The sequence below is a fragment of the Cnephaeus nilssonii genome, assembly GCF_951640355.1.
Source record: "Cnephaeus nilssonii genome assembly, chromosome: 1".
Classification (NCBI taxonomy): Eukaryota; Metazoa; Chordata; class Mammalia; order Chiroptera; family Vespertilionidae; genus Cnephaeus; species Cnephaeus nilssonii.
Window position 1 is genome coordinate 26,851,094 of NC_137072.1, and position 72,089 is coordinate 26,923,182.

General features: G+C 38.2%; 1 pseudogene across 1 annotated transcript; it reads right to left on the reverse strand.

The window, feature by feature from the left end:
• Positions 1–38,090: 38,090 nt before the first annotated feature.
• Positions 38,091–41,879, reverse strand: LOC307102607 (glutamine synthetase-like; annotated as a pseudogene). Its single transcript has 3 exons — positions 41,314–41,879; positions 40,503–41,077; positions 38,091–38,148 (listed from the first exon to the last, which is right to left on the reverse strand). The product of its transcript is annotated as a glutamine synthetase-like (transcript).
• Between the last annotated feature and the right edge of the window lie 30,210 nt (positions 41,880–72,089).

Below are 72,089 nucleotides of genomic sequence, written 5' to 3' on the forward strand. Positions count from 1 at the left end.
TGTGTGTGTGTGTGTGTGTCTGTGAGAGAGAGAGAGAGAAAGAGAGAGAGAATGAGAGAGAGAGAATGAGGGAGAGAGAGGAAGAGAGATTGTTTTCCTTAGCAAAAGCATTGCTTTAAGAACAACAAAAAGGTCATGATTTAAATCCTCACTCTGTCCCCAAAATGAAGACAAAGTGAATAGGAGGATTGATGAATGAATTTGTGGGTAGAAAGGGTGGTGAGTGTGAACATCATAAAAAAAGCATTGACTGACTTTTCTTGGAACATGGATAATGAGAATAAATGAACAAGTTATTTATTCCCCTCACCTCCTTGATTTACTCCAGGAGAAACAAGATACAGTACTGTCATGTGTAAAGGAATATTTTTCAGATTTATCATAATTTTGATAATTGATTAATGTCTATGGTTACTCTTTCTGAACCTGATACATGATTGAAATCTTCAGTCCCTACTTGCTCTAAAGAGGCTGGTTACCTTGCTGCATAAAGGACTTTTGCTCATATATGGCTCTATCATGTCTTCCTTCAGGAAAAACCATGAAAATTGTTCAGGGAAGACATCCTATGTTTAAAAATATCTAACATACCTCAACTTTTCTGTTTGACATATATTTACATATCATTAACACACTATTTTTCAAATGGAAATCACAAGCTTTCTCTATCCCCAAACAGTTCTATTTTCTTACATTCGTATAAATTTAATTTTCCACAATCCTACAAATTACCACCATTGAAACTAGCAGTTATTCCTAGTTTTTCCCTTTCCCTCACCTCCACACCAATCAATTGACACTTGATGGTTTCTCTTTCCAGTCTTTCTTAAGTTGATCCTACCACATCGTCCTTTGAATTTCCTAGCCATCAGATCATTTGCCAATTACTGCAAAAACTCCAAAATGGTATTCCTGCCTTCAGGCTCAACCTCACTAACCTGTCCACCACAATATAATTAAATCAAATTACTTTTCTTTATTCTTCTTTATTATCTTTTTATATAGCTTCCCAATGAAAAAACCCTTAAAAGTCTTCCAATGATTTTTATCTTGTCATTCAAAGTCCTTAATACTTAGGTCTCTCCTGCACAGGTAATAAAGAAGCCATGCATTGGCTCTGGTTCTGGGATAAAGTGTTATTTTAAGAAAATTAGAATCATCTCAGTTTGCGAGTGCATTTGAATGTAGAGAGAAGTGGGAGAAAAGCGCTCTTGATTAGCAATAATCTAGGCATGGGGAAAACAATTTGTGATCTTTAGTGGAAGCCATATGACTGGAAAGAAGATAGACACACAAATATCTGAGCTGTTGGATAGCCTATGCATCTAGCAACTGATAAAAATATTGACAGAAATATAGAAATAGGAAAATGAGCCAATTTAAGAGATAGGCTAAGAAAATGAATTCTACTTGAGACATTCTGCGTCTGAGGTCAAGGCTTGTAACTAAATGAAAATGACTAGTATATAATCCCGGACTGGAACTCAGGGGATAGAACTTGAGTAGATATAGACCTTAAATCGTCCCCACGGTTAAATTGTTAATGTGGGTGAGCTTTAATGTAGGAAAAAGTATAGAGGATAAAGGAGAACAGAATTAATGAGGACTAATTTTGTGAATAGCCATAGTTATGGAGATTAGAAAAAGAAATTGGCAAGAGGAAAACAATGAAGGGAAGGGAACACTACATTATTGTGTCATGGAAACCAACCAAGAGATGAGTTTCAAAGGGAGAAGCTCATGCTGACGATGTCAAGGCAAAGATAATAAGCAGTCGGGATGTCATGAAATTGATGATGAGGCCATTGGTGACTTCCGCAGAAGCATTTTCAATCCAGCAAAGGGAGAGATGCCAGATTTCAGGATGCTAATAATGGGTGTTGTAGAACAGAAAATGGCAACGAACACAGGAGAATAAGATGTAGCCTGAATGTTCACAATAGTCATGCTTTTGGGTTTGTTTTTGTTTGTTTGTTTTCCAAGCCTGGAGAGACTTGACCTTATTTTAAAGCAGAAAAGAAAGGAGAAATGCTATAGATGTTCCCAAAGGGGATGGGGGTGCTCATAACAGAAAGAGTAGAGATAAAGGGGACTAACTTAGAAAGAATGTAAGGCACTTCTCTCCTGAAAAGAAGCATAAAAGAAGCATAGACCTAGTGGGGGTAGGGGAGAATGTGTGTCAGGTGAAGAGAGGGTAATGCCAGTTGTTAGAATGAGAGTGATAAGGAGTATGTGAAGAATGGTTTCAACCACTACTTGCTCTGTGTACACAAAGTTTAAACATAATCCAATAAAAGAAGTGAGAACAACAATAAAGGCCTCTTTGCACTCAATGGCGTGGCTTTGGGATGATAAACATTCAAAGAAACCACATAATTATTCACAAGCATTTACTGATACAGCATTGCTTACTACTTGCTAATTAATTCACAAAGATTGATGAAGATAAAATTGGGATAGTGAGATACTGGAAAATTTTATCTCCTGATCCTACACATTCACACTCAACATGAGCCAAAGCCTTCGTTGTCAATGGTTACACCACTGTGATTCAGAAGAAAGCTGTTTCACATTAGTAATTAGATTAAAAACACATTGTTACTTTCAACATTAGCAAAAGCCACATGGTATGTTGCAACAACGCAGAGGATTAGGCAGCATAAAATCTTTCCAAACTAGGCAAGGCAGTTGGAATGATAAGTAATTAGCCACTTGCACCTTTGGACTGTGAGAGTTGTTCTTACTTAAAAATTAGAATTAATTCTGAGGAAAGAGAAGAAAGGCACTGTTCATCAGAAAGACCAGAAAATGAGACATAGGTGAAGTAGAGATAAGTATGGGGGGTGGGGCGGGGGTGGGGGGTGGGGAGAGGATCTGGTAAAAGTAATAATGAGCTGAGAAAAAAATGAAGAAAAGCAGTTAGGAAGTAGGAAGCCAACAGCTGCTGTGATTAACTGGCTGAGAGGCAAATAACAAACAAAACAAAACAACAAAAAAATGAAACAACAAAACCATAAGAACTAGAAATCCAACCAATAATGTAAATTTAAAGTAGGGCCATTTTCCCACATTCATTTTTCTCTTTATTAAATAGGAATTGAATTATAACTTGAATGTAGCTTCCCAGAATAAATCTGGGAATGTGTCCAACCCTGTGATCTCACTTACAAAGTCAATGAACTAATATCTCATCAGCACACATTTGCCTTTTACTTTGGATCACTTTAAGCTTGGCCATAACAGAGGATAGTCTTTTTGTATTCTTGATCCCTTAATGTGGCCCATGCCAGAGGGGACATGTGTCTGGATACTTGTATGTAACCTGAAACCATTGTGCTTTAAGCCTAATGACATATGTGATATATGTAGCCTTTAGTTATGATAAAAATATGATCCCTGGTGTCTGACCCTTCATCCACAGGTTGAAACACAGATCACACAGGACAGTTTTTCCCGAGAAATTAGAGTAGTGTCACAGGAGTCAATGTAGGGCTTCCTAACAAAACGTTGCTATCAACATTCTTTGGGGATTGGAGACAAGGATGGGCCACTGGAGAGGCTAGAAATAGACCACATGGAATCCACCCAACACTAACAATCGGTGTCTTGTGAAAGTTGTACCAAATAGCTCAGGACTTGAGCACTGACTACACCAAGTGGAAAGTCATCATGATTTCACTTTGACATTTGGTAGGTAGCAACATTAGGAAAGAGATCAGGCAGGACTCCATCATGAACCTGGAGTAGAACCTGGAATACATTCATGGAGTATTATATGAATCAGAAAGTTACCTCAGGAGTGAGAATTTACAGATAGCCAAGGAGAGGAGACTGGAATGATCCATGTAATAATTGTTCGGAGTTAGATATGAGTTTGTGGTTATCTTAATATGGATACAAATTGTTTCATGTAGGAATATTCATAGGTATATGTATATACATACACATGTTAGAATGTACATATATATTTTCTTTCTCTGTTATCTGAGGGACATCTATTTCCTTGCTCTGTAATCTAAGGCACTAGTAGCAATGAGCACACCTTGTATCCAGGTCTTGGTTTCTTTAATAAAAGGAACCAGAGATTTTTGGAGAAATGGAATATACAAGATGAGCCTAGAGTACCTTGTAGCATCCAAAAATAAAGTATTAAAAAAATACTCATGAAATGATGGGCCATGTCAAAGGGACACAGGAGCCAATTGCCAAAGCTAAAATATTTCGAGAAAAAAAAAAAAGAAACAGAAAAGGAAGAGAAAAAAAAAGAGAGAGAGAAAGAATTGAAATTTAACCCAAGATGTAAAATAAATACCCATGAGTCCATATTGATATAAATGATTAGGTGAATAAATAAGTGAGGTGAAAACAAATCTCCCAGGCAAAAGAATTCCAAATAATTTATGTAGATCCATTGTCCTCGGGTGAAGGAAACATGATTCCCACTCCTTAAACATGAGCTGGGCATAGTGACTTCCTTCCAAGAACAACAGTATGGAGAAGAGGGGAGTAACTTTTCAGTAGGAAAAGCTGACAAACACAACCTCAACAAGGTAACCATCCATTTGGGACAGTAGGTGGATCTGGTAGAAATGTGCTGTGCTTAAATTATTCATTGTAGATTGTGGTTTCTGTTCAAAGCTATAGAAAACAAAACAAAACAAAACAGTGTGATACTGGCATAAAGACAGACATATAAACCAATGCAGTAAAACAGAGAGCCCAGAAATAAACCTTGCATATATGGTCCAATGGCTTTCAACAGGAATGCCAAAACCATTAAATAGGGAAAAGACAGTCTTTTCAACAATAAAATTTAACTCAAAATGGATCAAATTCTTAAACATAAGAGCTAAAACTATGAAACTCTTAGAAGAAAATATAAGGGAAGTCTTCATGATATCACAATGATTTTATAGATATGATACTCAAATCACAGTAATGAAAGAAAAAATAGACAAACTAAACTTGATAAAAAAAATAAAAACTTATTATATGAAGTCAACAGTATTAACAGTAAAAAGAAAGGCAACAATAGAATGGGATTTTTTTTTAAATAAATGACATATCTAATAAGAGATTAGTATCCAATATATCTAGAGAACTCAAATTCAACAGCAAAAAACAATCCAATTTAAAAACAGACAAAACACTTGAAATAAACATTTCTCCAAAGAAGACATACAATGGCCAATAAGAACCATAATAAGATGATAAAATGCTCAACAAAATTAGTCACTAGGGAAATGTAAATAAATACCACATTGAGATACCACTTCATAGCCATTAGAATGACTTTTAAGAAAAAGAAATATATGTATATATTCAATCCCGTTCTCTAAAATATAACATGATTATCACTAGCCACATATGTTTATTTGTAATTAGATTTAAAATAAATAAAAGTTCATCTTACCCACATTTGAAGTAGTATTCAGTGTAGCTGTGGCTAACATTTTGGACATAAAATTCTTTAGGAAAGACTGTCCTACATCCAATTACCACTTTATAGGAAGCACAGGGGGATAGAAAAATAAGCTATATGAAACTATAAAGAGGCAATGACCAAAATTCAGCATGTGAGAAATTCTTCAGAACAAATGACTCATTCTTTACATAAATAAATGTCATAGAGAAAAATAAAGAAAGGAGCATTATTATATATTAAAGAGTCTTGGGAGACAAATCAACAAAAGACAATTTGCATATCTTGTTTGGATCATGCTATGAATAAAAGTCATTTCTGAGACCACAGGCTACATTTTTAATGGGCTTTATTTTAGTGGATATTAAGAGATTATGATGTGCTAATTATGTGTTCATTTTGGTAGGGTGACAATGGGATTATGGGTAGGGTTTTTAAAAAATCTCTTGCCCTAACTGGTTTGGCTCAGTGGATAGAGCGTTGGCCTGCAGACTCAAGGGTCCCAGGTTCAATTCTGGTCAAGGGCATGTAACTTGGTTGCGGGCACATACCCAGTAGGGAGTTTGCAGGAGGCAGCTGATCGATGTTTCTCTCTCATCAGTGTTTCTAACTCTCTCTCCCTCTCCCTTTCTCTCTGTAAAAAATTAATAAAATATATTTTTAAAAAAAATCTCTTAATTCTTAGAGCTATATTCTTACAGATAAATTGAAAGATATCTGAAAATTGTTTCTAAACATTCTAATGCTTTCCTCCACCCACCCAGTATAAGTGGAGAAATAGATGAAACAATATTGGTAAAAAGTTGAAGCTCAGATGATAATCAAAAACTCAAGATATATTAAGTGAAAATAGCAAGTTATGTAATTATGTGCAATGTGGTCTCAATTTATATATGTGAGTAAAAACAAAGGCTTGAGGACAGTACATAAAAGCATCAACAATGGCCATTTTAGAGTGATGAAATTATTAGAAATAATTATATATATTTGGAAATATTATATATTTCCTAAATTAGCATATATTAATTTTAAATGAGAATAATAAAGGATTTTAAAAGCAATGAAAGTACTGTCATAAACAAAGAGAGATGTTTAAAAAGTATGGTTTTGCCTTGCATATAAGAAGCACCTAAGATTACCACTCTTCTTGAGTGATAGCACCTTTTTACAGTATATAGAAATATATGGATATTGATCTAAAATTATAATTTAAAAGAAACAAAGCTATCAGTTTACTTTTACACCTTACTGGGAATTATGTTTTATATATTTTAATTATCTTGATCAATTGTAAGAACTGAGAGAAGAGAAAATATCCTATATAATAAAGCGGCAGTATGCAAATTGAATGTCACACCCTCACACAAGATGGCCACCCCCATGTGGTCACAAGATGGCTGCCACAAGATGGCCAACAGGGGAGGGCAGCTGGGGGGACCAGGCCTGCAGGGGAGGGCAGTTAGAGGTGACCAGGCCAGCAGGGGAGGGCAGTTAGGGTTGACCAGGCCTGCAGGGGAGGGCAGTTGGGGGGGGGGCCAGACTGGCAGGGGAGGGAAGTTGGGGGGGACCAGGCTGGCAGGGGAGGGCAGTTGGGGCGATCGGGCCAGCAGGGGAGCAGTTAGGCGTCGATCAGGCTAGCAGGGGAGTGGTTAGGGGGTGATCAGGCTGGCAGGCAGAAGTAGTTAGGGGCAATCAGGCAGGCAGACAGGCAGATGAGCGGTTGGGAGCCAACAGTCCCAGATTGTGAGAGGGGTGTCCAACTGCCGGTTTAGGCCCAATCCCTGTAAACCAGCAGTCAGACATCCCCCGAGGGGTCCCAGATTGGAGAGAATGTAGGCTGGGCTGAGGGTCACCCCCCAGTGCACGAATTTAGTGCACCAGGCCTCTAGTCTATCTATTTAATAGAGGAATATGCAAATTAGCCAGTACACCGTAACGTCACGACTGAACAGCAGGGACCTGAGGTTGCATGGCACCTGGCCCAGGCAAGGGACCTCAGGCCAAGTCCCCCACCCTGGCAACAGGCTGGGAGACCTTAGGCCACGCCCCCCACCATGTGAGGCTTGACAGGGGACCTCAAGCCACAAGTCCCTAACCCACAGGGCTTGACGGGGAACTCAGGCCATGCCCCTTGCCCAGCAGGATTTGATGAGGGACCTCAGGCCATGCTCCTCACCCGGCAGGGCTTGATGGAAGTCCTCAGGTTGTACTCCCCACCCCAGCGCCGGACTGGGGGACCTTAGGCCATGCCCCCCACCTAGGCGCCGGGCCTGGAGACCTCAGGCTGCATCCCCCACCCTTGCACTGGAACAGGAGACCTCAGGCTGCACCCTCTACCATGTGAGGCTTGACAGGGGACCTCAGGCCACACACCCTGCCCCATGAAGCATGACAGGGACCTCAGGCCGCGTCCCTCGCCTGGCGGGGCTTGATGGGGGACCTCAGGCCATGCCTCTCACCCAGCGGGGTTTGACGGGAGACCTAAGGCTGTGCCCTCCCACCCCAGTGCCAGGCTGGGGGACCTCAGGCCATGCCTCCTGCCCCAGCGCCTGGCTTGGGGACCTGAGGCTGTAGCCCCCACCTGGTGGGACTTGACGGGGGACCTGAGACTGTGCCCCCTGCCTGGTGGGGCTTGGTGGGGGAGGGAACAGCCAGGTATGGGTCTCACCCAATGGGGGTGGGGCCGGCCGGGTCTGAGTCTCCTGCATTTTCAAAGCGCATGCAGGTGGTGGGCAGGGAATTGACTCTAGGTCCTGCAGCGTGCCCAGACTCTGACAGGAGGGAGATTTTCATATACATTTTACTACTTTTATTTCATCTCTTACACTTCTATTATAGAGAAAGGGCAAATAGCAATATTAAAATATTTCCTCTAATTAATTCCCTTTTAATGTGCACGAATTTTGTGCACCAGGCCACTAGTGGGGCATAAAAATAGAAGCACTGAGAGAGACAACAGCTAAGGATCACAGTCTATGTTTGGTCTATGAGCTTATAAGCAACACTGGAGGACCAGTGCATGGATTAGTGCATGGGTGGGGTCTGGCCAGCCCACCCCCATGGGGGCCGATCTGGGCCTGGCTGGTGGGGGGAAATGGGATGCAGGAGGTTGGCCAACTGGCCCCACCCCTAATTCGGATGGGGGGACTGATTGGGGGCTGGGTTGGCCAGGGGGAGGGCCCACGGGCAGTTGGCCAGCCAGCCCTGCCTCTAACCAGGGTCTAGGGGGCCCACTGGGGGCCGGGCTGGCCATGGAGAGGGGCCGCGGGAGGTTGGGGGGTGCTGATTTGGGCCCCGATCAGGCCAGTTGGGCATCACAGTGCACATCATAGCGACTGATCATTCCAGTCGTTCTGGCATTCTAGTCGCTTCACTTTTATATATATAGACATTTTGTTTGCTCAGCAGATAGTAATTTGCACTTCAGATATTTCAAAGTAGTGGAAAGTGATAAAGAGCAAAACTATCTTTTTAAAAATAGTTTTCTCCCATAAAAAAAGGAAGCCTGGTCAGGCATTATATCTTCATTTCTACATGGATACATGTAAGATCTGTCATAAATAGGTAATGATACCAAGATTATGGATCTGATCCATAACTATATAATGTCTATTCTTTTGACTCTCACTCAACCATATCAATCAGTAATGATCTGAATCCTTTGCCAATATTGGGGAAACCACTAAGATATTCAGTATATGCTAATAATAATAAGCTGAAATGTATAAAAATATCAAAACGACTGTATGTTCTATGATAAATAGGGTTATTGTGAAAAAGTAAATATTTATAGAATCTTTGCTGTTTAATTGTGTACTTTTAAGGGCAATCACGGGGAAATACATATGGGAAAATTTTAGTGTACCTGGGTGAGTATTTGTTTCTTAACTCTGGCCTTCATTCCTTAATGATTGGTCAATAACTGATGAAAAACCACCAAGGGGAGAATCAACTTATTTATCAAGAACGTTTGTGTTTGTAGCAGTTTTCAGCATGTAGACGCCATTAAAGTTCAACTTCATAGCCCAAGCAAAGCAAGGAGCTGAATTATTTGCTTAGACAAACCATTAATTTAATTAGAAAGAAAAGTAATTTGGAGCTCATATGTTCACACAAGTTCCTATTATGTATGTAAATAAGTTGCATTCTCTGCATGTAATCTACTTGTGTAGATTAAGCTGCTTAGATTATCTTGCTATTTTATTATCATTATTTTAATTCTAAGATTTCTCAATTTTTTTCTTACTAGATTTGAATCTAACATTTTTAGCTCTTTAAAATATAGTTAAAAGCACCACAAAGCACATTATTTGAGAGCCTAAAGGCCTAGTTCAGTAATTTCAAAATAAGATTTTAATGGGTAAAATCTTATTTCTTAGTAAATTTGACATTCTGAAATAGAAATTATTTTAACATTCCTCTTCAGTCTCAAGTAGTATAATGTCAAGTGCACCATTCAGGTGATTGTGTGATCAAACCATCAGGTCGTTTATGGAGACCTGTAGGATTGTTTTTAAAATTAACTATTTTTAAGAATAATCTGTCCTGGCATCCTAGCCCAGGAGTAAGATTCCCCAAAATATTTGTTGAGTGAGCTAATGTCTTGAAGATTTCCCTTTTCAATCATAATGGTATGAAGTATTCAAAGCCTTTCTTATATGCTAGTACCTTCTCATATATGAGTAACTAGATGAAAACATTAGAACTTGGTTGAGTAGCTCTCTCCTTGAGTAATATGTAGACATCAATGAGGACAGGAGATGTTTTTAAATTTTGTCCAGATTTGAACCTGGAGTTTTCTGGAGAAAGATATAACTGAAATCTTATTTCCAGAATGAATGTACTTTAGTTTACTACTTTTTATTTATTTATTTTTAACAATGTCTTGAGGATAAATGAAACCATTAGTCCATATTACCTGACAATTGCTTTCTTAAGTTATAATTCTGAGTGGGATTTCAAAAATAAGTTTACAGTTTCTTTAAGTTATAATTCTGAGTGGGATTTCAAAAATAAGTTTACAGTTAAGATTGCATTGCTTTCTTTTTTATTGAAAGGTTTGATTTTCTTAAAAATTCTGTAATCTAATTGCATGGTAAAAATAAATTGAATAAGGTTATAATTATCCTTTTATTAACCATGTTAATTAAGGCCCACCTTTATCAATCCTTTGATTTAAGATGCTTTCTATAGAATCAAACAGCTTTTTCTCTTTTTAGTCAGGCCCTTTAAAAAGTTAGGTGATGTACCCTGGCTGGTGTGGCTCAGTTGGTTGGAGTGTAGTCCTGTACACTAAAAGGTCACAGGTTCGATTTCTGATCAGGTCACATACCTGAGTTGCGGGCTCAGTCCTCAGTTGGGTCCCATACAAAAAGCAACCAATTGATCTTTCTCTCTAAAATCAATAAAACATCCTCTTGTGAGGATTTAAAAAGTTAGGTGATGATTATATATCTAGCCACATTTAACATTCAAAGTATTTATGACTAGAAAGATAAATACTTATGAAAGAAAGGAACTCATTAAGCATGCATTCCGTATGGTTAAAATACAACAATTTGTTATTGTTAAACCAGCCTTGATAATCCTACCTAATAAAATAGTAATATGCAAATTGACCGCACCTTTGCTACGCCCAAGCCATGCCCACCATCCAAAGCCACGCCCATCAGCCAATCAGGGTGAGTATGCAAATTACCCAACAAAGATGGCGGTTAATTTGCATACGTGAAGGGAGGGAGGAGTGAAGACTGAAGACAACTTAGAAGGAAGACGGAGGAAAAGTGGAAAGCAAGATGGCTGCCAGAGGGAAAGCCCGGGCGGGGCAGGGCTGGGCGGGGTGGGACGGAGCGGGGCGGAGCGGGCGGAGCGGGGCGGGTGGCAGCGGCGCGAGGGTGCGGGTGCAGTGGCCGCAACAGCAGCGGCAGCAGCAGCGCATGCGGCCGCAGCGGCCGCTTGCAGGATTTTTCCTGCAAATGGGCTACTAGTTATGTAATAACATTCCTTTCTATTGCTTGTTGACTGTAAGTTACCAGAAAAACTATATACCAACAAAATTGTCAGTCAGACTTCCTGTAATAAGAAAGAAAACAACCTAGACGGACGGATGGATGGCTGAATGTGTCTAAGTAGAAAATCAGAAAAGGATACACAATTTGGAAGTTTGGGCTCAAGCAGATTAAGGAAAGTCTTTCAAGAGAGGCAAAAAATGAAACTGGACAAATGTATGACATAGGATCTGTGTATACAGCAAGATATGGGTTTTGTTGCAAGACTTGGTAAGTAAACTGTTTCACGGAAAGTTGAGCTCTTTGCTCAAGTGAGCAACCTATTGTCCCAACAGGAGAGCTATTTGCCCACAGAAACAAACTTTAGCCTGGATAAATTGGTTTGCAAGAATTTCTTGAAGCAGTAAAATAATATATTGTTTTAAGGTTTTATCTTCCTGAAAAAAAACAAACCCTGTCAAGTCAAGTTGACACAGTTGGCCCCAATTCATAGTCCCAAAAGGTAAACTATGTTGATATAGGTCATATCAATTGTTACCCAAACCTGTTTTGCCTTTTATCAGGCTGTTCTCAGTAACATTATCTTTAATAGTCCCTAGAATTAAGTAATACTGTTGAGGTATGAGTCTTAATTCAAATTGCTCCATTCATTAAATACTGGGAGGCTGCTGATTGTCTGTTTATCCCAGCTGTCAAGCTACTATTTTCTTAAAAAAGAAGTTAAGTGGTACCATATAAATCACAGCCAGAACGGAACATGGAAATATTTGGGCAGATGTTTAGCCTCATAGGGAAGAACTTCCCAGGATGCCAGTTGAAGTGAAATTGGAGTTAAATTACTCCATTCTAATGATTCTAGAGAAAACAGGACAAAGGATAGATAAGGCAGAAGGAATGGCAGGGGTTGGACACCCATAACTTGAAAAATAGCTGAAAGGGAAGTTTCTCCATTCATGAAATAACAAGGCTGCTTCAAGGAATCCTTTTAAGTAGAGGTGAAATTGCATTGCAAAGTATGAACAGTTAGGATAAAGGGAATACTGCTAGTTTAGCTCTACTAAAATATTACCACACAGAATGACCATGCCTCTTGAATACCATACTAGACTGTGAGAGGTGGCACCAAGTACACTTGGAAGTGAAGACTTGGAGAAGGAAAATTGGGTGGGGTAAGATCGTAGGAAATCATTAAAGGACTTATGGAGAGAGAGAGATGAGAGAATATTTTCCATTTTAAGCCACCTTGCAGACAGTTTAAGGCACTGGTTTATTCCATTTCTGTCATTAGACCCTTTAATGGCATGGAACTTCATCCTGGCCCCAGTTCCCCAAAGCTGTTCCATCCAAAAGTTACGATTTATTCCCCAGAAGAAGTAGAGCTACTTCCCTGCTATTTCTAAAACTACTGTTAATAGAGTCCCAAGGTACTTCTGTCTGCTGAACATGTCACAGAAATAGTAACACACTGTAATCTACTATGGAAGCTTGTTAATTAAAATAATGGATCTTCAGTAGCAAATCATTATCATAGTTTGACTTTAAAGTGAATGGATGAAGTAATGACAAAGAAAAACTTACCAAATAATTTCAGAATTAGTTGGGTTGTTTTTGTTTTGTTTTAAATGTTTTATTGAGTTCAGAGAGGAAGAGAGAGATAGAAAAATAATGATGAGAGAGAATCATTGATTGGCTGCTTCCTACACACCCCCACTGGGGATTGAGCCCACAACCATGGCATGCTCCCTGACTGGGAATCAAACCATGACCTCCTGGTTCACAGGTCAGTCAGTACTCAACCACTGAGCCATGCTGGCCGGGCGAATTGGTTAGTTTTTATAGAGGCCTGGGAAAGGTTGTAAGGGAAGGAATGCAGATTACTGTGGAGTTGATTCTGGCTCAATGACTACTGACTTTTTGACTTGGAGACATAGAAATACTAAAACTTCTTAGTATTTCTTCTCATTTTTAAATAAAATTATTTAATTAAAGTGTAATAAATGTTTATATATGTTATGTATAAGTGCACATAAGTATGAAAGTTCACAAAGCAAATGTCAATATAGCCAGCACCCAGATAAGTGAAAGAATAGTAACCTGAATCCCCCACTTTTCTCCCCTCTCGTTCCAAAAACCCCCAATGGAACCACTTTTAAAAAAATCCTATTTCCATCGCTTATTATTTCCTGCTTTTCTGCTTTCTGTAAATGGAATCGTATCATATTTACTCTTTTGTGCCTTATTTTTTTTTTTTGGCTCAGTATTATACCTGTGACTCATCTATATTGTTGCTTGTAGTTGTAGTTCATTCATTCTCATTGCTATGCTGTATTGCATTCTGTGAATATATCACAATTTATCCACTCAGTTGTTGATGGACATTTGGGTGGTTTATAGCTGTTGGCTGTTATATATCATGCTGCTAAAAAAATATCGAATATGTATCTTTTATTGAATGTATTCAGTGTTATGTCCTTTAGGTTGTAAGTTTTGCTAGAAGTAGAAATGATGCCTCATAGGGTGCATGTGCACATTCAGCTCTGGTAGGTTCTGCCAGTCAGCCTTCCCACTGGTCATGTCTTTATAAACAATTGGTATTTTCTATCCTTTTTTTTCATATTATCTTGTCTTTATCTCTCCAATCATGTCTACAATTTAGCTTCCCCTTCATCACGTATAGGTAGGATACATAGTCCCTGAAGAGAGCAACGTGGTCAGGGACTCTAAATCAAAACACAGGAACCCAGATATAATGGTGGGACAATGTGAAAGTTCTATAGGGTAAAAGTATGCTAACTTCCAGGAGGCTCAGCCTGTTTTCCTTGTCGTGAAACTGATTATAACTCTCACAGAACTCTGGTCATGAAGTACATGTAAAAGTTAAGATATTTACAAATGTAAGATATTTATAAAAAGGGCAATTTATACACAGAGGCTAAATGTCAATGATAATCCTCCTTAAATTCAAGTGTATATGTGCATCTTTGGAGTTTTTCCATAAGGCAATATTGCTTATTTATTGTGAAATTGTGTGTATACACCTTTTAAATGGTAGTGTCCTGACTTAGCTGTTTAATATCTATTTTGTTCCACACACTTGTTCATCATTACATCTCCTATTTACTTCATCACTATTATTTTATTAATTCTTTATTATCTGTGTTCCCAACTAGTATACATCTTATAAGGGGATACACTGTGTCTGACTTGTTCACTTTTCTATCTCTAGTACCTGGATAAGTCTCTGGCACAAAGCATGTGCTCAATAAACATTTCAGTGGGCATAAACAAATGAATGAATTAAAGGAGTTTTAGAAGCACAGGGAAGGACGAAGAATGACATACTGTTTAATTTACTAAAATGAAAACATTTTTTATTTAAAGCAACTTAATCTAATGGGAACCAGATTATGTTTGACAATTTAAGATTGTTCCCTTCAGGAAGGGCTTTTGTGAGCACATAGTTAAGACAAGTTTCTAGAGCCTCACCCCGAGTTAGGAAAGTGGGGATGTCAAGGCAGAGGCGAGTAGACAGAATTACCAGAGCAAATTCTCAGGGTCCTTTCCTGTCCTGTTCCTAGTTATAATATTTGCTATTAGTTTCTTGTCTCCAGAAGTATTTTTAAAATATCTAGCACTGTCTTCTAGTGATGGGGAAGGCTAGTATTTTGATCCATAAAGCAGCTGTCACCTTGTGTCACTATTTTTAGTTTTTACGAGTATTAAGTTTAGATAGAAAGTCCTGAAGCATTATTGCTTGCATTTATCACTTACCATGATATGACTGCAAGTCTTAAAAAAGTCATTTAATTTATTTCTCTGTCTCCAGATTTTTAAGCATTCCAGACACATAGCTTTCTACCAAATGCTTCAGGTTCCATGAAACAAGATAAAATGGCATTACCTCTTTTGGCATCACACTGAAGCCTCATCTCCCTCAGCTTTAGCACCATTTTGGCATTTTATCCTTACTTGTGATATTATAGTTTCAGTTTCTTCCTAGCTCAGAAAAGCACTTTCCCTTTTGAGTTTTAAAAACCAAATGGCCTCTTCTTCCCTTGCTGCTCTCTGAAGAGGCTGCCCTCCAACCCAAAGGCACACTGTTCCGTCTCGTGTATAATTATGCTGGGGGCATCTCCCTGCCCTCCCTAATTTGCAACGTAACTAATGTAAAGATGGATGCTGTTGTTTGCAGCCACAGAAATAGCAAATGCAGAGGTGTTGGGAATACTGTCATAGTTGTTGGAGGAAGTCTCTGTCAGCATTTTTCAGAAGGAAACAGCAGGAGCTTTTTCTAATGTAATTTTAATTACAATGGCCAAGTGCCTTGGTATAGGCTGAGGCTCTGTTTATGATACACCTGCCAAGAATAATTTGAAATGCCTCAAGACATGTGTTTCATAAGTGGTGTCACCCCCTACAGGTGCTAGTTCTTTACTTTCTTCCCCTGCCCCCGGTATCTGTTCACTGTTGGTCTGGCTTCTTAAATACGTACGCAGCAACTTCAAGGAAAATTAAGAGCCATCATCATTGATGTGAGATTAGAAAGCCACCATAACTGTGGCACGGCTAAATACCTCCAATATTCAAGCTGTGATCTGGAACTTTAATATTATTTGTGGAGGTTTATATTTTGTACGTGACCTTCAAAAAGACAGATCATGAAATCTCTGAAAACCAACCAGCAGATGGCAATACATGGACTTCCCTGACACTGTCCATTCTAGACAAGAGACTGCTGAATTTAGTTGTAATTTAGTTCAGCCAGAGAAGTTCACGGGTAAGGAATTATTTAAACCAAACAAAGGACAGCCAGAAAATTCTGTCTATTGGTTTTACAATGTTTTTTTGTTTTGTTTTGTTTGTTTTTGCAGGTAATTTTACATTTTCTGTAATCATTGAGGATTCTATATTAAATAATAATCACCAGGATTTCCAGTTCCCTATTGTTAGCATAACTCCTTGAAATGCAATTGACTAGAAAGTTAAGCTGGGGAACTTTTAAACCCTTTGAACAGATGACCATGTTTAGGGTTTTATTAACAATAACAAAAATACACGACAATAATGTTAAGCTTCCTGACAAATTTATTTCACACATACCCTGATGTTTATATAATCTACTATTTATAAAACATTTCCAGATATATATATTTTTAAATATTTAAATATTTCAGAATTTTACTGCAAGATTTTGGTAGAGGCATACCTGGTTGTCTGTTGCAAGAGCTGTGTTATTTCAACAGACACGTTAATGAAAGCAAATGCCTATGCTTCCAGGCCACGGAGAGGCTAAACACCACTGTCTCTTCAAGCTCACTCTCTAATTGCGAAAGCCAGCAGGATTATAGAGTCTCCGCTTCCTCTCATCACTGACCACGGAAGGGCAGCTGTCCCTAATTGGGCAGAGGGTGAGGAGACTGACGGACTACATTATCCTAAGTCTGTAAGTCTGATATTAGTTTGCCTTAGACCACGAAAGTAAAGGCATTGAGCCCAATAATTGATATTATTCAGCTCTTTCTCTAATGGGATGATAGCCTGCTAATGTCAATTATCAGCCAGTATAGGAAATATAACACAAAGCATTATCACAGTGTTATTTTTCTCCTTATATAGTCTGCTAATGCATACAAGGAAAGTAAGGGGTTAGGGAATCAGCAGATGAATGATGGATGAATCATAAATTGGATTGTGTGTTGGTTGATTTAACTAGTTTATTAGAATTTTCTGGAAACATCTAGGCATTGTGCAAAATTAATATATACAAGAATGTTTAGCTGTCCAATTAGGAAAACATAAATTAATCATATGATCTATGCTGTAAAAACCACAAATGCCAAAAGAAATCAAACAAATGAAAGACTAATAAAAATTAATGTTGTGCATATATTCCTAATGCCCTGTGCATGAAGGTAGTGAAGTAGCCTGAGTTTATTAACATGACAAATTCTTCCAAATGATGTTGGTCATAGGGAATAGTCATCTTTGCCCATCTTGATCTATTTATTTACCTGTATATTAATTTATTGATTGATTGATTGATGGTATGAGGTGGTTTTTCCAATTAGTAGAATTTGTAGAATTTCTAATTTCCTTTTATACCTAAAATTACATCACAGATTAGAACAGCTATTAGAACATAGCCCTTTCTTTTATACTTATATTTTTGAAAAGCTAAAAATTCTACTTGCGTTAATTATCCGTTTTGTTCCTGTCTACCTTGAAGATGACAAACCATTTGGTTGGACTTGGATCATCATTGCACTGAGCAGTAAAATGCAGTTTTTAAAAAGTTCATTCAGGCCCTGGACAGTGTGGCACATTTGGTTTGATGTCATCCTGTGCACCAAAAGGTCACCTGGTCAATTCCCTGTCAGGGCAGGTGCCCGAGTTGTGGGCTCCATCTCCAGAAACGGTGTGGTATTTCTCTCTCTCCCTCTCTCTTCCTCACTCTCTAAAATCAATAAAAACATATTTGTAAAAGACACACAAAGCTTCATTCACATTAGTATCTATCTTATCATGAGCTGTATAAATCCTGAAAATTCTTTTCCCATCAAACTTCCTCTCGTAGTCCTTTCACTTTATCAAGAAATCATTGATCATAAAAAGTGGAATCTGGACTGAATTCACTTAACTTTCCTTTTCTTAAAATTTATTTTTAATCATAGTTGACAAGGCTTAACTTTTTAAAAACCTAGAAGTTTGTGGTAATTATCAGTTAATGTTAAAAATGAAATGAAACAGGCTGTGGATTTGGATATAGTCTTTGTTTCCAATGATCTCTGAAGCTCAAATAGCTAATTGTGAATCCTCATTTGCATTCTAGGCTCATATGCTTTTCAGAGTCTTGGAAATATGTCACTGGTCATACCACCCAGTGGATGGAATTTGAGTGTAAAGCAGAGCAGGTGCTGCCTGTTCAGAACTGGATGAACTCACTGCAAGTTTCTGGCAAAGGAACAAAGGGAAACCAGTGAATTGAGTGAAAATATTGTCAGTCATTTTGAGCCCTTGGAAAATGTTTGCACACACACATACACACACCTTGAAGTTATTAAACACATGAGCTATTCTGGTCATCCAATGACAATACTGAGAACAGAATTTAATCCTGTGGACAGCTCAAGAGAATCTAATCTGAATTCCTAGCTACCAATCCACATAACTGCAAAGCCAGCAGTGGATATGTTTATTTTAATTTACCTAAATGTTTAGCAATTTTTTTTTTTTTTTGCTGATTTTTTCTGGGCATTACTTTTTCGCATCTCAGACCATGCTTCTGGAATTATTTTAGGTACATACTTTAGAAATTATATTAAATTAGAGGCCCAGTGCATGAATTTGTGCACCAGTGGGGTCCCTCGGCCTGGCCTGTGGGGATCGGGCCGAAACCGGCTCTCCGACATCCCCCCAGGGCTCCTGAATTGCAAGAGAGTGGTTCTCAGGTAACACACCCCAGACTCGGGCTCCCTCCTCTCTGGGTCCAGGGTGCGGGTGAAGCAGATTTGGGCTGACAGTGCCCTAGCAGCAACCTAACTCACGGCCAACTCTGTGAGGAATCGGGTTCCCTCTTCTACTGGTCAGAGCGTCTGCCCCCTGGTGGTCCTTGTACATCATAGCTACCAGGCAAACGGTAGAATAGTCAGATGGTCACTTAGGCTTTTATACCCTATATAATAAAAGCCTAATATGCTAAGTGTCCAGTCATCTGGTTGGCCATTCAACCAATCAAAGTGTAAGATGCTAATGATATGCTAAGGTCGCTCAACTGCTTGCTATGACATGCACTGAACACCAGAGGGCAGATGCTGTGACTGGTAGGTTAGCTTGCTGCTGGGGTCTGACTGGTTGGAACTGAGCGAGACGGGCCAGACACTCCCTGGAGCCCTCCCACGGTCCCTCCCTGGCTGGCCAATATCCCGTGTTCTTCCCCAGCCCCAATCGTGCACTTATGGGATCCCTCAGCCTGGCCTGTGCCCTCTCACAATGCGGGCTGAGGGAACCCCTCAAGTGTACGAATTTCATGCACTGGGCCTCTAGTATATAGATAAGGTCTATTGATGGTGAACCTGCTTTTGTCTGCCCAAAATATCTCTATTCAACATTTTTCTGGATTGATAGTTTATCTGGAACAGAATTCTTTTTTTCCCCACTTGATACATATTTTGTAATATGATTGGCATTGTAGCATTAGCTGATACCTCTATTGCATCACATAATTATCATTTCTTCTAGTATAATACATTTTTGTTGTCTGTGATCCCTGTTCTATGCATTAATAGTCAGGATGTATTTATCTACTAGTTGCAAATATGTACCCTTAAATAACTTCTCTCTGGTTCTTCCAACTCCCAGCCCCAAATAACAATCATTCCACCCTGTTGTTTTGTGTTTTTTTAGTTCATTTTTTTAAAGATTCCACATATAAGGGATAACATATAGTATTTGTCTTTTTCTGTCTGACGTCTCACTTAGCATAATATCCTCAAGGTCCACACATATTGTTTCAAATATCAGGATTTCTTTTATTCTCATGGATGAATAGTATTCCATTATCATAATAATAAAAGGCTAATATGCAAATGGTCATCACACCATGACACCATAAGGACCGAACAGCAGGAGGCTGCGTGTGAGGCAGGCAGGGGGGGGGGGGAGGGCGGAGACTTGCAGCGTCAGTGGGTAGGGACTTGCGCCAGCCTGGGATGTGAGGCTGCCTTCCCGCCCAGTGCCGGGCCGGGGGATGTGAATGGCAATATTAAAATATTTCCTCTAATTAATTCCCTTTAATGTGCATGAATTTCATGCACTGGGCCACTAGTATATATATATATATATATATATATATATATATATATATATAAAACAACTTTTTCATCTATTTATCCATTGATGGACACTTGAATTGCTTCCATATCTTAGTTATTGTGAATAGTGCTACAATAACTATGGAGTGCATATATTGCTTCAATAACCTGTTTTCATTTCCTTTAGGATACATACCTAGAAGTGGGTTCACTGTGTTCATAGTAGTTCTATTTTTAATTTTTGGAGGAAATGCTATACTGCCTTTCAGAGTTGATGGACTAGTTCACAATCCCACCAAAGTGCACAAGGGACCTTTTTTCTTCATACCTTATCTTTTGTTATCTCTTGTCTTCTTGATGATAGCTGCTCTAACAGGTATGAGGTATCTCATAGTGCTTTTAATTTTCATGTCCCTGATAACTAGTGATGTTGACTACCTTTCCATGTATCTTTTGGTCATTTGGATATCTTCCTTCAAAAACTGTATGTTCAGTTCCTCTGCATATTCTTAAATCAGATTGTTTATTTTTCTGTTATTAAATTGTATAAATTTTTAAAAATAAATTTTGGATATTAACCCCTGATTCAATATATGGTTTGAAAATATTTTCTCCCATTTTGTAGATTGCCTTTTAATTTTGTTGACTATTTAGTTTGAGTAGAACCTTTTGTTTGATGTAGTCCTACTTGTTAATTTTTTTTTTATTGTGTTTGCCTTTGGTGTCATAAAAAACATAATTGCCAAGATTAGTGTTGAGGAGATTCTTACCAAGTTTTCATCTCAGAGTTTTATGGTATTGGGTCTTATATTTTTATCTTTGACCCACTTGCAGTTAAATTTTATGTGTGGTATAAGGGTCCAATTTTTTCTCCTATGTGTGATTATCCAGTGTGCCCCTCATAATTTAAAAATAAAAAGATTCTTTTTCCCTATTGGATGTTCTTGGCTCCCTTACTATTTGTCAATATATGTAGGGGTTTATTTATGTGTTCTCTGTTCTATTCCATTTGTCTATGTATCTATATTAATGTCAAAACCATAGTTTTAATTACGGTAGCATTATAGTATAGTTTGAAATCAAGACTTGTGATGCCTCAATTTTGTTCTTCTCAGGATTGTTTTGACTATTCTGGGTCTTTTGTGGTTCCATACAAATTATAGGGTAGTTTTTTCTATATTGAAAAAATGCCAAAAATGGAATTTTTATAGGGATTACATTGAATCTATAGTCAGCTTTGGGTAGTATATACATTATAACAATATTAGCTATTTCAGTCCATGAACATGGGATGTCCTTCCATTTGTTTGTCTTCTTTGATTTCATTCAATGATGTCTTAACTCTCCATTGTACAGATCTTTTACTTTCTTAATAAAATGTATTCTTAAGTATTTTATTGTTTTTTTACTATTGTGAATGAGTTATTTTTATTTGTGTTTGAGTGTATAGAAATGCAAATAATTTCTGTGTATTGATTTTATTTTCTGAAACTTCATTGAATTCATGGATTGGATCCAACAGTTTTAAATAATGTTTGGGGGGTTTTCAATATAAAAAATCATATAATCTACAAAGAACCACAAATTTAATTTTTTTTTAAATGTGGATGCCTTTTACTTCTTTTCTTGCCTAATTGTTCTAGCTAGGGCTTTCAGTACTATGTTGAGTAAAAGTGGTCTTATAGTACTCTTGTCTTATTCCTGACCTTGAAATCTTTCTATTTTTCTCCATTGAATATCATGTTACCTGTGCATTTGTCATTTATTTCTTTAATTATGTGGAGGTGTTTTCTATACCCACTCTGTAGAAGGATTTTATCATGAAAAGATGTATTCATTCAAATGATTTTTTGCATCTATTGAGATGATCATATAATTTTTATCTTTTCTTCTATTATATGTCTATCACATTTATTGATTTGCATACATTGAAACATCTCTGCATCCCAGTGATATATCCCACTGGGTCATAATATATAATCCTTTAATGAGTTATTGAATTTTGTTTGCTAATATTTTATTGAGAAGTTTTTGCATCTATATTCATCAGGGATAGTGGTCTTTAGTTTTCTAGCAGTTACCTCTCATTTTCTCTTCCACTAGTTTCTGACAGCATCTAACATACTTACTCTATGGGTTTACCATTTCTGTACATATATAAAATGCATCATACAGGTGGAGCTTTTTGGTCTGGCTTCTTTCAGTTATCATGTTTTCAAGGTTCATCCCTGTTGTAACATGTATCAGTATGACATTCTTTTTTTATGGATGAATAACATTCTGTTTGTGGATATACCACACAATGTTTTCATTCATTAATTCATGGGCATTTGGGTGTTTTCACTTTTGCACTATTATGAGTAACTAGAGGCCAAGTGCATGAAATTTGTGTACTTGGCGGGAGGGGGGGGGCGGGGAGGTCCCTCAGCCTGGCCTGCTCCCTCTTGCAGTCCGGGAGCCGTCAGTTGGACCTCCTTAGCGCTGCCACCAAGGCAGGAGAGGCTCCTGCCACCACTGCTGAGCTCGCCAGCCGTGAGCCCAGCTTCTGGCTGAGCGGCGTTCCCCCTGTGGGAGCCCACTGACCACCAGAGGGCAGCTCCTGCATTGAGCGTCTGCCCCCTGGTGGTCAGTGGACATCATAGTGACTGGTTGTTCCACTGTTCAGTCAATTTGCATATTAGCCTTTTATTATATAGGATGTTGCTATGTATAAGTTTTTCTGTGGCCATTTTTTCTCATTTCTCTTGAGTATATACCTATAATTGTAATTGCTGGGTCATATGATAACTCTATCTTAAATATTTTGAGGAATCACATGTTTTACAAAGCATCTGTACCATTTTATATTCCCAACAGCAAAGTATGAAAGTATAATTTCTACAAATTCTTGGCTACACTTGTTAGTATTTGTCTTTTTTATTATAGCCATCATAGTGAATATGAAATGGTATCTCATTGTGATTTTGATTTTCATTTTCCAATGATTAATGATGTTGAGCATCTATTTATATGCTCATCACCATTTTATACCATCTCTGAAGAAATGTCTATTCAAATTATTTGCCAATTTTTTATTGAATTGTCTTTTATTATTGAGTTTTAAGACAAGCCCTTATTAGATATATGGTTTGCAATTATTTCATCCAATATCATGAGTTGTCTCTTCATTTTCTTGATAGTGTCCTTTGAAATAAGAAAGGTTTTAGTTTTGTTGGAATCCAATTTCTTTGGCTACTTGTACTTTAGGTATCATTTCTAAGAGACCATTGGGCTGCTTCATTTGCCAATTATGTATTTTTAATTGGGATATTTATTACTTTTTCTACGGGCAGCAATGAAAGTCACTAGAAACTATAAATGATCCATTTTAAATGATCTGCTGTATAAAGTCATACTTTTTCAAATAATTGGTGTAGAAAATAAAATTCAGTTTGAAAATCCTCAAAATATGTTTTAGTTTCTTTTTTATATTTGACCCTTTGGAATTACTCTTACATCTGTGCAAACTTTGGTATGCATTTAATAGCATGATGGTTGTATTTTTTATAGAATTCCTAGATATTTTTAGGCAAGAGGGATTGATTATCAGAATATCTAGTGCACCTTATTTTCACAAATGGTCATTATAGTTTCTACTATCATGATGTATGGAGTCAGTAAAGAACACATTCACCAAAGAACACTTTCTTGGGCACTGAAGAGACCTAAATTCAAATTCTGTTTCTATCACTTCATAACTATATGACTTTAAGCATGTTCTTTAGTCTCTCAGCCTGAATATTTCATGTTAAAGTGAAGCTAATAATAGTAATACCAATTCATATAGTTGTTTTTAGGTTAAAACAGGATAACACGTGTGGTTGGAACATTCTAAAAACTTACTAAATGTTGTAAGCTAGATCATTATTAATAAGGAAGTTCTTTACAAAGTGTGTTTAGAAAGTACATGTCTCAATTATTTAGCCATTTCTTTTTTTTTAGTAAGAGTAGAATAATTTTACAATGCTACCTTTTCTTTAATGGGAATTTATTAAGTGCTACTATATTTATTAACTTCTTTAACAAAGTAGGACACTGAGGCTGAGGGAGACATAATAGGCTGATGAAGTTTACAAAATTACTTACTGAAGTAATATAACTCAGATTTAAACCCACCGTATTTGACTTTGATATACATATTCATTTTTACTAACTCCAGAACCTCTTAAACCTATTTTCTCATTGTATGTAATTATCCTTTAGTAACTTTATTCTCCACAAGTCTGATTCCATTATGTGTGATGATTTTCTCTCTTGATTGGTTCAATACTGTAGTCACTAACAATAAGAAACTATTTAAATTCAAATGAATTAAAATTGAATGACATTAAAAATTGAAAATTGAATTGCACTAGCCTCATTACAGATGCTTCCTTCTAGCCATATGTGTCCAGTGGCTATTCTACTGAATAACATGGATATAGAACAGTTTCAACATGGCAGAAAGTTCCAGTGGACTACTCTAGATTTTTTTCATTGAGGAAACTATATAATGGACAGTATCACAGCATTTACTTGCTTGATCATTGCCTATCAAAATCATATCAGACATTTTTGCCCACTGCAGCTGCACATAACCACATCAACAATTGAAGGCTGGGGAAGGACCCCAATTTGGTTGGCATTTGTACATTCATTGCCCTATGCTTTGGGTGAGTGAATGAGGTGCTGTTTTCTATCCTAAGCTGGGGCTTGGCAACCATCCCCTTATGGGGCATGCACCAACATTTCAAATCACAATGACTCACTGTTTAAAAATAAGCTCAAGCACAGCTCAAGGAAACATATATAAAAATTATATTCTCCTAAGTATTAGCCTAGATAAACATCTATTTTTATTAGACAAATTCTGGCATTTGTGAAAATTTACTGAATGTTGTATACTATAAATATTTTGTAGATAAAGAAGGAAGAATTTTACACCAATAAGCATTGATTTCGCTTTTAAAGAAAGAAAACAAAAAATGATTAACAGGGCATGGCACTATTAATAAAAGCTCTAATACTTAAGTATCTATCAGGTGAGGTTCATAACACCTTAACTTACTGTTTTTGACACCATCATTCCTGGCAAAAAAAAAAAAAAAATTGGAATAAAATATAGTAAATGTGTTACAATTGCCAGTTACAAAGGTAAGGATGGCTTAGACTTCTCTGACTCTTTAATCAATTCTTCTTCAAGCTTTGGTACATTTCTATTTTAGTGGACCTCATGGCCAGGATGTTCTTGATTTTAAGATGACATTTTAGGTAATAACTGAAGAGACAGGGGATGAGAGCTTCTGTCCTTTTGGGATCTCAGAAGCCAAACTCTAATGTGACATTATTCCAATTTTACTGAATCTGAGCAATACAATTTCATTTCTCAGCAAGAAGAATACAATTTCATAAATTGGTACTTAATGATAAGCATTGGCACCCATGCTTCCAAAGCACAACATCTATTTCCATAATTTTAACACCTGGTGAAATATCATTTTTTTTAAATGGAAGGTGATAAGAGGCAGCAGAAAATGGGTGTATTAGACATAAAGAAATGGTTTGTAATGAGTAGGCGGTTTGAGGACAGTGATGGGTCTGTCTTATCATCTTATCCTTTGCTACCTGCACAGGAGCAGACAAATACTGGTCACTCAATAATCATTGATTCATGTGGTCAAGACAAAAGAAAGGAATCTTAAATCTTACCTTAAGACATACAGCCTTTCTAACCATGACTAAGGAGAAAATAAGATAAACTGCTACTTAATTAATTAAGTTTATCTAAATAGATGCTGCCACAGCAGATGGGTAGTGGCTCTTATGAAACATAAAAAAAGAAAGCCAAAGCTTAGGAAATGTCAAACTGATATATCAACAACATGAATGTGGGGGGGGGGGGGGCGGGGGGGGGAGTTAGAGGAGGGGAAATTATCACTCTAGAAAAAATTATCCAGTGTGGATGGTACAGATAACCTCTGACCAGAAATACCCTCAGAGAAGCATGGGTAATTCATGAAGGATGCAGTTCTTTTATAGAAATATTTCATAACAATAAATACACAATTTCTCTCCTTTACTTATTTATTTAGTCCCCTAATTCATGTTTGGTTTTCCTATGTTAACCTACTCATCTAGGTCATATACTCTAAATACATAGCTATTCTGACATCTACATTTCTAATGATTATTTTATGTCAGCTTTTTTTCTCATATATTAATCTTTCCTGTCTTGGATTAATGTGACTCAGTTCTCCCAAAAGTGCTCATTTCCTAAGGAATTAATAATAGAAAACTGTAGGCCTGGAAAAGTTTGGGGACCCTGGGTCCATGGTGACCCCTAAGGTGCCAAAATTTGATGAGACTCACAGAAACAACTACTTTTCAAAAAATAAATCAATCTTCTTCTATAACTGTACCATGACTGATGTAAAAAAAAAAAAAATCAACTCTTGTTTTTTGGTCTGACATGTAAACAGCATGAAAGTCATTCCTCCAGTCCTCACAAGGAAAAGGCTGAACAAATGGAAAATTAATAACGTTTATTAGATCTCTGAGAGAATTGAGGTCACAGGGCAAAATGCTGCCCTGGACCCTGGAGAGATGGGTGAATACTGAGAATCACAGCTTGGGAGCAGAAACTGCCAGGAGCCAGGGACTGGTAGGAAAACATAAACAGTAGTTAATTAATTGCTGGAGATTGAGTGTGGAATAGCTTGAGAGATGAAAATGCCTGGAATCTCAGCCTGAAATGGCCCCACACTTTACCTCTGGGAGCCCCAGTAAGATCTTGGTAAAGAGGAGAGAAAAAGTCCTTCATTTTTCCATGAGGGAGAGGAAACGTAACCATTATGCAATACACCTATCATTCTGCTCTCCTATAAAAAGGCCTGCCCTCATAGAAAAATATTTTAGCAGAGCCTAACTAACATCAGTTTTATCAAAACTTAACTGATATGGGGGATGGAAAATACCCTACTGCAGTCCCCTCTAGGCCTCCTGTGTGACCTAAATTGTGGTTGCGGTAGTTGAGAAACGCTTGCAAAGATCACAGCCCAGAGGCACAGGCCCATTAAAAGTCTGAGACCTAGAAGTGGGATGAGTGGGGGCGTTGGGGGGGGGGGGTTAATGGGTGATGAGGACGCATATGTAATACCTTAATCAATAAAGAAATTATTTAAAAAGGTCTGAGATCTAATTGTAAGCTTATGGAGTGCTTTCCTCCTCCCACACTTTACCACCAGATCAACAGGGCTGTTGTATTGTAACAGGGGATGACAACAAAAAGAACTTCGAGCTTCCCTTTCCATTTAAGGAGTCTACAGGGGAAACCAAAGACAATAGGAGAGACAAAAATAGGACACTAAAGAAAATTGCAGTCTCTGACACCTGCAACTGGTGCAAGCAGTAAACACAGTTTAACTCCTGACCAGAGAAACAAAACTGAAAAGCAGAGGAAGAAAATGAAAAAGTGGAACAGAATGTTCAAGAAGTATGGGACAATTAGAAAAGGAGACTACCAGAAGAAGTAAAAAAAAAGAAAGAAATCCATAACAACTATTCGAAATAATAATGATCATAATCTCCCAAAATTGATTACCGACATCACCAAACCATATAGGAAGCTCAGAAATCACCAGGTAGGAAAGCCCATCTCCACCTAGGCATATCATACCCAAACTACAAATAAGTAAAGTCAAAGAGAAAATCTAAATCTTAAATTAAGCCGGGGGTGGGGAGGACCTTAACTATAGAGGCATAAGGATAACAATCACATCAGACTTTTCTTCAGAAACCTAGCAAGTAAAAAATAATGGCATGAATATCAAATTGTTGAAAAAAAAATCTACTAGCCTGGAATTCTATATCTGGATGGGGTAAGATACACACCATGTTAACACTAAGAAAAGTGGAGTAGCTGTATTAACTTCAGACAAAGCATCTTCAGAGCAAGAAAAATGATCAGAAATAAAGAGGGGCATTACATAATGATAAAATAATCAATTCTTCAGGAAGACATAACAATCCTAAGTGTGTCTGTGCCTAACAACAAAGAATTAAAATAAATGAGGCAAAAATTTATAGAATTGAAAGGAAAATAGACAAATACACTATCATAGTTAAGATTTAAATGTCCTGCTATCAGTAATTAACAAATCCAGAAGGCAATCAGTGAGGACACAGTTAAATTGAATGGCACCATCAGTCAATTGTATCCAACTGATATTTAAATATTACTTTATTTAAAAAGAACAGAATACACATTCTTCACAAGCTTAGTTGGACATTCAACAAGTAAGATCACATTTTGGGTTATAAAGCACATCTTAACAAAAGTGAAAGAATAGAAAGCACACAAAGTATACTCTCAGACCACAATGGAATTATACTAGAAGTCAATAATAGAAACATAGTTGGAAAATCCCCAAATATTTGGAGATTAAACAACACACTCCTAAATGACACATGAATCAAAGAATTCTCAAATTAAAATATATTTTCAATTAAATGAAATAAAAGTACAATTTATCAAAATTTGCAAGATGCAGCAAAGCAGTGCTTAGGATAATGCATAACATGAAAAGGATATAATAGAAAAGAAGAAATAACTAAACTCAAGAAGCTAGGTTTCCATTTTAAAGCTAGGAAAAAAAATGATCAAATTAAATCCAATGTAAGCAGAAGGAAAAAAGTATACAAATCAATGAAATTAAAAACAGGAAATTAACAGAGAAAATCAGTGAAACCAAAATCTGGTTCTTTGAAAAGTTCAGTAAACTTGATCAACCCCTAACCAAGGTAATCAATAATAATAATAAAAAATAGTGAAAACACAAATTACTAAAATAGAAAGTGAAAGAGGGGCTATCACTACTGAGTCCTTGGACATTAAAAGAATAAAAAAATGAACAACTTCTTGCTCATGACTTAGATGAACCAATTGCTTAGGTCAGTAGAACAGAATAGAGACCCCAGCAATACACCCAAGCAAAAATATCAACTGATCTTTCACAAAGGAGCAAAGGCAATTTAGTGGGAAAATAATAGTCTTTTCAACAAATGGTGCTGTAACAACTGAACGTTCACATGCAAAAAATGAATCTACACACAGACCTTACATATTCCACAAAAATTAACTCAAAAAATCAATCATATCTAAATTTAAAATGCAAAACTATAAAACTCCTAGAAGATAAGGAAAATCTATATAACCTTGTCAATGAGTTTTTAGATAAATGTCCAAAGCATGATCCATGAAAGGAAAAATTGCTGTTGTACATCATTAAAATGATAAACGGCTCTGTGAAAAACACTGTTAAGAGAATGAAAGACAAGTCACAGATTGGGACACAATATTTTCAAAACACATACTTGTTTTTTGTTGTTGTTGTTAATGCTCACCTAAGGACAATTTGTCCATTGATTTTTAGAGAGTGGAAGGAAGGCGGGGAGAGAGAGAGAAAGAGAAACATCAATGTGAGAGAGACACAGAGACTGGTTGCCTCCCACACGCACCCCAACTGGGGGCAAGGAATCAAACCTGCCACCCAGGTCTGAGCACTTGACTTGGAATCGATCCCATGACCCTTCGATACGTTGATGCTCCACCACTGAATCACACCGGCCAGGGTGCAAAACAGGTACCTGCTAAAAGACTGTTTTCCAGAATATACAAAGAACTCTTAGAACTCAACAATAAGAAAACGAACCAACCACCCAGTTAAAAAAAAAAAAAAAGTAACAACGGGCAAAAGACTAGAACAGACACTTCATGAAAGAAGATGTACAGATGGCAAGTCAGCATATGAAAATATGCTTCATATCACATGTCGTTAGGGAAATAAAAATCTAAACAACTGTGGATACCACTCTACTCATTAGAATGGCTAAAATGCAAATGACTACACCACCAAATGCTGGCAAGGATGTGGAGCCCCAAGACACTCATTCATTTCTGGTGGGGATGTAAAATGGTACAGCCACTTCGGAAGACAGTTGGAAGTTTCGTACAAATATAAACAGCCTTACCATATGATTCAGCAATCACATTCACTGAAATGAGCTGAAAACTTATCTTGTCACCAAAAATCTGCATGAAAATATTTATAGCAGCTTTATTTATGACCAAAAATAGCCTTAAGCAAAAGTGTCTTTCAACCGGTGAGTGGATAAGCAAACTGGGATACATCCATATGATGAAATATTATTCAGCAATAAAAATAAGTGAGCTAGTAAGACACAAAAATACATGGAAGAAATTTAAATGCATAATGCTCAGTGAAAGAAGTTGGTCTAAAAAGGCTTCATAGATCAAATATATGACATTCTGGAAAATGCAAAACTAAAGTAAAAAAGGTCAGTGGTTGGCAGGCTTTCAGAGAGAGGGAGTATGGATGAGTCATGGAGCACAGGGCGTTTTTAGGGCAGTGAAACTATTCTGTATGATACCATAATAATGGCTACATGATATTATTAATTTCTCAAAACCCATAGGCCTGTACAACACAAAGAGTGAACTATAATTTAAACTATAGCCTTTGGTTAATAATAATATATCAAACTTGGTTTATCAATTGTAACATGTACACTAATGTAAAGTACTAATTAAAAGTGAAACAGTGCCTGTAAGTGAGGTAGATGAGCCAAGTATATATATGAAATTGTGGTGTTTTCTGTGCAATTTTTCTCTTACACTAAAGGTGCTCTAAACAGTCTATTAATGAAAGAAAATCTGTCCCACAATGAATAGAACAAGTTGAGTTGTTTTAATGGTGTAACTTTGAAATTTGATTTACAATAACCAATTACTAACATTCAATGTTACTAATGTTAGTTAGTTGTCATTCTGACATACTAGTCATTTGAAATACTAGTAACAACAGCCCCCAAAGCTGTCTGTCTTACAACAAAAATGAGAGTTAGAAATAAGAATCTGGCTCAAATATTACTTCCTGCATCACCCCACCCTTAAGGCTATCTGCCAATAACTATTTGGATTTTAAAGAATTTTCATCATTTCATTTTGTAAAAAGTTTTTGAACTTAGACATCATTATTATGCATTCTGTGATTTGGTAGTATCACTGACAAAGTTAGAAGAAAATCTATTATTAATCTGTAAGGAAGTGCTACTGTGCCAGCAACAATGTACTATCTTGCTTGTACACCCCAAATTCAATCTGTTCAGTTCTCAAAATAGTAAAAATATTCACACAGCTGTCAGCATAAACAAAACTGTGCTCTCTGCATTAAACAGTGTTTGCAAAAACTAAAACAAAGCATGGCTGAGTCTGTCTCTACACAGGTTAAAGAGTTAAAGAGTTATCATTTGTATAAGAATAAGCAGATTACAAATATTTGAAAACTTGAAATCCTATCTAATAAAGAGGGAATATGCTAATTGACCATTATGCCATCACAAAGAGGGCAGCACCCACAGCCAATAAGGAGGGAGTATGCTAATTGACTGCCATGCCCTCAAAGATGGCGGCACCCACAGCCACAAGATGGTGGCACCCAGTCCCCTCAGCACCCCCAGCCACCCAGGGCCAGCATGAGGGACGACCAAATGACTGAACAAGCAGGCTGCATGGGGCAACCAGGCCAGCAGGGGGGTTAGTGAGGGACAACCAAACCACTGAACAAGCAGACTGCGTGGGGCAACCAGGCCGGTGGGGAGTGGGGGGGCAGTTGGGGGCAACCAGGCTGGTGGGGGGGCACTGAGGGGTGACTGGGCCAGCGGGGCGGTGGGCAGTTAGGGGTGACCAGGCTGGCAGAGGGGTGTAGTTGGGGGTGACCAGGCTGGTCGGGTGGGGGAAGTTAGGAGTGACAAGGGAGGCAGGCAGGTGAGCAATTAGGAGCTCTCAGTCCAGGTTTGTAAGAGGAATGTCCGACCGGCAGTCTAGACCGGCAGTCAGACATCCCCCAAGGGGTCCCGGATTGGAGAGGGTGCAGACTGGGCTGAGGGGACCACCCCCCCATGCACGAATTTCATGCACTGGGTCTCTAGTAAAAATATATAGCTATATTTCCTATACTGTGCTTGACATATCCATGACTATTCTGTACCTGCTAATTTGTAATTTTTAAAAGAATTCTTATTTGGCATAGGGAACATAGTCAATAATATTATAATAACTATGTATGGTGCTAAATGGTACAATATTTATTGGGATGATCACTTTGTAAGTTATATAAATGTCCAATCACTGGATTATGCACCTGAAACTATACTGTACCTCAACTCTAATTGAAAAAAATTTTTAAATATGTTATTAAAAATATATATATATATATCTGAAGGATTGCAGTTGAAACTGAAAATCCTGAGATGTTATCTAACTGAAATTAATTTTATTATAAAATATTTGGTACTAGCACTTTACTAAGGATGATATACCCCTAAATATTGGGTGGCAGTGTTGGAAATAAGAGAAAATAATCTAGTCAATGGATGATAAAGTAGTAGAACATTTTTAAAAAATATTTTTTTATTGATTTTAGAGAGGAAGGGAGTGGGAGAGAGAGATAGAAACATCAGTGATGAGAGAGGATCCTTGATTGGCTGCCTCCTGTATGCCCCCTACTGGGGATCAAGCCCGCAACCCATGCATGCGCCCTTGACCAGAATCAAACCTGAGACCCTTCAGTCCACAGGCTGATGCTCTATCCATTGAGCAAAACCAGCCAGGGCAGTAGTAGAACATTTTAAAGTTCACTCAAAGAGGATTTTTAGAGACATATGTTATTAAATACTTATATGCATCATTGAAATCTGTATAGGGGAACCCAAGTTCTATCTGCTGATGAACAAGCCATAAACAGGGACTAAAAGAATTCTTAAAAGTAGCAGTCACAAATCATTCTCCTCTAAACACACACTATCTCTGATAAAGCTCAAGGGCATTTAAGAGGTAGTAGAGTGAAGAGACCATTGCTCAACCATCAGCAAATACGGACATTGGCTCAACCACATCCATCTTCACCTAGCCATATAGCCTTGAGCAAGGCATTTGGACTTCTGAAACTCAATATATTCATTCCTATAGTCAGGATAATTATGCTTATTGTGATAATCAAATGACATATTTAGTTATGTATGAGTTATTATTATTAAACATCTATAAGAATGCCTGTCAATTAATTAATCCATTTTATTTTCTATTGATGGCCACATAGGGAAATTTTGGTTTGGGTGGTCGTGTTTTGTTTTGTTTTTAAATATGTTTTTATTGATTTTTTTAGAGAGAGAGAAAGAGATAGGGTGAGTGAGAGGAACATCGATAACTACCTCCTGCATGACCCCTACTTGGGATGGAGCCCACAACCCCGGCATGTGCCCTGACAGGGAATTGGTGTATGGGACAGTGCTCAAACAAGTGAGCCATATCAGCCACATAGGGCAATTTTGGTTTGGGTGGTAGTGTTTTAAAAAATAAGTAATTTTAGGGGGAAAGACGGAGGAAATGGTGAATAGGTAGAGTACAGAGGATTTTTAGGACAGTGGAACTATTTTGTTTGATACTATAATGGTGGTTATATGACATTAGTCAAAACCCATAGAACTATAGATATAAAGTTTGAACCTAATGTAAAGTATGACCATTAGTTATTAATGATGTGTAAATATTGGTATATCAATCGTAACAATTTTAACACACTAAACAAGATATTAATAATAAGAGAAAGTGTGTGGGTGTGTGGGGGAGGGATTTATGGGAAACCTCTGTGCTTCCTGTGCCATCTTTCTGTACGTCTAAAACTGCTCTAAAAGTTGCACTAACTTAAAAATTCCCAATTTGTAAGTTTTTTTTAAAAGAATGAGAATGCAGGAAAGAAAGGTTGGGAAACAGAGTGTACAGCTGGATGAAAGGAAGTCCAAACCAAATGAGTGAACAGTGTGACAATTAGAGAACAAAGAAAGGAGAAAGAGAGAGAGGAAAGAGAAAATGAATTAGGGAGAGGCAAGGAGAAAGGAGGAACCAGAGACAGATGCAGTACCAATTGGATGTTATGCTCAGGTCTAGCATACAGCTTTATGAGTGTAGCCATCGTTGGCCGACAGCTCCATTCTATCTCTTATAAAGTGAAAAGATTTAAACTAGGGTACACCTGCCCTAAAATGTATTCATGGACTTGCCGAGGAATTCACTGAGCATGGTAATTTAAAAGTTACTGATTTCCAGGATATCAGCATCCATCTAGATAGCATCACACGGGTTCTCTTCTCCTATATTCCTTTTTACAGCAGCCCTTCTCCGTCTATGAAAGAAAAGTTTCCTTCCTTCGCTATCCTGAACCTTCCAATGATGCATTTCCTGGGGATGTTAAAAACAACAAATCAGAGAGCCAACTATAAAGAAAATTCAATATATTGTTTTGAAGAATTCACTTTAGTGGTCAATTAGGTCACCATAAAACCATAGCTTTCCCATTTCCTCTTGTTTCACACCTATTTCTGTCTAAAATAGTAGCAATGGGTATTTTGTGGTGTGAGAGCAGTGGGGACGATAGCAATTTTGTTGAATGACTTCACATCTTCCATCCCCCAACTACTGAACAAGGATGCACTGCTCTTTGAACAGGAGCCATCTAAGTTTGGGAGCTTGAAGTTTATAAAATTTGAGAAGCCCTCATTGTTTAAAAAGAATACAAAATTATGTACAAAAGTGACTAGTTGAGGGGAAAAAACACCCAACAAATTACCTTTGTTTCTGAAAAATGCCACAAATATCACAAAATTCAGAAAAATTGCATGTTTTATTAAGTACCCGAATAAAAAAGTCCCTAATTTTTTCTTTTCTTTTTTTTTTTGCCTGCATATGTTTTGAGCATTCTTCATTTACTAGTAACAGTTTGGTAACACCATTACCAAGAGACTGAGTAGAAAGATAATCAGTCTTTCCTCTAGCATGAGTGATGGAAGTGTTTTTCTTAGCATTGATAACACAGAACACTTTTTGGCAGTTTTACAATCATTATTGATAATATCTGGTGACTCTTTAGGATTTCTGTCAAATCTGGGGCAATTGCTATAAACTTCTTTTTTACATAAGCTGAAAAATTTGAAAGAACTTTCCCAGACTAACTTCTTGTTTCTCCTCTGCTACTCACAAATTTCCAGCAGCAAACTTAATCATCAAGTTCACATCTCGGCACTGCAAGTTCACATCATGTCACAATGTGGGGAGGATTCCTGAAAGCCATTCTATATTAGGACAGCTAAAGTAGTAATAAGTATACGTGGTCGTGACTACCTGGCAGCGAGTCATAAAGATACCCATTAAACCCAAAGTAGAAGTATCTGCATCTCTCCCCCTTTTTTAGTCACTTCCTCCAAAAAGCCGGAGGCCACTCAAGCACAAAGGGAAGGATGAAGGAAGGGAAGCCAAAGTGAAAAAAGGGAGCAGACAGGATTTCACTATCTTATTATTACAAATTTTACGGAATATAGTGACCATGTGAACCCACTGTTTGGGCCCCTCCTAGGCCTGGCCTCTGCATAGCTTTAAGCAAATGATGAGCAATGATGTTTCAGCTTCTTGCCTCCACAGGGTATTTGCCTCTTTGCTTAAGAGCCAAGTCAAAAAATAAAATAAGTATCACCAGTAAGAAATAAGGAACACTAAGAATGACTTGTTTTCCTTATATTTAAATAGTGGCGAAAGCTATTTTTTTAAAAGCTATTTTCAACTCCCCTTTACATGTCTTGATAATAGCAGGAGAGAAATAGACCTTTAAATATCTGAAGCAGTTTAATGAGACTGGCTCACTTAAAAGTTATTTGGATATTTTCTAGGACTATGAAAAAATTTCAAGGTACACTTAAAACCTATGGATAAAATTTTACTTGTTTTTTTTTTTTTTTAGAATCTATGTGTGATATTTTAGAAATCTTCACTGGAGCATATGTTTTTTATTTGTGGCAGATATGTTTTTGAGAGAGGATGGGAGAGAGAGAGAGATGGGAGAGAAATATCAATCAATTGCTTCCTATTCACACCCTTATTAAGGATTGAACCCACAACCTAGGTATGTGCCCTGACCAGGAATCGAACCCACAACCTCCTGGTGTATGGGATGGTGCTCCAGCCAGCTGAGTCACCAGGCCAGGGCTATGTATCTTATTCCAAAAAGAATTTTAAAAATTTATCAAATCAGATAAAAAAATATACAATACCAAAATGATATGCAAGAAAAAGAATTGTACTATGCAAAAAAATTGTACTACAGTACAATTATCCTACAATAATTTGTTTCATTTTATAACTGTTTAATATTATCCACTTCATTACCAAAAATAAAATATATATTAATCTATCAACCAATTAATTTTAGCAATAATTTTTTCATTAAATATATAGGAAAAGTGCAGTTATGATATTGCAGTTATCTCAGAGTTTTTAGATGTGATTTTTATTTAATTATTCTCGCATGTTAAGTATACATGCTAAACAAAATTTACTGAAGGTATGTCATGTTACTTCATAAATTCCATAAAATATAATCTTAACTAGACATTATATTGGATTATAATAGCCTAAGAAATGAGAAATAAATTTTCATATTTTTATAAATCAATATGATGCAATAAGTAAATTATCATAATATTTTTAACTTTTACTGCCTTTTTACTTCATTCCTTGATATGAATATTAGACATTTCTCTGAATTGAAAAATGAACTCAGACTTTTTATGAAAGTTGGATTGCACTGATTGTTGAGAGAGATAACTTGTTTTACTTAGTAGGTTGTCTCTAGACTATTTTCCACAAATTGAAGGAGCTAAATCCCCAGCTCTAACATTCGGATTTAAAAAGGTATTTAAACATATGATACAATAAAAGCATTTAATAAAAAATATTATAGCAGAGGTGTATGAAAATAATCAATGTTTTGATTTTTCCAATTCTTTCTGAATCTATTAGGTAATGCAAAGTGCCTCAAGGAGGCATAATTAATAAATATTTGATAAACTTTAGTGAAGCATGTTGATATACTTCCCCAGTTGAGAAATTAAAAGATTCTGTTGACTAACAAATGCTTTTGCAAATCAAGTAATTTTCTTTCAAAACAGTTGAAGGCAGACCCTGTTAAAGTTGTCAACTAATACATCATTAAAAATAATTTTGATAATACATCAATGAACATGAGAGTGCAGATATCTTTGAGATCCTGATTTCAATACTTTTTCATATATACCCAGATGTGGGATTACTGAATCATATGGTACAGCTATTTTTAATGTTTTGAGGAACCTCCATACTGTTTTCCATAGCCCCTGCATCATTTTGCTTTCCCACTAACAGTATTCAATGTTTCAATTTTTCCACATCCTCACCAACACTTATTATCTTTGTTCTTTTTAAAATAATAGCCATCCTAACAGGTATAAAGTGATATCTCATTCTGGTCGTTATTATTTCCCTCATGATTTGTGACATTGACCATCTTTTCATGTGCTTGTTGGCCATTTTGTGTCTTCGCTGGCTATATTTATAAGATTATTATAGTAGTTTTATTTTTAAATGACAATATTTATAACATACTGGAATTCCCACCATTTGAAACATATGATCAAGATTTTTAGATGGCTTTTTAAACATATGCAAAAGGTACATTGGTTTTCAAAATAATTTCAAGGGATACAGGAGAAACTATATGAAGACTACTGCTAATGATGCTATAAAGATATTAAGATATATTTTCTTTGAAATAATTTTATTATGTTCAAAGGATCATGTAACTTAAAAGTTAAACAATAATGTTGTGATTATTATAGAAATTAGTCATCCTCTCCTAGAGGTCAGCAAACTATACCCCACCAGCTGTTTTATTGGAACACGGCATCTATGTCATTTGTTTCCATATTGTACCTGGTGACTTTCACACTAAAAGGACAGAGGGAAATATTTGCATTAGAGACCATATGGTATGCATAGGCTAAAATATGTAGTATGTGATCCTTTTCAGTAAATGTCAATTCCTGCTCTATCTCATCCTTCTCTATTATCAGCGAATCGGAAATTAAAACTTTTTAGCTATTTCTTCTGATATTTAACTCTATATTTATAAATGTCATGCATATAGCTATTATCCTACATTGAAAGACAGAGATACATGCACACACAAGTACTTCAAACAGATACACAAACACTTCCCTTTTGCTTAAATCAAAATATAGGGTTTTATTATCTTTTTAAAGTTTCTGTGACTGTGTAATTATTTTTAACTGCTGACACATTTTATTTCTTTTCTGTGCTATCTCTTGATTTTCCTGAAATTAAATTACCTTGATGTACAAAGATAAAACAATTTTAATATAACCTCAAATTGGTATAGCACTGGGACATTTCAGAAGGGTTATACCCACATGCCCCTAATATAAGAGCAGAAAAGTGTACAAATCTTAAGTGTGCAGCTCAATAAAATTTTTAAAAATGTACCCAGGTCAAGATATAGAACATTAATAGCACCCGGCAGTGTCTCTTCATTCCTGCCAAATTATAGCTCCCAGTATAACCGGTTACTATTGCCATCATTACAGATTTATATTCCTGCTTTTGAACTTGATGAAATGAAATCATGCAGCACTTACTGTACTGTGTCTGATTTCTTTCATGAAAGTCTGCAAGATATATTTATGTGGTTGCATGCAGGTAGTTCTCAGTCCTTCTCATGATGACTTTTGTAAGAAACTGCCGAACCATCCTCCAAAGTGGCTAACCCATTTGGCTTTCCCACCAGCAGTGAAGGAAAGCTCCTGCTTCTCATCCTACCAGCACTGGTGCTGTCAGTGTTCTGGATTTGGACCATCCTGACAGGTGGGTAGCGCTCTCTCATTTTAATTTTAATTTCTTTTGTTTTTTTGAAGGTGGGATTTGTTTTTATTATAAAAGGAAAAATAACTCCTCAGAATCTTAACGAATGAAAAGGAATATTTCACACTCAGAACAGACACCAGGATACAAAATTACAAGTGTTTAACCCCAGTCCTGTCCCCCTCCCTGCTAAGAGGAGACAGGAAGGAGACAGTGGAAGCAAACAAGCAATTCTGTGAGAGACTTCAAATCCTTGCAAATATGATTAAAATCTAAACTGGTTTTGCTTTAAAAAAAAATTTTTAATACATCAAAAGGCCTGCTTTAGTGACATGCTAGTCCCCCAGAAAATAACCCAATACCCCCTTGTCAGTAACATACATGCTCAAGTTGACCAGCCAACTCATATTTCTAAACCCCTGTGCATACGTGTGTCTTTATAAACCAAAGCCATGGGCCTCGGGTGACTGCTGCTCCTGTTAGCCCACCCGTGTCCAGCACGGCAGGCAGGGCACAGAGAAACCCTTAAATGGTGGTGAGGGTTTGACAGCCCCTAACAGCCAATTTTTCAAGCACCGTCACCCTCAACCCCCCACCTCCTCAAAAGGAGAGCCTTATTTCTAATTTCACCTCAAATATGGCTCCCAGTGACCAGAACGGGCTTTCTCCTTTAGAAAAAGCACACATATCCGCACACCCATATATCTATAATTTTTTTGTTTTTGCATTTAAATATGAAAATACTGCTCTGATTTGTGTTATAAACGGAGGTCCAAGCAAGGAGAACTTTTTCTTCGAAGGTAGGACTACCCATCCCATCCCTTTATGCTGAGGGCACTCAGCCCCAGGCCAGGGAAGCAGGTCGCTGCGAAGGAAGGGGTCACAGTTGGCAGGTAAGAGGGCATCTTCCTGCCTCTGCCCCCACCTTTCCTGATTCTCACTTTCATTAGAAAGCTGCTTATAAATTTTAAGAAATGGAACTTCCCCACAAAAGGGAGTATCTAACCTAATCACAGAGCAAGCCCAGCACTCCTACCCCCTACAGCTCCCTCAAGGAAAAAGGTCCTCCCCTCCCTTCACAAATACTATGTTCGCTGTCCAGATAGCTCTGCCTGTTGGACAAACACCTGATTAAGTGAAGCAGTGGTTCTGTTCCCTCCCCCCACCCCCCCTAACACACTAGAAAGCTTCAATGATAGGAGGGGAAAGGGTGTGTGTGTGTGTGTGTGTGTGTGTGTGTGTGTGTGTGTGAAGAGACTCAGAACTTGACCCCTCTAACCTGGCCAAAGAATGCAAGAGATATTAACTGGGCACGAGGAATAAAAAAAGACCTTGACATTCTGCCCTTTGAGTTACATTTGTTATGACAATTGAGGGGGGAGAGTGGGAGCGGGACGAAGAAGTAATTAGAAGGAGCTGGGTGCCTGCGAGTCCAGTCCACTGAGTTCTTGTACCGGAAGGGCTCATCGCCAGCTCCGTTGAGAAGACACGTGCGGATGAGGGCTTCTGTCACTGCGGAGGGGTCACAGGGCAGAGGGGCGCCGGTCTTCCAAGGACCCCTTCTTCTCCTGGCCCACAGCCCCGGGGAATGCAGATGCTGGGGCAATGGTTGGCCACGCCAGTGGAGAAGTCGTTGATGTTGGAGGTTTTCTTGAATCCAGTGAGGCGCCGGGCATTGTCCCTGCCGCCCTTGGGATCGTAGGCCCGGATGTGGTACTGGTGCCGCCTGCTCAGCCTCTCGATGGACTCCTCAATGTACTTCAGACCACTGAGGAGTCCTTAGCGTGGCCTTGGTGCTGAAGTTGGTGTGGCAGCCTGCACCATTCCAGTTCCCAGGAATGGGCTTGGGATAAAAGGTTGCTACCACTCCAAAGTCTTCACACACTCAGTGCAAGATGAAACGGGCCACCCAGAGATGATCTCCCATGTCGATTCCTTCTCAGGGTCCTATTTGAAATTCCCACTGGGCGGGCATGACCTCGGCATTTGTCCCTGTAATCTTTTTTTTTTTAAATATATATATTTTATTGTTTTTTTACAGAGAGGGAGAGGGCTAGAGAGTCAGAAACATCGATCAGAGAGAAACATTGATCAGCTGCCTCCTGCACACCTCCTACTGGGGATGTGCCCGCAACCAAGGTACATGCCCTTGACCGGAATTGAATCTGGGACCCTTCAGTCCGCAGGCCGACGCTCTATCCACTGAGCCAAACCGGTCAGGGCAGTCCCTGTGATCTTGATGCCAGCGTACAAGCAGGCCTGGTAGTGAACCTTCATAATATCCCTGCCGTAGGCTCTGTCTGCTCCCACGCCGCAGTAGTATGGACCTTGGGGTCCAGGGAAGCCATTGGAAGGCCAACCAAAAGGGTGCCCATCTGTGCCCATGAGCGTATACTCCTGCTCCATTCCAAACCAGGGATGCTGATTGCTCACCATGCCCATTATCCATTTGCAGGTAGATCTTAAATTGGCCTTTTCAAGTTTGTGGTTGTACTTAAGACTTCACAGAACACCAGCTTGTTGGGGTCCTTGCAGAAAGGATCCCAAAACATGGCAGCAGGAACAAGATACATGTCACTGTTGGAGCCTTCAGACTGCATAGTACTAGAGCCATCAAAATTCCACTTGGGCAACTCTTCTACACTCTTGGGCTCACTGTCCAGAGACCGGATCTCACATTGCAGTCCTTCTCCAGTACCGTTAATCCAGATGTACAGAGCTTGGGCTTTATCACCCTGAGGCAGGGACATGTACATCTGCTTCATGCCTTTGTTCACGTGGGAACTCGACGAGGTGGACATGGACATGGTGGAAGTTGCTCTGGGGGGCGAGCAGATGGCAGGGGGGCAAGGCAGGCAGGAGTGAGAGCGGGGTGCAGAGAGGAGAAGAGGAAGCTGGGAGTGCTGCTCAGACACTCGGCTCTTCTCCCATCCTCGGCTCTTTTAATTTTAATTTCTTAATGACACATGATGTGAAGCATCTTTCCATATGCTTCTTTTCCATCTGTGTCTCTTCCTTGGTGAAGTGTCTGCTCAGGTCTTTGCCACATTTTTAATGTTTTCTTATTGTTCATAAGGTTCTTTACATTTTGAGGGTAATAGTCCTTTTAATGTCTCTTTGGCAGATAATTTCTTTCAGTCTCTGCCCTACATTCACACACTCTTCATGGCACATTTTGCAGAGCTTTTTTTATTCATGGATTGTGCCTTGGTGTTATATGTCTAAAAATGCATCACCACACCCAAGGTTATCTAGCTTTTATCCTATGTTAAAGGAGTTTTGTAGTTTTGCACTTAGGTCTGTGATCCATTTTAAGTTAATTTTTGTGAAAGATGTAAGGTCTGTGTCTCATTTCATTTCTTTCTTTTTTGCATGTGGATGTTTAGTTGTTCCAGTTCCATTTGTTGAAAAGACTAACTTTTCCCCAGTGTAATGCCTTTGCTCATTTGTCAGCGATGTTCTGGCTACTTTTTAAGTTTTTCTTTCTCTCTTTCAAAGTGGGGGGTCCTAGATGTAGTTTTGTTTTTTACATATCTCATTTTGAGCTTGTAGACCTTCTTGATTATGTAGCATTATCTACCTAATAAAACAGTAACATGCTAATTGACTGTACCTTTGTGATGCCCACCAGCCAATCAGGAGTGAGTATGCAAATTAACCCAACAAAGATGGCGGGTTAATTTGTATACACAGGTGCCGAGCAGCTGGGGGCAGGCGTTCCGCACCACCCCAGCTGCTCTGGGCCTCTGTGCAGCATGGGAAGGCGGAAAGGCGGCTCCAGGCCAGAGCGGAAATGTGGCTCCAGCCAGAGCGAAGGCGCTGCCAGCAGCCAGGGGAAGGAAGGCCCATTCTTGCATGAATCTTCATGCATTGGGCCTCTAGTCTATATAATAAAAACCCAGTGGTTATAATGCTGTAACGACCAAACAACCGATCACCAGGAGGTGCATGGAGCATCTCCCCAGCCCCTGATCTGCTCGCCATGTGGGGGGGGGGTGGCAGCGGGGGGGGAATGGGGACTGTTGAGTGGCGGTGGCTGGGGGAGTTTCACAGAGCAGTCACGGGGCAGGGGGAGTTTCATGGAGTAGTCGTGGGGCAGGGGGAGTTTCACGATTCAGTCACAGGGGGAGGAGCCTTGCGGAGCAGTTGCGGGGTGGAGGGAGCCTTGTGGAGCAGTGACAGGGCAGCAGCCACGAGCATCATGGAGCCTCCCGGGGTGGGGATCTTCATGTGCCGTCACAGGGTGGCAGAGGCCATGCAACAGAGGCCAGCCTAGGCCTAGGGACCCTACTTGTGCATGATTTCGTGTGCTGGGCCTCTAGTAGTTTTTATAATTTTGAAAATATTTTGGCCAATATCTCTGCCACTATTTTTTCTGTCCCATTCCTTATTTCTCTCTTTCTAGGACTCAATTTATACACATATTGAATCATTTTCTTTATATCATATGTAAGTATGCAAACTTTTTATTTTCCATACTTTCTTCTCTCTAAGCTACAACTTGGATTATTTTCACTGACTTATTGTCCAATTCATTAATCATTTCTACTATGTTTAATATGCTATTAAATCCAACCATTGGATTTAATATGTTTTTTAATTTCAATCATTGTATCTATTAGTTCCAGGATTTCTGTGGGGTTTTTTTTAACATATTTTATTTCTCTATTGATCGCTCTCCCTTACCCTCACCATCACCTACCTTCTATCTTTTCTGATATGTTCTTGAATATATTAATTATAGTTGTATTTTAAAGTATATTTCTTATTACCTCTGGGTCTATTCCAATGTCTGTTTTTTCTCTCTTAGTTTTTTAGTATGGCTTCTATCGTCTAGCATAACTAGTAATTTTTTATTGAATGTTATATAGGAGATTAATTCAAATGGGGTCCATCCTGGAGTAATAGTGATTCTCATTCAAGACTTCCTAATTACAGATTTGTATGCGAATAATAAAACAGGTATATATACACATGGTATTTTCTTTAAAATATTTTTTCCAACTGTCTACCTATAGTAGACATTTAACATAAGGTGGACATAATTGCAGTCAGGATTGTTCATGCATAGTGAATTTACATTACTCAGAAACTCGCCCAGTTTTTGACCAGCAGATACTGCTTTGAGACCAGATTCTTCCTATCACTGCTAATAAAATGTTATGCTCTTATTCAAAGGGGTGTCATATAGCCTAAGTTACTCAGGATATAAGTATCTTTTTCCACAACCCAGCAGAATTTGTTATAAAGGTCAACAATGTCCCAATTTATTTTTCCCCTCTTTCTCTCTTTGATATGTGTATGCACACAGATGTTGCATCAATCAGGGTCTAATCAGGAGACAAACCATATGAATCATTTTAGCATATAATTTAAGTTATTGTTAACTAGATACTGGAGAATGGAAAAGACAATTATTGACCACTTAGATAACCCCCAGTAGTAGCTGTAAGATCAGCCACTACCCCTAGGGCTAGGAGAGAAAAAGAAGTAGATTGGAATTACCATAAACAGGGATCATGGTGGTGGGACCCCAGGGAGCTGATGCTAACATCTGGATGGTGCTGATACCACTGAGAGAGGGCGTTGATGCTGGTTATGCGAATGTTGTTCAACCTACATATTGTAAACAATTGCTACATTATTTACAGGAACAAAGTCCTGATGCATAATAAATGGAGTGATGATGAAAACAATAGGACAAAAAACAAGAAATATAAAACAAAATAAGAAGGAAAATTTTTCTTATCCCTCCTCTAGCCTCTCATTGTTCCTCTGACAGCCCCCAAGAAGGAGTCACCTGCAAAAGAAATAGCAAAATCATATTTCTCCCACTTGGGATGCACATTTCATTCACTTTTAAACACATTTACAATTGGCATGAATCTTAGAATAGATGCCAATGTTTTTCTTTCTTAATGTCATGGAAAATAATGATGGTTCTCATAATCAATGATTTCTTCAATTTCATGGAATATGGTATTTTTAAAAGCATAAAGTAACTTCTATCACCAAGCTTTCTGACCCTGGTAATTACTGCGTTCTCTTAAGTTCTCACGTACCATCTGTTAAATAGTTCTACAGTTTTGTAGGAATCCAGTGTTAATCTTTTTTACTTATACTTTCTGAATTACTTTCCTCCTTTGTAACCTTCTCCCACCTTCAGAATTATGGCAGCCTTTTTATATTCCGTTGAACCCTTTCTTGGGAGTCATTGTGATATCTTCTGCATTTCAGGCACTGAGCAGTGATTCTGAGATCACATAAGCTGCCTTGGTGTTTTGCCACTTGAGTCATATGGCCAGGAAAACTCCCTTACAGAATTACAGTTCTCTTCTGTGTTAGTTTCAAATTCCCTGTTTTATAGTATTTGTTACTTTTCCAAGTTTGCATGTGTTGTTTCAGGTTTGTGGCAATTTCTCATTACCTCTCAATAGCACCAGTTCTGACAACATGATAATAAATCTGTTGTTTTCTGGTTCTTTCTAGAGAAACTTGAAGCTGAACATAGAACCTTACTTCCACTTTAAAGGGCACTCTACAAGTATTTTGTGTAAATTCTGTTGCATAATTTTTTGCTTGTAATGTTTTGTGTGGCTCTGGAGTTACACCTCTTCATTTCATCTTGAGTTTGGCTTGAAAATATTTGAAATTAAGAAGAAATATAAAAAATGCAGGTTATTGATGTGATTTATCAATATACAAAAAGAACAGAAATATCACCTTGTAACACTGTTGAATAAAGGTGATTTTGCCAACTAAAATGGACTCTATATTATTGATTAGACAATGTATTTAGTTAACTATTTCTATTTAAGAAACTGCTCCAAACTCAAGATTTTTATATGAAAATCTCCATACTCAAGAAGACAAGTTTATTGTATATAATTTCTTCTAGGTTATTTCAGATGATTTTAACCAAAATTGTATTGCTGTATAATAGGTAACCATTTTCTCACATTCCTGTTTTTCTCACTATTCATCTTGTCTTTTATAATAGTTTCCTTATCCTCCACTGCCAAAACCCTAAGCTTGTGACACATATTTTAAGTTTACATTTTACAGAAGAACCCCAGCTGAGGATATGAATATCTATATTAGTTAATTACCACTACCTAAGGGAAAAAATTCCCAAAACTTAGTTGCACATAATTATAATTCACTTAATTCTTGTGGGTGTTTGGGTCAGTTGGGGTTAGGTTGATCAAGGCTAGGCTTGGTTGGCCTTGCCTCTGAGATGCAGGTTGAGCCCATGTCTCCTCCACATGTCTTTCATCCTCTTTGGACCAAAATGTTCTTTTCATGTTATTCTTATGGCAATGGATGAAAGATGAGAAGGCCAGCACCCAGGTACAAACATGCTTCAAACCTTTACTTACTAGTATATCATGTCTGCTAATATCCCATTGCCAAAGCAAACTCAATGGGCAAGGAAGTATATTCTACCCACAGGAGTAGGGGGTGGGGATGCATATTTGCTCAACAATAATTCGACTATCCTAAGGGTTAACCAGAGAGAAAATGTAGAAATCTCAGACAAAAATTCCATGTTAATTGACCTTTCAGAATATCTGTCATTAAACAAATGCTAGTCACCTTTCTGTCCACAGTTCAAGGACATGCTTTGGTCATGGTAGTCTATTTGTGGAACATTCGTTTATAACCTGATGGTGGCACAAAGAGAATAGTCTTTAAGCTACATAGAGAGTGCTATGGACTGAATTGTGTTCCTCTCTAGATTCTTACATTGAAGCCTTAACTCCTGATGTGACTATTTTTGGAGATAGGGTCTTGAGGGACATATTATGGTTAAATGAGATCATAAGTATGGCATCCTACTTCGATGGAACTGGTGTCCTTATAAGAAAAGGAAGAGAGACTGCAGGGCTCTTTTTCTCTGCATGGGCACAGAGGAAAGGCCATTGAGGACACAGTGAACAGGTGGCCACTTACAAACCAGAGGAGAGCTCTTACCAGAAACCAAACTTGCCACACCTTGGTCATGGAATTTCAGACTGCAGAATGTGAGAATATAAATGTCTCTTGTTTAAACCACCTAGTCGGCACTATTTTGTTAGGGCAGCCAGAGCAGACAAATACAGAAAAATAATGTTGAAGAAGGGTTATGACTGGCTGCTGTGTATGATTTTTAAAAAATGAATGGAAGACCACAAATTGAGCATGAGTTCATATTGTTGCAATATTGTTAGATATTGAACTCAGATTCTGGGAGTAGAAAAGTAACAGAAATCTGATATAAGAAATTTGGGAGAGGTGAGCCTTGAGGTGATTGAGAGTGTGCATGCTCTATTAAGATGCACTAAAATGCAACCGTTATATAAAAAAAGTGGTAGAAATAAAAATGAATCCATTTGAATTCCAATTGCAGCCTGTCAGTTTGCACCCAGGACTCTAGACTACTCTCTTACCAGAACTCTTCCTATAATAAAATGATTGAATCCTCAAGATATCTTTGGGGATGATCCTCTTTTAGATTCATCTGTATTCTGACCCATTTTAAAGCAATGATTCTGATTCTGTTTTCTGACTCAATGAGGAGGTGGAGAACCTAAAGAAAAATGGTTGGAAGTCAGCTTTGTAAGACAAACATGAAAAAAAAAACCACATTATTTAATAGATTGAAGAGTAAATGTTACCTTGCAAAATCATGGACTTTAAGATAGATTCATTAGAATTGTGGTATACAAATAGTCCCCATCCCTATGGAGGTTGAAACTGTAAGAAGTCCACCTAAGGCTCACCAGGAGTAATGATCATTTGAAAATAATAACTAGGAAAGAAATAGCTCTGATGACCTGTTGAGGCCCCGTCTAACTTCATGTCAGCAAAGGATGGAGTGTTTCTAGTGGAATGTGACCCCATTAAAGGAAGCACAATGAGTGTTCAAGTAGTAAAAGGGAAAGGTACTGAAATAAAAATACTACATGGGAAAATGTCCTTCTTTACCCATAAAATATATCAATAGTATTTATTTATAGACACACATGAATGCATGCAACATAAATATGCATCTTCTTTCTGATCTTTGGAAACAGAATTTTCTTGACGTAGCATGCACACTCAGAGAAAAACCCAGGAGATCTCCCCCAGCCTGAGCTATGGCTACTATTTGTTTAGATCAGAAGCCTTTGTTTGGATGGCCTCATAGCAAATACACTCAAAAATATAAAGCAGGTAAAAAAAAAAAAAGTTAGTCAATGAGAACACAGCAAAATGCACTGCCAGTCTCATGTTACTAGACCAGTTAGTAAACCCTCTGTCAGACAGGCTAATATTTTTGTATCAATAAGCATATATTTCTTTTTCTTTTTAAGTGCAGGTGTTGCAGGCTTCTGTGCTCCCAATTAGTGCTGTGAGTTTGACTGTCTCTCTGATATGCTCTTTCCAGCTGATCCCTCTTCACTGTTGAGATTAAAGGAAAGAAAATAAACAATTTTACTTGGTAAAATAATTCTAGGATATATAAACATCCCATCCTAAAGTCCTCTATGTACCAAAATATTTCACCATCTTCATTTTCCACAAGGTGCCTGAGTTGTGGTTACATAAGAGGAGTAACTTTGAATTCTCCCTTCAGGACCCAAAAGAGAAGAGATCATTTTGATTCTCCTGAGGGTTATTTGGAAATGCTTCCAAACTGATTTCCACATTGTGATAAATAATGTCAAGGAATTCTCAATCCAAATAAAGTGTAATACTAAGACTTTTTGCTCTGTGAAAGAGTTCTCCAAAACTTGAAATATTCAGGAAGTCATTCTGCTCCTGGATCTGACCTGCAAATCTATCTTGGGGGCTAATTTTCTTCAGGACAGAGAGTAGTCCATAGAGCCCAGGATAGATACGCTGTATTTGGCAAGTCGAGGGGGCTTTCCTAGGACCACAGGTGGAACACTTCATTGTGGTCCTTCTGAGTGAGAGAGGATGAGAGCAGAGAGGGATAGTGATGAAGACAAAAAGTAGCAAGGGGACTAGTTTAAATGAAAACACAGCAAGAATCTTTCTCTTTCCATATATGTATGAATTAGAAACTAGCTGAATGGGACTCCATCCCATGAGATCTATTCTATGAAGCATGCTTCTGCCTCCCATTAGCCTGGCATGAATGAGGCTTTTGTAATAATAATGAAGCTCAAGGAGGGAGACCTTTGCTGCCTAATCCATAGGGTATATTCTCTTGATGGACCTATAATTCCTATTAGAGCTAATGGGTGTTCTGAAGTGATATTAAAAAAAAAAAGATTTCTGTCCCATTGTGTGAAAAAGGTAAAGGTCTCTCTTTGCAAGCCTCATTATCATTCAAACTGATCTTTTCTCTCTCAAAAGATGTCCCTCTCCCTTGAGGTGCTTGTAAGAAGGGAGAGCCTTGGAAATTACACATCTGGGAAATAGAACAGATTTCAATGCAGCTTACTCTACAGGTCTTAGTGTGTTTCTCTTGGATACCAATGAAAAGGTTATAAACTTAGAAAAAACATTATTCTTTCAACAAAATGGGTGCACATTTATTCAAAGAGCATATGTTCTGCAAATGTGATATAGCAAAGGTTATTCTGAAACCATAAAAATATGAATTCTTTAGTTCTAATAAGTGAAAAGAAGGCAAGCTATTCATATCTCTATGCATATTGTAGCCCTTCTCTTTTATTTCGCTACATAGAATTTTTCAAAGCTATTAGAGAATGGAAGTAGGAAATAGGAAACAAAACTGATATGAAAAACATTATTTTTAAGGCATTTTTTTTCAGCATTTTTAATTTTTGGCTGTATCATTTTTTCTGACACTTGGTGGAATTGCCATCTTGCATTGTTGAATGGGCCACTTTGTCTCTCTGAAATGATGTCCTCCTCATAAACACGGGTTCTGTATTTTGCATCTCCCTTGATACTTTCACATAATATTCAGTAAACCATATAGGCTTATGTGACTGTGGTGGTTTGTATTATATCCACAGTGCTAATCTGAACTACATTTCCCAGAATCCTCTTTGCTGTGTGTGGTTTTTTTTTAATTTTTAATTTTTAGTTAGTAGTCCAAATGAGAAATTCATGTGAAACTCAGGAAGTGGAAGGAAAGCATCCGTCGCCTGGTTCTGTCGGTCGGCATGCTAGAAGGCAGCCTGAGAGATGGGCATGCAGAGCCCCTGGCAGACTTATCTTGTTCTCATTCTCTCGCTGCACCAGGGGCACCATGTGCTCTGCAGGAAGCAGAGGCAGCAGGCTTCCCTGGGTGGGAGTAGACCTCTGCACAAGTCTCCTTCCTGTCCCACCCCAAATCTGGACTTGCCTATCCTCCCAGATTCCCTGGAAAACCCCTATTTGCCTACTTCCACCACTAGTTCAGAGGAGCTGCATAGTGAGCCTACTATTCAGCCAGCTTCTCCACAATTGTGTCCTTTCTTATATGGAGAGTCTCTTATCTCATGACTACTGACCTGGTGTGGATTCGTGCACATTGAGAGGAAATTAATTTGAAGGTGGCCGGTGTGGCAGGACTGGGCGATACAGGCCGGACACACCCTAGAGCCAACATCCCGTGGTCCCGCCCTGGCATCTGCAGAGTGAACAGGGTCCCTCCAGCAGGTGGGGTCTCTTGTTTTGGCTTGCAGGGATGCACCCCAAAACCTGCTCTCCGACATCCCCCAAGGGGTCCCGCAGTGTGAGAGGGCACTCTGCAAAGTTGCTGTACAGGGTGTGGAACGCAAACGCAAGTGTGCAGTAAACCAGATTCGGGGTTGACAGTGCCCCAGCAACAACAGAACCCATGGCAAAAGGTGAAATCGTGCGACTCCGCTACGAATCGGGCTCCCTCCTCTCTGGTTTTGGGGTGCGTCAACCCAGAAACGCAGCTGCCAAGTCACTGCAGCTCGGCAGCTCCTGTGTTGTGCATCTGCCCCCTGGTGGTCCGTGCACGTCACAGCAACCGGTCAGACAGGCGGAGGGACGCTTAGCAAATTAGCCTTTCATATATAGAGATACTCAAGGTCTCGCCTTCCTTTTTTAAATCCTGACACATATGACTTGTATATGTTAATATAAAATGAGAGACTTTTGGTTTTCCTTTAGAAAATAAGTGTTTCTGATGCATCATATAGGTTTTTATTTTATTTTATTTTATTTTTTCTTAAGGTATAGAGAGAGGAAAGGAGAGCGAAAGAGAGAAATACAAATTTAAGAGCAAGTTGATTGGCTGCCTCCTGCAAGCAGAGTCAGCACATTGATTGGCTGTCTCCTGCACACAGAACCCCCAACAGGGCATGTGCCCCACTGGAAAATCTAACTGGCAACCTTTAGGTGCACAGGGCAATGCTCAACCAACTGAACCACACCAGCCAGGGCCATCATAAGGTTTCAAGTACAACAAAACCTAATTAGCTCTGGAAATAATGCTACATCATTCATTTGAAGTTGAGGTAACTGAACCAAAAAGTAACTTTGTGAAAGAAGGACATATCATAGTAAAACAAGTTCATAGGGGGAATCATTTTCTAATTGAAAGGAAAAATTATTTCCTTCACTATACTATTCATAATATATAGAAAAATCATTAATATGGGAAAAAGGATAATTTCACTTTCATATTACCTATCTAGATAATTGAACTTAAAGCAAGTACTTAAAAGTGACATATCATCTAACTTTGTTGGCCTTACCCATATTTCAATTAGTGGATATATATAATATTTTCCATTTTATAAAAAGGTAAAAATAAGAAAAAGTATTCTGGCCATTGAGTAAATTAATGTTATGTCAAGACTATGTTTTATTCTTTTTGTAATTCAAATTGTACAAAAGCATATCTTTTGTTTTATAAGAAGAGTAAAATGCTTTGAGAAAAATGAAAGTTGCAGTGTGGGACAAAAACTTAATTTATCTAAGTTCCAAATAGTTCTACTAGTATTTTCAGGCCTCGTTTAAATAACATTGGTTATATTTCACCTGTTTAAGGAATGTTGTTCTAATTCTCAGGTAATTATTTGGTGTATCATAATAAATCCACATCGTTTTATAGTCATGTATTGGTTATAAATATGTTGGTCTCAAATTTCTTAGCTTGGATTTGGCAAATTTTATAAGCTTAACTTAACCATCATTCTATTTTTATATCATAGACAATTCCAAGTTTTTACACTAATACTAGCAGACTTTCACTTACATTATTTCACCTGTAACAAAATGGAATAGCCCATGTTCCTATTTCACCTTTAGCAATAAGGAAAACATTTATAGGAATACATTGGTGTTTCACCATGTGTCCCAAGCCATCTGCAAGTACTATAAAAGCCTATGTTCTCTACATGGTTCTTACATTCTTGAAGATCTAAACAAACTGTTAAATAACATTTTAAGCAGATCTATAGAGACTGCTATCTGATTCTGCTGAATTCCATGACAGAAATGTTTCATAGCCTCAGCTGTAGCGCATGTGGTGGTAGAAGAAAAATATTGCCTGAAGAGTAGTACTGGGGGTTCAAGCCAGAGAAGGGAATCCACATGAATTGTTAGGGCATAGCTATCTGAAGAAAGAAGGCAGAAGCTGGGAGCAAGAGTGACAGCTAAAAGATAGGCGATCCTGGATGGTCTCAAGTATTTGCTGGTAGTAATGGAAAAATGGGGAGGAAAAGTCCTAGAGATAGGGAGCTGAGCCTGATGCTGAAGTTTTATACCCTCTCTGTAATAATCTTGTGGGAGACAGGTAAATGCATTTAATGTATCCAGAGTGCCCTGCCCAGTGTGACTCAGTTGGTTGGAGGGTCGTCCCATACACCAAAAGGTGGTGGGTTTGATTCCCAGTCAGAGCACATAACCAAGTTGCAGGTTTGATCCCCTTTTGGGGTGTGTATGTCAACCAATCTCTCTCTCTCTCTCTCTCTCTCTCTCTCTCTCTCTCTCTCTCTCCTTCCTCTCTCCTAATTCAATAAAAATATATCCTGGGATAAGGATTAAAAATATATATCCAGAGTGAACTAGAACAGCATAATTAAAATGAAGAAAGGAACAGCTTTTTATCATTCCCTGAAGTCAATTCTCTGCCATTGAATCAGATCAGGGGGTGGGGGGGTGGGCGGCGGGGAGGGATGTTACTGATTTAAATAAAGCTTTCTCCAGCAAAGTTTTCTTTCTTCCTTTTTTTTTTATCACCAATCATTGGAAAGAATAATAATTGAGCACAATCTTTTCAAAGAATATTTGAGCACACTTATTCCAATTCTTAGTGCCAACTGTACTAAGAATGACCTTGACCCAGCTATCATGGCTCTTGACTTTGCCATGAGTTTTCTGACCCCTAGCTTAGACTGTGAGGTCCAGAATTCTCTGCCCTTGCTTTAGAAGCAGGCCTCACTGTGGCCACAGAAGATAAGGATGGCCCTTGAATCTGTTTCTAGTTCCTCAGCCTAGTTACCCTGATATGCAGAGCTCAGCTCAGAGTTTTAGAAGGCCAGCCAATGTGCTCTGTAGCTACTAAAGTTGAGTCTAATATTGTACTTAATAATGTAATTTAACTGTATTTTGAAAAACAGAATCATTTCTCCACACAGAAATAAGCAGTCTTCAGAGACTAGCTGAAATGCTTATCACAAAATGAGGAAGTGTGTTCCCCATATGCCTCCTGGGAACACAATGTTACCAAGGTGCTGACACAGGCCTGGCATCAACAATACAAAAGATGGGGTGGGGTTTGGGGGGATGGAGCGAAGCTGTCAGAAAGTATAATGAGAAAGAATCAGTTAAAAGGAGACCAAATTTAACAAAGAGAATTGGAAAACCAAGAAGAAATACATTCGCTCTGCTCATAAAGACAATATTTATACCAAAGACCTGGTCCTGATTAATTTTTCAGTATTGACAACCAAACTCTATAATTGAGGCAAAAGTAGAAAAACCCAACCCTGATTGTCATTAGCCAGTTTTTTTCATGTATTATGTAGACCTTTACTTTACCTTTCTACTCAATCTTACATGGTATGTCCTAGCAAAAAAGCAAGAGAGACAAAGCAACTATTCCACAGGGATTTCTTGGGTAGCTAGAGGAGAGACAATGGCAAAATGAAAGGGAGAATGAGAAGGAAACAGAGCAGCAAACTTGTGCAATGATAATATCCATACACACACAAATCATTTCTTACTCTCGATAGAGAAAATCTTGGAAGTTTATTTGTGTGTGTTTATAATGGGATACCAGACAGAAAGAAAAATGATATGCAACTTCCCTAAAAGTACATATATATGTTGACTAAAATTGAACAAAGACTGTATACCCAGGAAAAATAAAACTTCTTAATGAAATCTAGGAGCAATTTCTTGGACTAACTGTGCCTGCACATCAACACTGCAGGAGGAGACACCCAGAACTTCTCTGAGCTCAATGTGAGGGAAAGGTGAGAGAAAGATACAGCGTCCAATCTATTATTAATGACAGGTCTGTGTGCAAGGTAGAGATTTTGTAAAAATTTTATGGACCAAATGAAAATGTTTGCAAATATCAAAAGGAGGAAGGAAATATTGTCTGTGATCTAAATATCAAAGTCTGTGCATTTTCAATTTTGGCAAAGTTATGATACCCCACCACCACCCTATAAGGACCCTAAAAAGTTACAGACATCATCTGAAATAGATCAAGGAAGAATCATGGGACAGTATAGTGATGGAGTTGAAAGAAATTTGCAATTTCTATTGATATGCAGCAGCTGTATTTGATATATATAGGGACATTTAACATAATAAAACAACAGTAACTGTGGTCCACACATACAAAATTGTCTGTTTATTCTTTGTGGAGACTTTCTTTGTGCATAACATTTTCACTGATTTTTTTTTTTAGCCTGTGAGAAGAATCAAATTGTGATTATTAAAAATATGTGTATTTGTGGAGGGATATGCGTTCCTATAACCTTCATTATGATGCTCTTAATTAACCAATATGCCTCATAATAAAGTATCTAGCTGTCACCAAAATCAACACTTTTCAGTTATTAATAGATTAAGAAAGGAATGTTAATTTCTTCAAGCTCCATTTCATTTGGTCTCATTACTTCAGGAGCCAGATGGTTCCAGGGCTGGACCTGTCAACAGTTACTGTGAGGAAGAATACATTCAGAAACACCAAAGCAAGGTATGAATAATAGCTGAAAAATGAAATCTAAAGTAGTTGTGCACAATGCATAAGGGAGGGCAGAAAGTCATTCTGCCGAGAAATGGAGAAAACTATGAATCAGGCATATTTTAATTGATGTTTCTTTTTCTGAACACCCTCTCCTTCCTTCCCTGCTCCCCATTAAATTTTTCCCACCCCTCCAATAACAGCAGTAAGGCTCCAGCTGTGCTGTGGAGCGGTTCTCCATTTGTCAGGTGTCTGACTATTTCTCTTGTCCCTCATGCTGCCAGAATTTGACAGATCTCCTACACTGTTGGTTGATTGATGATGTCAACTTGCAAGAGACGGTACCACCAGCAGCCAAATTTTTCAAGATATTTTCTTCTTAGATTTTAAAAATTCTTCCTGAATAATTCCAAAGGAAGTCACCCTGAAGGGCATCTCCAGCTTGGTTCCTCAGCCTGCTCTGCGACAGACAGAGTTGGGGATATGAAACAGATGAGTTAGTCTATCTTACCTGTTGGGTAAAACAACCTCCAGGTTTCCAGACAACTTTCAGATTATACCATTATGTAATTCAGTCAAGTGATGGTCCATGTTCAAAACTAAGAGACAAGATGCTAAAATCGTAGACCATATTTTTGGTGAAATTTCTGTGCTTTCAGGCAAGTAATTTGCTCAGAATATACCACAGTCTATGTTTTTTGCCATATAGGGTCAATATTTTCTCCTTGTAAAGTATTTTTTGATGTTCAAGTCTTAAGTGTTGTACAACTTGCATTTATGTGCCATAGTAACTCATGTGGTATTGTTTTGTATTGCTAGTCATTCTTAACCATAGATGTGAGTCAATACCTGCCCCCTAGTGGACCTGAGGCAATTTGCAGCTTGCTTTTTTTTTTTTTTTTTTAAGGAGAGACTTGTTAATTTTGGGTCATTAGTACCAATAAGCTTAGCAACTGAAAATTTTAGTCTTAACAGAACTTGACAGAATCCAGCTTTCTTGTCCAAACTTTCACTTTACAAATTAGAAACACACACATAAAAACACAAGAATTTGAAAGATGTGTGTAAGGTCCCAGATATTATTTAACCAGCTCAGATGAGAAAAGTAAAGAAACAAAACAGAATCCAGAGCTGACCCCAGGCTTTGAATCTTATTCAATGAAAACAGCTACATCTCTTCTAAATCCTGAAATTTATTCACTTACCCAAGCATCCATTTGATTTTTTTTTAAACATACTATGGTATAGACACTGTTATAGGCATTGGCGATATCTGATTAACAAGCGTATCATCCAATGATTATTTTCAATAGTCTTTTCAACTTCTATAGAAAATTAACTCACCCTCAAGCCATTATTTCATTCTTAATAACAACTAAAAATAATGCTTAGTTAAAAATAAAAGTATATTTCTTTCAGGATATATTTTCCTCCATACAAGGAGGAAAAAAAAAAAAATCCCATCCTGCGATTCTTTCATCTAGGCTAGTAACCTGTACTTTATAAAAGGTGAGAATCCAGTTCAACTGTCTGAGGGAAAGAGATCATGTACAGTCCATAAACTCCTTAGCACTTCTCTCTGAAAGGCATGGGTTCCTCAATCTGTTCTGCCTATAAGGTTTCTCTCTTTGTCCCCAAATTGATGAGAACTAATCTTCTAAGAAAATATGGCAACTTTTTGCACAAGGACACATTTTAGAAAAAGACACATGTTAATAGGACACCTTATTTTTCTCCCAAAATTCAAAACAATAACAGATGCATTGAGTAGCATGGAAAAGCAACGTGTATTCTTCCAATTACAATTACCTACTTGACTGAATAGAATAGTGACCAAATAAAAGTTTATACTGAATTCTGAACACTAAAATTAACCAAATAGTCAATAATTGTGGTAAAAGAAGATTTTCTTTCTATTCTTCCAGCCAGCAGGCTGCATTTATCCTGAGCCTCTAGTGACCCTTTGCTGGTATAGATTGAGAATACCACTGGCAATTAGATTTGTCTGAGTAAACAAGGAAGACCTGCGGGTCAGGCCCTGGGAATGTTCATTTCTAGGAGGTGCTAGAAATGCTCATCTATGGTGTCACGGGAATGAGACAAACACTCGAAACTGGATCAGCAAGGCAAATTTACTTCTGCACAAGGGTGCATTTGCTGACTTTGAAATCATGGGCAAAGCACACCGAATGGGAATTCCGGGAATTTCATTGAGGTTTTATTCCCGGATGCGGTCTGCCCTGCCCCTCATTCTCACTCTGACTTGATTGGTCAGAGCTCAGAGCTCGGATTCATATTATTGCACAATTAGCTAATTCAGAGGAAGGGGAAGGTTAAGACGATGGCCCCCTGAGAATCTGAAGGTCATATCAAAGTGGCAGAGCCGAAGATGGCAGCGAGCTCCTTTCTTCGACAGAGAAGATCACTGGTTCACTCTCACAGAGGGACTGAGTATTCTCTTGGGAAAGGTCCCATCTTAAGAGAGGAGTGAAACTCACATACTCACTTTGGCTCTGTAAAGTATCTCAGCCATTAAAGATCAGGGTATATCTTAATACAGCACATTGTCACTCATATTTCTCAAGTGAGTTCACCTACCTCCATGTCCTTGAGACCTAGAAAGGGGAGAATTATTAGAATAAACCGAATAAGCTGTTTTCTCACAAAATCACTGGAGACATTGGAAATCTAAAGTATCTTGGATTACATTGAAACGGGCATTGTGTCCCCTTGGGTATTGGATATATGAACACCTTGGGCTCCACTCCAGCACATCGTTCCCACCATGACTCCAGATGCAGTGAAAGCTGGGTCTGCCTCTTTATTTTGACAGTCCCCATCACCCATGGCTTCAGCAACAGCCAGAGGCAGAGCCAGCACAGCCAGGTGGTGCCAGACACCGAGTCCCAGTTGTAACTCTCCCATTATCAAAGAAGAAGGAAGGTTCCTCTGTTTTTCTGAAATACAGGTGTGGCTGGTGCATTGTCACTGTCCTTGAAATGTGCATCAGCTCATTCTTACTCCTTCAGGGAAAAACTGTGGTATAAACATAGAATGGATAAAAAGATCATGCTTCATATTTTCTAAATTTTAAGAATAATTTCAGTAATTTTGAAATGTATTGCTCTACAATATACCATTCAAGGAACTCCAAAAGTTAAAACACCCATAGTAAAGTAAAAAGTCATACAACTGTGTTTATTAAAAACAGAAAAAAAATATTACATGGGCTTGTTTTCTAGATTTCTTTTTATCAATTTCTGGCTGGATTCTTATAAACTTAGAAATCTTTTTAACAGCTTAACATATTTCCTAAATTTAAACAGGTCTTGCGGGGCGATCAGTAGTGTTCAAAAGCTAATACAATAACTCCAACTGCATGCCTTCACGAGATTACTTGTTTCAGTTCTTTCTAGAAACAAATAATCCATAAGGCTAATGTATTTAGAACAACTTTGGGTCATCTGGAAATTTAAAATCCAGGAAAAGAGCTGATCCCACTGGCCCTAATAAGCAGATGAAAAGCAGAATTCTCTAAAGGATTTTACCTACATACATTTTAAAATTTCTCACGTCAAAAGAAACCTCTTCTGCCTTTAATATAAACAAGGGACAAAATTAAATGCAAAAGAGTCTACTAATGCAAGATTGAGATTCTCAGAGGAACATCAATTTTCCCACATTCCACACATTCTGAATATTAAGGTATCACATTAAAAAGACTAGCTATTTCTGAAAAACATGGTATTTGAAGTATAATGGATACAAATGAAAGGAATAGCAGCCAGTCTCACTTTTTTAGTATGTATGACCACAGTAGCATCACCTCTTAATGATTCAGGGTCCAACCAGTGAGTTAGTATGTTCCTTGTCATTCCCCCCGCCACCTCCTTTTTTGTTGCCTCTTCCACTACCGGACCTTCAAGCTCAGGGAGAAGAAATAAAATTGAGAGCTGGCTGGCAATTGGTTTCCAATTCATTGCTCAATTATTGGTCTAGATAAGATGTGGATGAAGGGCTAGATTGAAATCATCATTACTCAGGAAACATTACCCACATTTTGTCCCTTGACCGTGAAAATTAGGGTCTTATGCTTTCGTTCTTAAATGGTTCCCACAAATGTTCCACAGATGACCACTAAAGATTATTTCCTCTAAAATCATTTGAATTTTAAAAAATTATATCTGCTTTTTTGGTGGTTGTTGTTGTTTTTACTTCAAAGAAAGGTTATCCATATGGGAAATAGGAAAGAGGCAAACTCAGTGGACAGTTTACCGGAGGCGGAAACTGGCACATGTCCTGTGAAATAATCCATACATTCTGACTTTACCACCCTTCCCAGGTTTTGGAAAATGTATAGAGAGCTTGCAGAAAAGATGTTGTTGGATAACAATAGCAGCGCTCTGTATTTATACAGCCCCTTTCTTTCAGAGAGCTCAGGGTGGCTTATCAACAGTGTCTCATTCATCTTCACAACTTCCCTCTATGGAAGGCTGCTTTAGCTATCATTACTCACATCTTTATCAACAAAGAAACAGTTGCCTGCAGAGTGGCTAAACAACTTGTCCAAGGTCACCGAGGGAGTGAGTGGCAAAGCCAAGAAAGAAACTCAGGGCTTTGACCTTCCGGTTTAGTATTCTCTCCAGGAGGCCACACTGAAAGAAGAACAGCGTCTAACATGCATATTCATAAGTCTCAAAAGAAAAGTCTACCATTTCTTAAAAATGTTATCAGCCAAACTTTGATGCTAATTCCTGTCTCGTTGATATAAAAACCCAATAGTTGGCAGTGATAGGGAAATATTGAAACTGTACTGAGGTAGCACATAGACTTCAGTTTCTCAGCCTCATTCCTCTCCTAGGTCCCAGCAGTTGACTGCATATAACTCATTTGAGCAACCAGGTAACAGAACACTGAGGACCAGGTAGTGACCACACAGGATGTGAAGATGCTGCTTGAAATGATCAAATTCCCAGTCCCTAACCCTCAAATTGTGTGGGCAATCCCCATTAGGATAAAATGCCAGCAGTTGGTTCAATGAACATTTCTTTATTATCATTTATTGTATGCTAGGCATGTGCTAAGGGCTGCACACCTGTCCTCGGGTACTCAGGGTCTAGCTACATGGAAATGGGTGCACAGTGTCATAGGAGAGGAAGATCCAGGGCTAACTAACCCTGCCTGGCATCATTTGGGGAAACTGGAACCAAACTCCAATTCCTGAAGCTCTTGTCTGGCTTCTTCTTTTCCTGGACCGCCGCTTCAGGCAGACATGTTCCAACCTTCAGCTATCTGAGCACATCTCTTCAGAGAGGTCCTCCTACCCTTTCCAACACAGCTGTTGTCAGACATGGAATTCTTTATTACCTCAGTTGGGATAAGTTGCTTGTTAGACAATTTATGGTCTCTCTCTCTCTCTCCAAACTGTGAGCTCCATGGAAAGCAGAAATAGTGATTATTGAATAGTTTTCGCTCAGTGAATAAAGGGTGTCTGGATATGTGACACCCCTGAGCTTCTCTCTCCTCCTCTATACAATAGTAATGATGCCTACCTCCTAGCATCCTTGCAAGAATTAAATGTACAAATATACACAAAACTACATCACACCATGCTAGGCACATCCAATAAGTGGTAACCTGAGAGTGGCATTAAATGTGTATGAATGTAACAATTTGGAAGTCATTGATTATTTTACCAAATGTCATTTTTGTGTATGTGTAGCAATAGAAGTGGAGTTGAAGAAGGGAGAAGTTATATATATATTATATTAGTTGTAATATAACTATTATTGTCATAGTTATATAATAATTATATAGTTGCATACATAATAGTTATATATATATAACTAATAATATAATTATTTGTATATATGCTAGAACTATTTTTAGTTAACTATTAGCTAGTGAGTTTTAACACTTGTTATGGAAGCATAATTGTAAAGAGAAAAGAGAAGGTCAGAGTTGGATTGCTGGTTGTGTGTGTGTAGGTGTGTGTATGAATTGGTTTATGTGCTGAGAGACTGAAAAATATAGGATAAGAGAAGCAAAGTTGATGGACTGTGGTATCAATGAAGCATGATAAAATGGATAAATTAGTCCTGGATAGAACAAGGAACGTCTTTCTGACATAGAAGAAAAGGAGGCAGGGATAAGTATAAATATAACAATAGCGATTAATTTTATAGTGAACATTTATTGAGTATTCACTAATTGGGAAGCACTATTCTAAGTTTATATATATTTCTTTACTATCTTACTTGAGAAAAATCTCAAAAATTACATGCATTTTCATCAGTTTGTATGTGGGAAACCCAAACATTAGAGAGGTTCTGTAATTGCTGAAGGTCACACACACACCCTATGGTACAAACAGGCTTGGCTCCCACCATGATCCTGGTCTGAATCACACTACTGAGTTGTTGCTCATATAGACAAGTCAGTGAAGGCAGGTTCTAAATTGAAAACATTGAATACTGATCATTATTAATTTCTTTGGGAGGAAAGAGATCATTTTTTAGAATAGATATGAGAGGGTGTACAGGCAAAATGATATGAAAGAACTTGAGAAGAACCTTGAATAGTGACCACAGGGTTTGCAAAAGGCTTTAGGTATGGAAGTTGTGCATTTCTGGTATCACCAATCTTCTCAGCAGCATGAGCAGCCTCAGTATTAGAAAGAGTAGCTGAATGGTTAGCTTGACCCAAGATTGGACAGTTGTTCTGGAAGATTAAGGGAGAAAAAGGATTGACAATATGAATAAGAAGGTAAATAAATTGATTAGCCATGAGATCTAGATTGGGTAGGTAAATAGGTGAAACCTGGAGGAGACATATTGTATTGCTTAGGTACAAAAAAGAGAAGTCGAAGAATTGGAAAACAGTAAGATCAGAATGGGAATAAGGAAGCTGCAAAATAAAAGATCTGAGTTCATCATTTTAAAACATAGAAAAAAAGTGATGACAAGACCCCAGGGGAGGCTCTTGAAATTAACCTAGGGTGGAGATCTCAAAACAATACAATGTGGCTTTACCCAGAGAAACTAGATTTGTACGTGCATTATTGTGAAGTATGGCTTTCTAGTGAAAGAGAGCATTCCTTGTCCCTGATGCACCTGAGTGTGCACTGCAGTCTCACAAAGGAGGCTGTCTGCCTGTCTCTCCTTGGTTGGTAGTTGGATGATGTTAAATAACTACAAAGAAGCCCTTTGTCTTTATTTCTCACACTAGTTGGCATTCTCTTAAAACAATCCACAATTTCTGCCAAAATATGTTCAGGAAATATGAGCTACTGCGGCTCGTGACCCCTTTGGATAGCCACAAACTGAATCATGGAATACAGTGCAGCTGACTAATAAAATATAATCGGATTGGCAGGCAGCATCAGACTCGGCCATGCCCATACAGATCTTCTTTTAACCCAGTTTTACAAGTTGCTCTCCAGACGTTATTTATTCCCCTTGTCAACATTCCTATTGTGGAAATGACAGCCATCAAATCTCTTTTAGATCCTAATCCCATTCTTTTCTCTTCTGCCTCAGGTAGTGGAAAGCCTCATATAAGCAATATCCTTTTGGGGAGCTACATGGTTTGTTTGACATTGATCATTTGCTTGAAGGAATAACTATCAGCTTAAAAAATAAATGTAATATCCCCCAACCATTAACCATGTAGTAAATTCAAAATAAATATCTGAAACTGAAATTACTTTGAGGCTTGGATTAGTGTAGGTAGCAGTCCAACCGGCAGTAATCGGCCACCCCGCTCCAAACTGCATAATAAACTCTGTCTTTCTGCTGCATCACCACAAGGTCTGTCAGACCGAGTTTCACATTTCACTCTCAACTGGTGTTTAACAGTGAGCTGGTGCTAAGAGAGCCAAATAAGGTCCGTAGTTAGGAGGAGATGACCTGCAAACTGAATGCCATATGTTTAACATCAACAAAAAAGAATTAGAAATTATCAGATGATTCACACATAAAAATGACAATAAGTCATAAGAAATCAATAGACAGGGCCACTCCAAGCCAGATGCGATCTTAGGTATAAACAAATGTCTTTCATAATTTGGTTTGACTTTCTATAAAAAGAACTAATATTTGTTGACTATTGTCTCTGCCATATTGTTCTAGTCTTTTTAAAAATGTGTGTTACTATATGCAATATATACTATTATTATCTATATTTTGCAAACTAGAAAAATGAAGCTTAAGGAATTTAAGTACTCTGCCCAGAGCTGGTAAGTGGTAGATTCAGAATTTGGTCCTCGGTAGTTGAATTCTAGAGACTAAATTTATAAGCACTGTGCTAATCTGGTTAGCCATGCCTCTCTTTAGAACTGGGTGCAAAACAGTGAGGAGAGTATGCTGCTCAGCATCTTAAGTCCTAAAATAGACAATTTGGGGCAATCAAGTCACTGATGGTCTTGCCTAGTTTTGCTATCCAAGTTACTAGTTTCAGAATTAGTTGATCTATACTTAGTTTTTTAATTTTTTATTTGGCCTACAAATGCATAAAATTTAACCATAATCTTTATTTCATGACATGCCATCATCTCTAGCATTGCATCCATTTCATACATATTTTAATATACCCCTTTTAATAATAAACATCCATATGCTCATCACATACTTCAGGTTCTAGAATAGTATCAATAAGTTACCTCTAAACTATGTCCTACTCTAATATTCCATTATCTACTTATTTCCAAAGACAACCTTTTTCTAATTTTTGTACTGTTCATTTCCTTGCTTATTTTGTTGCTTTTACTCAAATATATGTGGCCTTAATAATATATTTTCCTTGTTTTTGAATGTTTAAAGAGAGTGTCATACTCTATATAGTCTTGTGATACTTCCTTTTGTCACTTAGAGTTATAATATTAATATTTATTCATGTTGCTAAATGTAGCTCTACTTCATTCATTTTAACAATTTGAAAATAAATGTATCGTGGGAATATAACACAAAAGTACACAAAGTGCTTTGCTCAGTGAATTATCACAAGGCAAACATCCTAATATATAAAAACCCAGGGTCCATAATGTCCAAAATGACCGAAGGCTCAACCAAACTGTAGGCTGCACACGCAGCAGGCTCTGGTGGGTGGGGACTGACAAGTGGGCTGAACTGCTGACCTCTCACGGAGAGAGAGAGGCGGGGCTGATCAGTGGCTGCCATGGCTGCTGGTGAGGCCTGGAGAGAGAGAGAGAAGCAGGGTCTGATCAGCAGCCCAAGAGATCAGCAGTTCAGCCTGCTTGCCAGCAGCCTGGGGTGGCTGTTGATCAGCCCCACCTCTCTGATCAGGCCCGGACATAGGCCAGGAGATGCTGACTGGCATAGAAACTGACCAATCAGAACCAAATCTGGGTGAACTGAGTGGAGCTAATGGCTGCCTAGGAGGCAGAGCTTCTGATGCTGACTGGCAAAGAAACCAACCAATCAGAACCTAATCTGGGTGAACTGCGAAGGCAGAACCTAAGGTGGGGGCTGAGGAGGGGTTTTAAGGGCAACAGCTGTTTGGTGTAAAGTGTAAGAAAGCAGTTAGGGGCAATCAGGCCTGCAGGGGAGGGCAGTTAGGAGCGAGATCAGGCTGGCAGGGGAGGGCAGTTAGGGGCAATCAGGCAGGCAGGCAGGTGAGTGGTTAGGAGCCAGCAGTCCCAGATGGTGAGAGGGATGTCCGATTGGAGAGGGTGCAGGCTTGGCTGAGGGAACCCCCTCTTCCATGCACGAATGTCATGCACCGGGCCACTAGTACTCAGATAGCTACCGTGCAAAAAATAGAGAAGAGCTAACAGCATCCCATTGCCTCGACATGCCCCTCATAGTCACTATGCTCCATCTATAGAAGTAATCCACTATGCTGGCTTCTAATTCCATATGTTAAATTCCTATTTTTTACATTTTCTCTTTTGACTCATAAGTTTGAGCATCTTATCATGTTTAATGGGCAGTTGGATATCTGCTGTTGGGAGATAGCTATTTAAGTCTTTTGATAATTTCTCATTAGATTGACTAATTTTTTTTTATTGTCTTACTAGAGGTCTGGTGCATGAAATTTGTGCACTCGAGGGGGTGGTCCCTCAGCCCATCCTGCACCCTCTTGAAGTCTGGGAGCCCTTGGGAGATGAACTTAGTGCTGCCACGGAGGTGGGAGAGGCTCCCACCACCACCACTGTGCTTGCCAGCAGTGAGCCTGGCTCCTGCGTTGAGCATATGCCCCCTGGTTGTCAGTGCACATCATAGCGACTGGTCGTTCCGCCATTTTGGTGATTTGCATCTTAGCCTTTTATTATATAGGAAGTTTTACATATGTCTCATTTTCCCCAATTGACCCCCCCTCCAACCATCCCACCCTGAGCAAACTCACACCGCCTCAGTGTCTCTGTCCATTGGTTATGCTAATATGCATGCATACAAGTCCTTTGGTTGCTCTCTAACCCCCCCACCTCCCCTGCCATTTTTCTCTGGATCTATTTTTTTTTTATCAAATTATGTTGATCATTATATCCCACATGTGAGTGAGATCATGTGATATTTATCTTTCTCCCACTGGCTTATTTCACTTAGCATAATGCTCTCCAGTTCTATCCATGCTGTGGCAAATGGTAAAAGTTCCTTCTTTTTTATAGTGGTGTAGTATTCCATTGTGTGGATGTACCACAGTTTTTTAATCCACTCATCTGCTGATGGGCACTTAGGTTATTTCCAAATCTCAGCTATTGTAAATTGTGCTATGAACATAGGGGTGCATATATCCTTTCTGATTGGTGTTTCTGTTTTCTTGGGATATAGTCCTAGAAGTGGGATTACTGGGTCAAATGGGAGTTCCATTTTTAACTTTTTCCAGAAACTCCATGCTGTCTTCTACAGTGGCTGCACCAATCTGCATTCCCATCAGCAGTGCACAAGGGTTCCTTTTTCTCTACATCCTCACCAGCACTTGTCGTTTGTTGATTTGTTGATGATAGCCATTCTGGCAGATGTGAGATGGATTGTCATTTTGATTTGCATGTCTTGGATGATTAGTGACTTTGAGCATTTTTGCATATGACTTTTGGCCTTATGTATGTCCACTTTGGATAAGTGTCTACTTAGGTCCTTTGCCCATTTTTTGATTGGGTTGTTTATCTTCCTTTTGTTAAGTTGTATGAGTTCACTGTAAATTTTGTTATCTGAAATAGCATTGGCAAATATGTTCTCCCATTCAGTGGGCTTTCTTGTTTTGTTGATGGTTTCTTTTGCTGTGCAGAAGCTTTTTATTTTGATGTAGTCCCATTTGTTTATTTTCTCCTTAGTCTCCATTGCCCTAGGAGCTGTGACTAATTTTTTATTAGTGATATTTAAGGTGTGTTTAAATAAATTCTGAATATGAGTAAATACATATATCCTATCTAATAAAAGGGTAATATGCAAATTAACCATCACTCCGTCACAAAGATGGTGGTGCCCATAGCCACAAGATGGCTGCACCCACTCCCCTCAGCATCACCGGAGTCCCCCAGTCCTGGGGGAGCTGCCACTGAGAGCAGGCAGCACGAGAAGCCTAGTGGAATGCTTGCTTCATTGCCGCAGCGACGGAGGGCCTCTGGGCAGTGGGCGCGGAGCAGCCAGGGCGGGATGCTTGCTTCATCGCCACGGTGACGCCCCAGCCGCAGAGGGCATCTGGGGCACAGGGGTGCCGGCCCACAGCCTCTGTGGCAAGCGCAGGCCCGGAGAGGAAACGGCGGGCCCACCTCCCACAGAAGCAGCACGGCTCCCTTTCAGCTTCCACAGAAGTGGACGGCTCCCTCCTGGCTCCCGTGGAAGCTGTGCGGCTCCCGGGGGCACACTGCAGTTCCTGCCAGCTCCCGCAGAAGTGGCAGGCGGCCTACTGTGCGCGATATCACGCAATGGGCTACTAATATATATATAGTAAATATCTTTTTAATACCCTATGATTTGCCCTTTACCACCTTAATGGTGTCTTTAGATGAAGAAAAGCTCTTATATTTAAATTAAGTTATAAATATTTTCCTTTAACTATAGGATAAGTGTATATAAGAAATTTTTTCCCTACTCCAAGATCAGAAAGAGAGCTTCTCATGTAATTTGCAGAAGCTTTTTGTTTTATTGTTTGCATTTAGATTTATGAGCTATTTGGAAATGGTTTTTATGACATTAGATAAATCTTGAAGTTCATTGTCTTTCATATAAATAACCTAATGCTCTTACATGATTAATTGAAATGATCATTCTTTCCCCACGGCAATATTGTGTAACCTTGTTATCAATCAGGTACTATATAGGTGTAGATATGTCTAGGTATATTTATGGACCCTCTATTTTGTTTATCTGATTACTGGTCTATCTTTACACCAATTCTAGACTATATTTGTTATTGTAGTTTTATAATCTTTTTACCCAATATAGTGTGTCTTTCAACTTTATTCTGTACATTCAAAGATTTCTCATGTATTTTTGGCTCTTTGCATTTTTATACACATTTTAGGAATTTCTTATCAATTTTCACAACACAAAACCTATTTGGATGTTGAATAGAATTATAAGGAATTTGTAGATCAGTTTTCAGATAAAGACTATCTTTATAATCTGATTTCTGAACATACTATATCTTTCCATTTATTAAGGTCTTTTATTTCCCTCAATAATAGTTTTCTGTGTAGAGTTCTAGCACATCATTCACTCTATTTATTCCCAGGAATCTAATAATGCTTGATGCTATTATAAGTCATAGCTTTTAAGATTTTATTTTAAATTGTTTTTTGAATATAGAAAACCATTTGATATATTATATGTGCATTTATCTTAACTGTGACCTATTAGTTATGCTATCCCAATTGATTCAGTGGTAACTCTAAATATTACAGCATGAATCCCTGATTTATTAAACTAGAAAAAAATATATATTATCACTTCTTGTGTAATTTAAGGACCTTAGAACATTTAAACTTTATTCACTGTTTTATATGTGAGCTATTGCCATCACTTATTTTAATTTTATATAAACTTTAAATACTGGAAATCAAAATTATTTCATACAGTCAATATTCATTTAATTTTCTACTGTTAACCCTTTCTTTTACTCTTAATTTCTTCTTGCTTCTCTTTACTTTGATCTAAGACTATTTTGCTCTTGCCTGAGGATCTCCTTTAGAATTTTCTAATCATGGGTCTCCTGCTGATGATTAAATTTTTTAACTTTTCTCTGCAAATGTCTTTATCTTTACCTTCATTTTTGAAGGAAAGCTTTTGGAGGTATTATAATTCTATATATGCAATTATTTTGTTTCAAACTTTTGTCTTCTATTTTTATAATGGGCTAAATTATGTTGAAATCCTAACTAACCTCAAAGTATATCAGAATCTGACTATATTTGGAGAGAAAGTATTTAAAGAAATAATTAAGTTAAATGAGGCATTGGGGTATGCCCTAATCCAATATGACTGGTATCCTTACAAGAAAAGGAAATTTGAATATTTCTTGCCAATCCCTTTTGGCCTCTAAAATTTCTGTTGAGAAATCATCTGAGAGTCTTATGGGATAACAAATTGTTATCCTTGTAGATAACAAACTGTTTTTTCTGTTCCTGCTTTTAAGATTCTATATTTGTCTTTAACCTTTGGCATTTTAATTATAATGTGTCTTAGTGTGGGCCTCTTTAGGTTTATCTTGTTTGGGACTCTCTGTGCTTCCTGGATTTTTGTATCTATTTCCTTCACCAAGTTAGGGATAATTTAGGTCATTATTTTTTCACATAGGTTTTTAATTGTTGCTCTTTATCTACTCCTTCTTATACCCCCATGATCTGAATGTTAACCTTGTCCCCAAGTGTCCTTATACTATCATTTTTTTTCTGTCTTAATTCATTCCTTTCTTTCTTTCTTTCTTTCTTTCTTTATTTATTTATTTATTTATTTATTTATATTTTTTTTGGCCATTAGGTTCAATCAACTTATCCTCAATGCAGTAGATAAGTGGGTTATTTCATTTCTTTTCATCTTTATTATTGAAAGTATTACATAGGTTCTCCTTCCCCGCCCCCCGCATTAACCTCTTCCAGCCTTCTCACGTCCCTCACCCCAGGCCCTCACCACCCCATTTATTGTCTGTGTCCACCGGTTATGCACGTATGCGTACAAGTTCATTGTTGATCTCTTCCCACTCACCCTCCCCTGCTTTCCCTCTGAGGTTTGATAGTCTGTTCCATGCTTCTGTCTCTGGATCTATTGTTGAAAGTTAAAAACATATGTCTCCTTTTCCCCTCATTGACCTCTCCCCACTTGCTCCCACTCCCCAGCACATGCCCCCACCCCCGTATTGTCTGTGTCCATTGGTCATGCTCATATACAAGAATACAAGTTCTTTGGTTAACCTCTTACCCCACCCTCCCTCACCCTCCTCTGCCTTCCCTCTAAGGTTTGACGGTCTGTTCATGTGTCTAAGTCTCTGGATCTATTTTTGTTCATCAAATTATGCTGTTCAGCCCTGACCAGTTTGGCTCAGTGGATAGAGTGTCGGCCTGCGGACTGAAGGGTCCCAGGTTTGATTCCGGTCAAGGGCATGTACCTTGGTTGCAGGCACATCCCCAGTAGGGGATGTGCAGGAGGCAGCTGATCGATGTTTCTCTCTCATCGATGTTTCTAACTCTCTATCCCTCTCCCTTCCCTCTGTAAAAAATTAATAAAAAAATATTTAAAAATATTATGTTCATTATATTCCACAAATGAGTGAGATCATGTGATATTTATCTTTCTCTGACTGGTTTATTTCACTTAGCATAATGCTCTCCAGTTCCATCCATGCTGTTGCAAATGGTAACAGTTCTTTCTTTTATACAGCAGCATAGTATTCCATTGTATAGATGTACCCCAGTTTTTAATTCACTCATCTGCTGATGGGCACTTAGACGGTTTCCAAATCTCAGCTATTGTAAATTGTGCTGCTATGAACATAGAGGTGCATATATTCCTGGAGGAGTTCTGAACCTTCTCACAGAAAGGTCAGATTTCGCCTAGGAAAAGGTGAGGTCTGTGATCCAGGCAGAAGAGAGAAACGCACACAATGGGAGATAGAGATTCCAGGGAAGTCTGTGCCCCAAAAAATCTATGGCCTTTGGGGCTAGTGAGATCTGTGAATGTGGAAGGGGATCCACAGGGCTGCTAACAGAAGGGAACTCTAAAAATCAACCCATAGCTGAACTGGGTACAAAAGGGCAGCCTAGAAATTTTAACCATGTGCTGGCTGCTTAGAGCCAGGGGAAAAAAGACTGCACAGACTTGCACGCAGCACCAGAGTGTAAAAGTCGCGAGTTCGCGCACTTACTTTTGCTCTTCTTTTTTTTCCCCTCTTTAAATCCTTGCTTTTGATTACTAAGCCCAGTACATAGGAACACCCAATTGGGGACACTCTCACAGACTGCAGGGGAAAGTTGTTCTTCTGGAACCTGGGGATCAGAGCTTGGAGAAATGATCAGAGAACCAGCTCTGGGGAAGTCCTTACTCCCAGACCAGTATTTAGTGAGAAAGGGAAAACAAAATCTAAATACTGGCTAGAGAGAACTTATAGCCTCAGAGGTCAATCCAGAAACACTGCCACCCAGGGGTTGAATCACAAATTGACTCTTGTGTAAACACAAATAAAGAATAATAGGAAATAAAGACGTACTGCCTGCTTGAAAATCAGGACTGTGGCCTACAACACTGAAGAGCAGTGGAATGCAGAGAAATTCAGTACTGTCCTGACTAGGAAACAGGCGTGCCAAACAGAATAGTAGAGGAAGTGAATGACCTTCACTACTGCACATTTTTATTTTTTTCATCTTTTACTTATGAAACTATTTTTTTTCTTTTTTCCTCACTTGATTTTACCTTTTTAATTATTACATTTTTATTTTCAATCAGTATTATTACTACTACTATTTTACCTTTTTTTTAAAAGTGTCATTTTATTTTCTCATTATTTTACTTTGGGATTAGTGTTCTATTTTCATCTTTCATTTAGCATCATTTTACTCTATCTCAACTTTACCCTTATGCCAACACTCTCTTCCTCACGTTTCCCCTTTTGTTGTCCTATTTTTCTTACCCTATTTCTGCTTTAGATTTTCCCTATTCTTCCTTTTAACCCCCATTAAAAATTCACCCGATTTATATATCTAATTCCTGATCCCCTGCTCTAAGTCCATACACACCTCTCTCTCCTCTTTTCTCACTACCCAAATTTTTTTTCTTTCTGCCCTTTTTTTTTTGTTTGTCTGTTTTTTACTGTTGTTATTATTTTTCTCTTCTGTTTTGTTTTTTTGTTTTAGGTTTTTTTTCTTGTTTTATTTTGTTTTGTTTTGTTTTGCTTTCTCTCTGTCCTATTGTTGTTGTTTGCTTGAGAGTTGATTTGATTGGTTATTGTTGTGCTTATTGGTGAGATTGTTACTCTTTTTGTTTTTGTGTTTGTTTGACTTTTGCTTCTGTTTCCCTCTCCTCACTTGTTATTAGTTGTTGTTTGTAGTTTGAATTCATCTCTGGGTGTTTGTTGTTTGCATTTTGTGGGATTAGTGGTTGTTCTATTGGAGATTTCTCCCCATATAAATAGTTTCCCCCCTTTTTTTATTCTTTCTTTTCTATAACTTTTTTCCCTATATAATTTTTGCACTCCTTTTTTTTTCTTATCCCCTAATTCTCTTTTCTCTGGTGGCCACCTTTATTTGGGGTTGTTAGTATAGTGAATACATTGGTGTTCAGTGCCTTGTGTGTTGTGCCTTGTTGTGTTGTATTTTGTGCCTTTAAATCAACACAGGAGAAAGAGAACTACATAACCAGATAACCTTAGAACAGAGATCATGGGGAGACAAAGAAACAGCCCTCATATGAAAGAAAAGGAAGCAACACCAAAAAAGGAA